At 39.8% G+C, this 72089-nt stretch overlaps 1 protein-coding gene across 1 annotated transcript; it reads left to right on the top strand.

Annotated features, from left to right (window-relative positions):
- The first annotated feature begins 15084 nt into the window (after positions 1-15084).
- On the top strand, positions 15085-62840 carry ACTR3 (actin related protein 3). The gene is made up of 12 exons (XM_040971476.1): positions 15085-15456; positions 28974-29029; positions 37690-37814; positions 41114-41224; positions 44578-44673; positions 45535-45642; positions 47608-47751; positions 50395-50568; positions 56125-56217; positions 56397-56522; positions 60836-60919; positions 61935-62840. Exons 1-12 carry the CDS (start codon positions 15413-15415, stop codon positions 62028-62030), a joined length of 1257 nt encoding a protein of 418 aa, XP_040827410.1. The 5' UTR covers positions 15085-15412; the 3' UTR covers positions 62031-62840.
- The last annotated feature ends 9249 nt before the right edge of the window (positions 62841-72089 follow it).

The raw sequence follows: 72089 nt of genomic DNA, 5'->3' as shown, positions 1-72089 counted from the left end.
ATCTGGGATCAAGGAGACAAATGCAAAGCTGGTGCAAGATGTTGTCATTTTTTGGGTTTTTGGCAACAAAAGGCCAGAGCATGGCTAAGAAAATAAAAATAGTGGCAGAGTCTGGCCAGTAAAGTCTAGTAGACTTTGCATACCAAACAGTCACACAGGAATGGAGCTGATACATAGCACATATACCCCAAAAGCAGAGAAGCTGAAAAGTCTCTTGAGGAACAGAGCAAACAAGATGTTACAGTTTTTTAGGATAATTAGACTCCATTAATGAGATGAGCACGCACACAAACAGACACAGACACACAGACACACAGACACACACACGTGAAAAAAAGAGGCTTATAGAGGTATAGTTCATTATCCATATGCAGGAATTCCTTCCAAATAACTAGTATGAAATGTAGACATAAGATTCTAAAGATTTTGTTTTTAGCTTTTTCCAAAATCTTTGCTGTGTAACACTAAATGTTTTAAAAGTATATACTTTTTTTTAAGAGAGAAAGAGAGATCTCCTCTTTCAGTTCACCCTCAAAAGCCTGAAATGGCTGGAGCTAGGCCAAGCCAAAAGTAGGAACAAGACACTCAATTCAGGTTTCCCACATATGTGACAAGAACCCAGGTCATTGAGCCATTGTCTGCTACTCAGTGTGTATATTACCAGAAGTTTGGAATCAGGAGACAAAGTAGGGGAGCAAATCTAGACACTCCAAAAAGGGATGCAGCATAATGGAGTACAGGTTCAAGTTCTAGCTACCCTGTTTTTGATCTAGCTTCCAGTTAATATACCTGGGAATACAGCAGATGATGGTTCAAGGCTCAAGTGCTTGGCTTGCTACCACCCATTTTGGAGACCCAAATGCAGTTCCTGGCTCCTGGCTTCAGTCTGACCTAGTCTTAACCGTTGAGGGATTTGGGAAGTAAACCAGTGATAGAAGATCTCTCTCTATTTCTCTCAAATAAAAACAAATAAATGTTTAAAAAAGGTAATCGTAACAGTCCCCTTAAAAATAATTTTTATGAATCCATATAAGCTTATTTGGACCACTATACTGATAGTTAGTATAGTTGTCTTTAATTAAATCCATTAAAAAGTTTTAAAATATTTTTTTCCTAATCAAATGCTTTTTGCTGAGATCTAAATTAATATGTATAAGAGAAGAACGTTTTACTAATTATATAGTCATCTTGCAATCACTAATGTTTGGAAGAAAGGAATGCATTTTGCTTACTCTCTTATTCATCAGAAAAATGAGCGTTTTAGAAAGTAATAACAGAAGCACATAGAATTACAGAAATACAAGTTTATATAATTACCACAAAAGTGAGGCCAAAGGACTAGCTGGATATAATGAGGCTACTGTAATTGTGATTATCTAGATAATAGATAAAATCCACTCGCCTAGAAATTGTTAGTGAGCACCACATATGTGCAGGTAGTGTTAAGCTGGGTTCTGATAAACCATACATTCTGGCTTCAGGGAGCTTTGTATATGAAGAAAACATAACAATAAGGCTATAAAAAATTGTAACTGGCAGGTAGCCACAGACCTCACAAAGGCACAGTGTCCCTAGGCAAGGGGTGGCCAGCAATATCTAACTTCAGCGTTCCCAGATCTGGGCCTTTGGATGTTGGCTTGCTCAGTCCCACACTTTGGCTCATTGCCCATGGCAAGCGTAAGCCTGGTCTCCCTGCTTGAGCCAACATTACACTATTGTACACATCAGCACACCTCTGGCTAACGACTCACTCCCAGTTCTCAAGGGCACCCTTCATGACCTGGGATCTACTCCACTTCCCATTCCCACATCAACCAGACCATGCAGGTCTGTGAATCACATTTCTTGGAGATGCCTCTGAGCAGTCACCGCCTCCTCTCCTGTCCCTCTGAGTCTGCCTCAGTGCAGGTGCAGGCCTTCTCTTTTTTTCTCATAATGATTTAGTTTGTTGGAAAGGCAGCATGATACACATGGACACACACTCAAACAGAAAGAGAAAAAGAGACTCTTCCATCCAATGATTCACTCCCCCAGAAGCCCAAGCAGCCCACCTGTCTTTTATTTTTAAAGATTTATTTATTTGTTATAGGAAAGGCAGATATATCAAGGCAAGGAGAGACAGAGGAAGATCTTCCATCCTCTGATTCACTCCCCAAGTGACAGCAATGGCTGGAACTGACCCGACCCTAAGCCAGGATCCAGGAGCTTCTTCCAGGTCTCCTATGTGGGCACAGGGTCCCAAGGCTTTGGTCCATTCTCCACTGCTTTCCCAGGCCTCATGCAGGGAGCTGGATGGGAAGCAGGGTGGCCTGGATTAGAACTGGTACCCATATGGGATGCCGGCATGTTGAAGGCGAGGACTTTAGCCACTAGGCTACTGCGCCAAGCCCATCTTCTTTCTTTTTTTAATTCAAGTTTGTAATTTTAATTCTTTAAGTATAAAAACACAAAAGAAAAACATATGTTTTCCCTAACTGCTTACAAAAATACAATCTAACTGGCCAACTTCTGTATTTCTAAGAATGTAAATTTATTCAAACCAATTTTCTAGATTCCCCTTTCTTTATGTTTTGAATTTTATGGTACAATTCCATAGAGCCTGGGATTTGCCTACCCACTCTCCCAATTCCCTCCCCCTGACTGATTTTCCTCATATTGTTATAGTAAGCAATCATAAGTCTATCATTCAGTTATTTAAGCATGTCCTGACATTGTTGGTACAGACAATGGCAGACAGTCCAGCATCCTAGTGTCAAGACATATCCAACAGTGTCATGGGGAGTCCATCTTTGAAGTTGGAAGCAGAGATGCTGACCGCATTATATCTTTACATCTGGATATGACAGTCTCTATTATGTCATCACTATACATTCCCCTAAGTGAGAAGCCATGAAACAAAGACAACAACAGGAATTAAGCTAAAACAAAAGGTTTACAGCACCATGGAGTTAGGTAACACACTACTGAATAACCAATGTGTTGAGAAAGAAATGTAAAAGAAAACACAAAACCTTCTTAGTAAAATGATGTTATTGTATGAGTATGAGTCAGTGAAGAATTTGATGAAAAAAACTATTTGGGAGAAATGAAAATAAAAACAAAAATATCAAAAACCATGGGTTGAAGCAAAGAGTATGGAAAGGGTTATTGATCTTAAAATGTGCATGAAGGCTGCTTGATATCAGAAAGAACATGTGGTATATGTCCTTTTGGGATTGACTTATTTAACTGAGCATAATAGTCTCTACTTGGGACCATCTAGTTGCAAAGGGTATAATTTCATTCTTTTTCATGGCTGAGGGCCCACCTGACTTTGTCTCCTGTTTTGATTAGCCATATTGAGACTGCCCAGATGCAAAGGAGCTGTCTTTCCAGAACAGGTTTCTCTTCTTCCCAGTACTCAATGATGTGCTCCTCCTTTTTCTATGCACAGTGGTTCTCAAAGTCTCACAGGCTCCACAGACACGAGGGGAAGTTTTTAAAAACAGTTCCTTCCTGAACCCAAATTTCTGTAAGTACAAGCTGGGCAATCTATATTCCTTATAGCTTCTCCTGATGGCTCTTTCTTGATTGGGGTTTTGGAGCTGCAAGGTAAAATCCAAGTACATAATGCCATTCAGAGTCTCCCTGGGTACACACCCTAGGCCATACTCAGCGTCATTACCCATGTCTTAAACACCCAGCATTTTTTTAAAGTCTGGTGTCACTGCACCTGTTATTCTCTCCAGAGGTGCCTTTCATCTCCAATTTTTCCAGCCTAGAAAGCATTCCCTCAGTGCTCTTCTTTAAAGCCCTCCCTGATCTCCTGCCGAGTCCCTCTCTGCCTCTGCAGCCTTCTCGTGAAGTACTTTAGTTTTCACTCCTTTCTTTCCCTTAATGTACTTTGACTCCTTCAAGGGGCATGACTGCAAATGACTCATAGCTTTAATCGCAGCATCCAACTTTGCTGCTGGTTCTTAACCGGTACATAAAAGTAATAAATGAATGAAAAGGGAGCTAGTTGCACATGACAGAGAATTAGTTGTGTATGCGGACGTTTTTTTCTTGATGAGCTGAATAATTATATACCTTCCATTAAAATATTAAGTAGAGCCAAAAATGCTCATCAGCAACTGAGATGAAATACAAACTAAAATAAACACATGCCACTGCAGAAAAAAAAAAAAAAGGAATGATTGCTTTTTCTAGTGCAGGACTGATGGGATCATTAAACATTTAGATTAATGCAGTATTTGGCAGATGTCCAGTGTTTTTATTTTTCCCTTTGTCTTTCTCACCATTTACAGTCTGACATTAAAACACATGTACATAGCACATGATTTTTTTTATTCCTTCCCTTCTGTTAATGTGTCTCTTTTGGAAGATAAGGGTTAGCGATAGGGATGGGACATGTGATCCAAGGATGGCCAATTGGAGACCCAGTGCTATGCCTGGAAGGACACCTGACCCAAGTCAGCCAATGAAATTTAGTTTTTGTATCTTTATAGGGACTTCCCTGGATTTGTTCAACCATTGGAACACAAAACATAATTAGCAGGTCATGAGTAACCTGCCTGAAAATGAAGTGAACACAGTAGCCACCAATGTCAGAGCACAAAGGGAGATGCTGATGACATCTTTGAGTCTTTGCGTCCAGTTATGCCTGAATCCAATTCATCCCTGAGAATTTACAATTACCTGGGCTCCACCCATTAGAAACAAACTCCTTTTTATTTTTATCCTTCAGTTTGCTTTCTACCATCAATATCAAAAGAATGTTGAGCACTGAGACATTACTCCATCTTTGAATTTGCTATTTTCCAGAATTATGTGGGTTTCCAATTTAGATTTTAGTTTTTATGATTATTTTGTTATGAGATCTTAAATCACTCTTTGAATGGCCATTACTCCATTTGCTAAACCAGGGAGTTATGTCCCTTCTGAAAAATGTTATTCTATGAAACAATCTAGAATATCTGATATACTGTTAGGCAACTGGTTGCTATTTAAGGATTATAATTTCTTCAGCAAATGCTGTAACAGCACAGGTTGACAGGTTGTGTCAGCCGCTCGGGTGAAGGAAGGAAGTAGGAGACAGTTGGATAACCTTCATTTTGGATAAATAAGGGAAGTACAATAATTTATAATCTATCATATTACCATTATTAGCTTCTTCTACAATAAAACCCTTATTTCAGATATGAGAAGCGTCACAAGATGTCAAAGCCAGCAAGGAATGAAGACAGAAGTGTTGGGTAAAAACAGATTCTCAGCTCAGTTCAGTTTCTTCTCATCAGGCCTTTGACCAATCGCACAGTTTTAGATTGAAACGAGAAGGCTGAACATTTTTCAAATGTATGTGTGGAAGAGAGTAACAATATCTAAGACAGAGCAGGGGAAAAAGAAGTAATGGATATTTCGAAATCGAGGCTGTTCTACAAAGCAGAGATGGTTTTTAATAAGAGCAATAGGATTTGCTAGTCCAAATGAAATGTATACATAGGATCATATTGTAATCTGAAGGAACCGTGAATGTCCTTTTTTTCACCTTTTTTTGAAAAATAATCAAGATACTAATTCCTGGAATACATTGTTTTTTTCTCCTCAAGTTGGCACGCTCACAGGCTGATGTCTGACTTCCTGTTTGAGCTTCCCTCATGTGTGTATTTTCAAACTTCAGATACTAATACTTACATACATGGGCCAACCTGAATGTTTCTTGCATTTGTTCAGGCTGAAGCACCTTATAAATATTCTATGTTTAAGATGTGACAGCTACATTGGGATTTCAGTCTGTGCAACTTCTCAGTAATTTCCTCTCTACCTCACTGGATTTTCTTCAAGTGACAACAGTAATGTATGTTCATTTTAACAATATATTTATAACAAAAAGTTAATAACACTCCGTCCAATCTCATCTCTTTAGGTTCCCACTGTGCAGTGCACAACCTTCCACAGCAGATCTATGCTTATGCCACATATAAACACATACATACAGGGCCCGCCTTTCCTTCCTTTATCCCTCCCTTATCTCTGTCCCCACCCCTTACAGTGCAGTTTTCCAAATATTAGGTCATATTCCAAAGATCACAGTCTGGTGCCCTACTGCCTACACAGAGCAGGAAAAAGGTTTTTTTTTTTTTCTTAATGGAACATTGGGAGAAATTTAATATGAAAAACTGAAAGATCTCAATCTGGTAATATTATCATCATTGCTGCATGGGTTTGACTGTTCATCTGTCTTCTTCATTCTCTGCTATTTATATCTTCACTAATCCACCTTCCTTTTTTTTAAGGTTTATTTTTATTTTTATTGGAAAGGCAGATATACAGAGAGAAGGAGAGACAGAGAGGAAGATCTTCCATCCGATGATTCACTCCCCAAGTGGCCGCAATGGCTGGAGCTGAGCCAATCCGAAGCCAGGAGCCAGGAGCTCTTCCAGGTCTCCCACGTGGGTACAGGGTCCCAAGGCTTTAGGTCATCCTCCACTGCCTTCCCAGGCCACAAGCAGGCAGCTGGATGGGAAGTGGGGCCGCCAGGATTAGAACGGGTGCCCATATGGAATCCTGGTGCGTGCAAGGCGAGGACTTTAATCACTATGCTATCGTGCCGGGCCCTAATCCACCCTTCTACGTTACTGGACTATCAATAATAAATATTCGAGTTTATAATGGTTGCATACTACTTAGCAATGAATTTTTTTGCACTTGCCATTACATCATGATATTATCAATTAGAATTAGATACAGTAGCATCTAAAATGCCAAATTTCAGCGGTTTCACCATGAAGAGTTTATTTCCTTTTTCTCAAATAAAATAATTCTGGAGCTAAATATCCGAAGATTTTTGGCACTGCAAAGTTATAAGGGTCCCAGGGCCTTTCCATTGACCTTCTGCAAGGCATGATGCCTATTGGTTGAAAACTTCAGTTTGGCTGATTTGTGTTTCAGGGAGGAAGAAAGACAGATGGGGAAAAACTAGGGCATCTCCTAACTGAGTCAATTGACAAGGTACTTTCCACAAGTTCTACCCAAATACTTCTATCCTTACGACCCATTGGCCAGAACTTGATCACACAGCCATACCCAACTGCTATGGCAACTGAGAAATGTGTTCTTGCTGGACACATGGGCGTCTGACTGTGCTGCAAGGAGGAAGTGAAGGAATCAGTCTCTACTCTCTCAAGGTGAATACAGACATATGGGAGAGACTAATCCTTGCAGCCTAAGGGCCAGGGTCGCCTCTGGAGCGAAGAAAGCTCTGTGAGATTTACCTGGCTGAAATAGAACTTGGAATAAAAGAAAAAATTTCTAAATCTTCTGACCTTTCAAAATAACTCTTCAAGATCATAACCTTCTCTTTCACTCCTACATCAGTATTTTTATTTCTTTAGGACTCATCAAAGTGAGGTCTTCAAGTCTAACAGTTTGAGGGCTTCAAAAAGTTGATGGAAAAATAATATTACAAAACAATCCATACATAGATTTAAACATTCTTTGTACTAAAATGCACTTAGCTTTTTATTTGATTTGCCACAAAATTTCTGATGCCTTCTTGTGCATGTGAATTTGTAATCTTAATAGTTATTATCATTTAATTTAATAATGATTGCTCCAGGATGATATGGTGATTCACAGTCTCAGAATTCCCAACTTTCCCATACATTTATCAATTTGAGATATTTTTTCTCTTTTGCAATTTTTTTCTAAATTGTAGTTAAAAATTACCTTTAGACAGGGACAACTGAACAAACGTTTTCTAAATTTTCCTCTAATATATACACATAGTTTTTATTGGCTACTTAATGCAAGGTATTCACTTGCTCAATAATCACTGAGCTCTTATTATATACCACGGTCTGTTCATATTCTGGTGAGACTGTTTTCTGACCAGGAAATTAAGAAACGAGCCAGATAACCAACAAAGACATTTTCCTGAGAGAATTCAAACAAGGCAGGTCAGAAAGTGGGGCAGGTCACTTCATACGGGGTAGGTGGGTAAAAAAACGCTTCCTTGAGGCAATAACCAATTCCAGAAAAACTAAAGAAGGTGCCCTGGCAGTGGCTTGATGTATGTGACCAGCAGTGGTAAGACTGAAGCGGCTAACGCATTGGGTGGCGGAGAGAAGACCTGCTGGAGAGGCAGGTGGACAGCACAACACTCGGGCCACAGATGGCAGTGTGAGTTTCACTGTACAAGGGAGATTTGTACTCCAGCTAGAATTTGTTTTCATACAGATTCAAATGAAGTGTTGCCTTTAAAATAAAACATGTATTCTTTGCAGGCAGTGAGGGGTCCAGAGGGTTACTTCACACAATCTCACACCTTATTTAAAACATCTATGAAATATATTTTCAGTTGACCTTGAAAAGATCATCAGTATTTGTATTTTCATGCTCTGGAAAGGCAGAAAGAGAGAAAGAGAAGAGTTTCTACCTGCTCTTTCAATTCCTGATTACCCACTGTAGCCAGGGCTAAAAGAAGGAGCTCATAACTCAGCCTGGTTCCCCACTATGAAAGGACCAAGCACTTTGGTCACTATCTTTGGCCTGCCAGGATGAGCTAGCAGGAAGCTGCTTTGTTAGTGGTGTAGGCTGGACTTGAACAGGAACGCCAATAGAGAATGTGGGCATCTCAAGTGGTGACTTAACCTGCTGAGTCATGACACGTGCTCCATGATGACTGGATTTCAAAAGTTTTCAACTTATTTTTACTTTTGTAAATGGTATGGAGACAGGGAGAAAGATAGAGGCAGAGATGCATAGAGAGATCTTCCATCTGTAGGCTCACTTCCAAGGACCTGCAATATCCTGGACAAGCGGAGGCTGGGACCCAGATACTCAACCTGGGTCTCCCCACATGGATGACACCCAAGTACCTGAGCCATCACCTCCTGCCTCCCAGAGTGCATATGAGCAGAAAGCTAAAATTAGTCTGAATATGAACTCAGCCAGTCTGACAGAACATATGGATGTCTCAAGTTAAATGTGGTGCCAAGTGTTTGTCCCCATAATGAGTATTTTCACCTTAGTTTTTTTTCAGCTGAAGGTACTGTAACAAAATACCATCAGTTTATAAAAGCAACAGACTGTCATTTTTCATAATTCAGGAGTCTGGAAAGTACGCAATTAAGGTGTGAGGACAGGTTCCACGCCTGGTACAGGCCTGCTTCCTGGTTTGTTAATGGATGTCTTCTTGCTGTGTCCTCATATGGCAGAAAGGGTGAGGAAGGGTTACAGATTCCCTTCCATAATGTTCCTGAGTGCATTCAATGGTGTGCTGCTTTCTCAACCTAATTATCCAGCAAAGGCCCCACCCCCACCATCACAATCCCCACCATCATAATCTTCATGGGACACTTTCAGGTGACAGCAATAAAGAATGTGCCACTTCAATAAAATCTTTCTAGAACTTCATTTTAAAAACCATGATAATAACAGTTGATGCCACATGTGAAAATCAGGTTCACTAATAGTCACGTAGCAGCTGACCAGTTGCCTAGCCATTTTATTCACTGAACTTGGTCTTGAAGAAATTATTGTTGTCTAATTCCAAAAACTCAATCTACCCCACAAAGGTCAAAATAAACTGTCAATGGAGATATTTTAAGGGATGTAATGCGGTCCCAGTTCTGTGGTATGGTGTGTTAAGCTAGTGTCTGTGATGCTAGCATCCTATATGACCACTGCTGCCCTACTTCTATGCCTTCTTCCTGCTTATGTTCCTAAAAAACAGAAGATGGCCCAGGTCATTGGTTCCCTGCCACTCTCCTGGGAGACCAGATGGAGTTCCTGGCTCCAGGGTTCAATCTGGCCCAGCCCTGGCTGGTGTAGTTATATGGGCCATGAACCAGCAGATGAAGACCTGAATCTGTCTCTGCCTCTTTCTTTGTAATTCTTTTTATTTAAAGATGTATTTGTTTGTATTGGAAAGTCAGATTTACAGAGAAGGAAAGACATACAGAAAGATTTTCCATTTGTTGTTTCACTCCCTAAGTGGTAGCAACAGACAGAGCTGAACTCTAAAGCCAGGAGCCAGGAGCTTCTTCCGCATCTCCCATGCAGGTGTGGGGTCCCAAGGCTTTGGGCATCCTCTATTGCTTTGCCCAGGCCACAAGCAGGGAAATGGATGGGAAGTAGAGCAGCTGGGACACGAATCAGCGCCCATAGGGGATCTCAGCATGTGCAAGGCAAGGATTTAGCCACTAGGCTATAGTGCCGGGCCCTCTCTCCGTAATTCTTTCAAATCAATGAATAAATCTTCAAAGAAAATGTTCTGAAGATAAATTTGAAGGCAAGCTTCCATAGAGTTTTGTACTATGGTATCCCATGAACAGCAATATAATGTCTGCAGAGGAGGGAAAGTTTTTGGATGTTGAAGTCTGTATATTTAAGTAATGAAGAAAATCGTTAACTTCATTATAATAAACCATGCTTCTGAATCCAACTGTACTAAAATCATTCCACTATTCAAAATAGTCCTACAATTTTTTTTTCAGAGGTGTCTGGTCTGAACCCTGTTATCACACATTTCCACCCTGCACAAGCTGGTGATCTTGATAAAGCCAGGCAGTCCGGGAGAGGTAGGAAGCCAAGACTTTGTGGCCAAGATGTGTCTGGGGTCTGGTGGTTGCACTAGCCCGGAAGGGCAGACTGCTCTCCTCCCAGCTGGTGCTGGGGTCCTCTGATCCAGAATGAACATTACCTTGAACAGAAAATGCTTGACCTTCATAACAACTGTATAGGTTCAGTATCCCTGCCAGATTTATAGATAAACAGAGTAAACAAAAGAAAGACTTCAAATTCCAAAGCCTCTTGAATCTAAAATCATTACTCTCCTGGCTTACCAAGTTAGCTGTGCAAGAACACACAACTGGAGAAGGCAGAAGTCAGGATTTACAGCCCAACTCTGACCACAAGGGTTCGGCTTCTTGTTTGTATGCTTGTGTTTTGTGATTGTTCTTTGATATTTATCTGTATGTTCCCCTCAAAAAAAATAATTTCTTTATCTTATTTGGAAAGTCAGGGTTGCAGGGAGGGACAGAAAGAAATCTTTCATCCATTGGTTCACTCCCCAATGGTCTCAACAGCCAGAGATGATCTGATCTGAAACTAGGAACAAGAAGCTTCTGCTAGGTCTCCCACACGGGTGCAGGGGACAAAGGTTCTAAGCCATCCTCTGGTACTTTCCCAGGCCACAGCACGGAATGGAATTGGAAGTGAAGCAGTTGGGCACCAGCACTCATATGGGATTTCAGTGCTACAGGTGGAAGATTAGCGTACTAAGCTACCATGCCAGTGTCATATTTATCTGTTCTTAATCAATGCTCTCTGTGGGTTTGACTGGTCTGCCAATATGCAAATAGTCATTGCTGTAGTAACTACTGAAGTGAATTCTTTATACATATACATATTTATCATTTCTTATTGAAAGATTTGAAAGAAAGAGTGACAGAGAGGGAGAAAGGGAGAAAGGGACTGAAAGAGTGAGAGTGAGAGAACGAGTACAATCTTCTGGCTGCTACTCCTCAAATGCCTACGTTAGCCAGGTGGCCCAGATTGAAGCCAGGAGCCCAAAACTTTACTGAAATCTCCCATGCAGATAGTAGGGCCCTCAAAACCTGGGCCAGCATCCAATCTCCTCCCTTCTGCATTAGCAGGAAGCTGGGTGGGAAGCAGAGGTGCTGGGACTTGTAACAATGCTCCCATATGGGATGCAGGCATCTCAAACATCTTAACCCGCCTTAACACCCACCCTGTTCTCATTTTAAAACAATGGAAATCAAATGACATATGAATTTCCTGGACATTTTTTAAGATTCAAAGACATTTGCTAAGTGGGCTGTAATGTACAGGAATAACCTAGACAATCTTATGGTGAATGGTAACTAGTACATCTGTCAAAATGAAGCAATGTTTGTGGCATTACATCAAAAGAGCCCTGAATTGTGGTTGAAGCTGTGTTTTTGTCTGAACTTTGTTCCTTAATTTCTTTATGATACTGCGAGAGTCATCTAAATTCTCTGGTTTCTTATAAAACTTAAAAAGGTCTTAAACTTAACACAAATGATGGGGATCAGCCATGGCTAACTTAGGTCAAAGGATACTTACTGGAAGGATATTGTGAGACTCATAACTATTTGATAAATTGGGAATCAAAACTGGAGATGGATGAAAAGCAGGCATCTGGTTGACCTGAACCAAAACAAAAGAACGCTGATGTTATCCAGGAATGATACAGAGTAGTCCAACTACTTTTCTCTTTTCTCTTTCAACAAGATACTCTCTGAGAGGCCCAGGAACTGTAACATGCTCTGCTTCTGTGTTTGGAGAAGATGAGCAGGAGTGCATATGCAAACAGGGTGAGCAAAAGTGCTTTGGTGGAGGGTGTATCTGCAAGTTCCTGGCAACTCAGGAAGGTTGTAACACAACAGTAGCTGGCCAGTTTTGCATGCAGCAAACAGGAAGTGGAAGGAATCTGAAGCAAATTTTGAGTAGACAGATTATGAGGAACAAGCACAAATGCCATTTCCAACAAACACTAGAAGTTTCCAAATGCTTCCACAATGAGTGCCTTTACCCAGGCCACTGTGCATTATCTGATACTGTGATAGATGTCTATGAGCTGCAAGTTAATAGCTAGTACTGACTTGGCTTCATATTTGAAAGAACACACAACAATACTACCAAGCAAAGTAAACGTTACCAAATGGTGGTCTCCAAGTCAGATAAAGCCTGTAGAAATTTATTACTGCATTAGTTCGTGTTGTTGTAACAGAATACCAGGGACTGGATATGTTATAAAGAATAGTGCTCCATTACTCATAGTTCTAGAAGTTGGGAAGTTCAAGACTGACCAGCCAGCATTTAGTGAGGGTCTTCAGATACATCATCCCCTGGCAGAAGGTAGCACAGCTTGGGGAAGGAGGGACTCATCCTTCTGTAACAAACCCACTTTTATGGTAACAATGATGAATCCACTCCTGTGACAACAACACTAATTAATTGGTATGGGCAGAGCTCTTATGACCTTATCATTGCTTAAAGGTCCCATCTCTCCCTACTATTATATTGGGGATAAATTTCTAACACCTGACCCATGGCTCCCTTTTCTTGTAGCATTACCTGTCTGGACCTGAAAGCATTCACGTTTCTGACCCTTGATGTAATGACTTTGAAAGGCCAGTGTGGGCTCTCCTGAGAGACTTCTTCAAGGTCCTAATCTCTGTCCTTGGGATTCCTTTTGTAGGACCTCTTGCTAACTGAAGTTGCTGTGAAAAAAATAAAAAACACAAACCATTCATGCTACTGCTACCAAGCATGTCTCTTATGACATAGTAATCCTACCATATATGTCCCCCACGTGCTCCTGATTTCTTGAGAGTAGAAGTGGCAGCAACAAATCCCCATCATCAATGTATCTGAAAGAGCCACATCTGTTTTTGATTCTCCAGTATCACTCAGAGAGCTTCTGCACAAATCGGATCCCCTGTGGTTGCTTGTCCATGTGCATTCCCATCCCTGTACTCCAGCTTGCATAACCCGTGATTCCTTCTGCACTCGGCTGGACCAGTCTCTACAAGGTAACCACAGCAGTTGGCTGGCTGCCTCCATGGAACATCACAGCCTCAAGCTGCTCAACTTCAAAACGTTTCTTGGCTCACTTCACTTTGGCCACCATGATTTCTGACTCTGAGGAAGAAGCCACCCTTGTTGTAGCCTCAGGATCTTGACTAGTTGTTCCCACAGTCTGGGGTTGGAGGTTCCCCTTCCTCTCCACCCTTTCTCCCATCTCCTTCCCCCCTGAAGAACCTCAGTTTTAAATGACTCAGTCACAGCAGCCTTTCCTATCCCCTTCCCAATCTCTCATTCCTCACAGTTCCTGGCTCTCTTCCTTCTATTGCCCTGAACACAATCTGCCTGCAAACTCTCCCAGAGCAGAGATCTTGTTTATTTTGCAACACACTGAATATTCAAGGTCAGCACAGGCTCTGCCAGAATAGAGTAGGTGAGCAATACTTTCCTGCCAAGTGAATGAATGAAAAACCCTTATTCTACTCCCCAGGCCAGTTTCACATTACACTGCATGATCTTCTGAATAAGACATTTTTTTTTCTTATGAAAAGTATTTTAATTTTAGCCTCATGTAAAACCAGTACAGCATAGACTGGGGGGGAAAAAGTATAAGAGAGGAAGGCTTTGTATCTTCCTCCTTCTGCAAGCGGAAACCTAGTAATTTGCTAAAAATGCAAATTCTCAGGCCATTTAATCAGAAATCTCTAGGAGCTTGGCTCACCCAAGGGTTTCAGCCGGTCTCCCAAGGTGAGCTTCACACACACTAAAGCTTGGAATCTCTTGCTTCAGGCTCTTTAGTTTTTAATGAAAAGAAAAACATTTTGGCCCTTAATCCTTGTAGTTATTCTGATGACAGAATCTTACAATTCTAGAAGGAAATGCTTGCTAGCAGCCCCAAAGGCTGTGAGTGAAGGATGTTCCCTGTAATAATTCGGAGGTCTGCCCTCCTGGTGGCCAGGGGCCTGGCTTTTGGGGAGGGGGCCTCCACTCTCAAGTCCGACAACCATTGTCCAAAGGTAGCCGAAGAAACCCTTGGAGCAAAAAAGGGTCACGGTGCGCGCCTTCGTTCCTGTGCTTCCAGGCTGCGCACCCACTTTCGCACGGAGCTCTTTCCCACCCACGAAAGCAGCCGCTCAAGTTCCAACTATGGCTGCAGGCCACGAACAACGTTTTCCAATTAGGCCCTTCTCCTCCCCCACCCCGGGCACTGGAGATATTCCTGGCCGGCAGGATGTGCTCCCATTCTTTTCTCAACCTCGCACAGAAATAACTAAAACTAAACCAAAGGGTTGAACCGAAAAAAAGCCTTAAAAAAAGAGAGAGAGAGAATGAAGGCTCGGAGCTGCCTCCTCCGCGTCCACCTTTTCGGAAAACCCGGAACGGATGGCGTGGCTGACTGGACCGGAGCCGCGGCGCGTGGCCGCACCTCACTGCGCATGCTCGCTCGCCCCTCCCGCGCGGAACCGGAAGGGGGAGCGCTCGGGGCCTGGGCCTGGCCGGGCCGGGGCGTCGGCACCGGCGGCCATCTTGGCTTCCTGAGGAAAGGCGGCGTGAAGGGGGGAGAAGTTGTAGGGTGGGGGCAGGAGCGAGGAGGAGGGAAGAGAGAGAGAGAGCAGAGGGGGAGGAGGCCGCGGCGGGGCAGGGCGGGGACTGCCTGGCTGCCTGGGTTGCGGAAGTGGTAGCCGCTGGCCGAGCCTGCTGCTTTCTTGCTACTGCTTCGGCTTGCCAGCTTCCCCCCCGGACGGAGAGGGCGGCCCAGCCCGTGGATGGTCTGCAGCTCCCATCTCTTGCCGCCGATCCCTGGTCCCAATCAGCACGGAGCAGACGGCGGCAGCGGCAGCAGCAGGCGAGGAGGAAGATGGCGGGACGGCTGCCGGCCTGTGTGGTGGACTGTGGCACAGGGTAAGGGTGGGCTGGCGGCCGGGGGTGGGGAAACTGAGGCGGACGGAGGAAAATGGCGGGGGAGGGAGGAGGCCGGGAGATGAATGGTGCGGCGAGCTGCCGCCGCCGGCTTGCAAGGGGTGGGGCCCGCAGCCTGCGCCTCCCTCGTCCCCTCTCTGCACCCTCGTGGGAGCGGGCCGGGGGCCGGGGCCGAGGACCCCCGGGGTGGCGTCCTCCTCGCGACCTCCCCGCGATGGGCAGCGCCACCAGAGGAGATCTAGGTGGGGACGGTCTCCTGGTCACTCCAGCGGTGGTCGCCTTGCCCAGCCCACCCGGCTTTTTTTTTTTCTCCTTTTTTTCTTTCTTTCTTTTTTCTCCTTTCCCTTCCTCACCTCAGTTGCCCATGAGCTTAGGGGAGCCAGGGGCTCGAGCGAGAAAAAGAGAAGCTCTCCCTGTGGGTTTTGCAAGACTGCTGTGACAACACTGCCCCGGGTGTGGGTGGGGAAGAGGGAAGAATGGGAAAAAAAAATGGGAAGCCGTGACGGGGCTTTTCGCTCTACCACCCACCTCGTGTCCACTCCCGGTCCATTTCCATCTCCCACAGCGTTCTGACTGGTGAGTCCAGTCCCATTTTAAATCGAGACAGATAAATGTCATAGGTTACTTCTCGGTGCCTCCGAAAAGTCCCCCCCAGTGAGCAAGCGCGCTGCAACTTCCTTAGTTTTGTCAAAGCCGCTTCCTGCTTTCAGTCTTTTATACCCTTATAAGGTAGTTTTTCGTTTCCAACCTGAACACATCTTATGAGAACTTTTCATATTTAAACAAGGTTTCAGAGACACTGCCTTGGCAGGGCTAGACCGCAGTGTGTGGGACAGGGGCGGGAGAAGGGAAGCCAGCACCTTGGGAAGGCAACCTGGTGGTCCCTTCGCTGACGGGAGCTTAAGGTGGAGGGGATGGAGGAATGTGCTTCATGTGCAGGGAGTTGCAGTGTCCTTTACGGAAACGGAGCATGGCTTCCAAGGAGTCCTTCCTTTTGTATCACAGACGTGTAGGAGAGTTAGGGTACAGCCAATCAACTTCCTGTATTTTAAGGTAGAATACGTGTTTTATGGTGACGCATTGAAAGTGGGATTTTCGGTTTTTTGGCCAGTGCAGAACTTATCTCTTTGATTCCCTAAAACACTTTAGTTGTATTTTATTTTGAGGGGAGGAAGTGCTGCTAACCTTTTCTTCCCCCTCTTTTATTTTTCACCCTCTTGTTACTTAAAACGTGGCTTGCCCCTCATTCTCTAAATCAAATGGAGAAGGTAGACTTTCTATTTAAAGTCATTGAAATTTATTTAAATATTAAATAATCAATTGAAATGTTTGTGGTCCTCGTTCTCATAATTTTATACTAGAGTAACAGTTTCTGAAGGAAAAAAGCTGATTGTTGATATTTTTCCTTGGAAAGACCTCACCTCTTTGAGCTTTGGAATACACACATATGTACACAGGACACATGTAATATGTACATATTTAAGTTTCTTGTTAATGTGGTCTCATTTCCCTGAACTGGTGTTTTTAAAAAACTCCTTCCTAACTCTTAATTGCTGAGTAATTTGTGTTGAGGGTCAGTGTTAAAATTAGATGTGGCCTCAGTGGGTAGGACTTTTCTAGTGACGAATACTGCTGCAGCATGAATGGCTAAATGCTGTAGAAATTACTGGATTGTCAATGAAAATAGTGTTGTGATTGTCAGCCTAATAATGCCTTGGTAATAATCTAAGTAGGATGTCACTTTTTCTTTCCATTTGTAGTACAGTTTTGGATATTTCTGAATTAGTATATGAGGTTATCTTATTGAGGTTAACTGTCCTTAAATGACCTCTTTTCTGAAAGGCCAGCTTTGGATTTTAAGTGCTTGCTTGGGGATCAGTATGAGTGAGGAGAGGGGTTGAATTTATACCTGAGGTATTTCTGTTTCATTCTTTCAGTTATTACATTATGCCAATCTCACCTCCTGAGAAGTTGTTAATTGGATGCCTCACATTGGAATGTGACTGATAAGAGGTTTTTTGGTCCTCAGAAGGCTTTTTGGCCTAGCTGCCAACTGTGCAACTTCTAGAAAGTTAGCTTTTCATCTTTATTGGCATATATAGGTTAAGTCCTTGAAGTTGGGTCAGTTAAAAAATTTCTCTTAAATATGGCCTGAACAGGAAATTTTGGGTCCCAGAATATTCTGCCCCCCCCCCCATGCAAACTACATAAAATTTTTGTACTTTATGCTTATGTATTGATCTTGTCAGTTTCTAACTACAATTACTCAGTGTAAGTAAAAAATTATATCCTGAATCGGTTTCCTCATTCCATTTCATTATGAATGTTAAGCAAAAGGTGACCAAAAGAGTAGCTCTATCTCTGAAGCTTGTGGTCTTCCCGTTATTACCCAGTGCTGTAAGAATTAGGAATCATGGAGCATCATCCCCAAATTTTAAATTAGAAATCTTCTTTAAAAAGGAATGACCAAGACTGGGGTCATAAACGGAAACACTAATTTAAAAAAAAATTAGAAACATTTTCTCCATATTTATATCATATCCGCCTAATTTCTGTTCTGCATTGGAGAAGTATTGTTGAGTACAATTTTAGCATGTTGCTTCCGGTTGACGGAGCTTGTTGTTTAAAAGTGAATTACAGAACAAATTTTCTACTAGTGATGAAAAAACATTGAAAGAAAATTTAACAGTAATATTTGTGAAAGTTAAGATTATTCCAAATAGCTTCTTTTTTTATTGTTTTGTTTTTTGGCATGTTTTTAGTTAAATTTTTGCAACATGCAAGTCTAAGAAGAGAACTCCTTATGTCTTACTGCTGTGTTCTAGCTTGGTTCTACAGCTTCACTTGTGATTTTTCCTTTTCCTTTTCCTTCTTACCCTAAAAACTGCATTAACAAATATTTCTGGTGATTATTAGACTAGAGGGATAATACAGCTTGTTATAAAAGGTGTATCCAGGTCCAGAGTGAATTGAGGAATTTCCCTAATTGACTTTAAGCTTCTTGGCAATCTTTAAAATGTAAGCATAAATATTTTGTTGAAGTCAGTGAATGTTTTTATTTAATTCATCCTGTGGCTACATTCCAGAATCTATGTGGATAAAGGACGATCTTGTTTGGGAGCAATGAGAAAGAGCTGGGTGCATGGGGGATGGTTTGTATGGGAAGTTCATGTTTCTTACATGAATTCTGTTCATAATGTTTATGATAATGTTATTTCCCTAAACAGTGTAGAGACTGAAATATTTGTAGTATCTTGTTAACCAAAATTCATTCATTAAAATCCGTCATCCTTTGCTAGGTTATGTTTTGCTTGCTGTTGGAAGTAGATAGCACAGAAGTGCCCCTGTTGAGAAGTCAATTTCTTAGGCTTAGTGAAAATCTTTTTTTCCTCCCGTCCCTTTATCTTGACTGCACCGCTATTGATCTTGAGTTACTATATATATTGTGTCTGGGGAACTTTTCAGCCTTACTGTAAAACACTGTTGTGAATTTTTATTTTTAAGCATAGAAGGGAAAGATCCACTAGTGGAAGACCTGCTGGCCATGCTTTTCACTACCTTATTTGATCTGCAACAGCTATTTTTGCTTCATTTTACAAGTAAGAAACAGTATTAGAGAACTTAAATTATTCTTGTAGTGTCATCTAATTAGTAGGTGGTTTGAGTTGCTGTTTGGACCTAAGTTTTGTATTTGAGCCCTGTGTTTTATTAATTTCAGGGAACCCTGAGCCCTTTTTTAGAACTATGAGCATTTGCTTTATTTATTTATTTTTTTGCTAAAGTTAACTGCTTATTCCTGCTTAAAGTAATCTTACAAAAAAGAAAATCCACCATACCAATTTGATTTAGAGAAGCCTTCATGTCCTTTTATTTCTGAGTATATAAGTTATTAGGGTATTTTCTGATGTTCTTTTATTTTTGAGTAAGTGAGCTATTTGAATACTTTTTTTGTCAGTTTCCGTAAATTGCTTTTTATAAAAAAATACTCTACATTCTGTTTTTAAGGAAATAATAATAATAATTGGCCTTTATCAAGAATTATGTGTGAGAGCCTATGCTAAATGATTAATGAATGTTGCTTTTTCCATCAATCTGAGAAGTATAATGTCTGTTTTATAGACTTGAAGTTACTCTGTTTGCCCAGGGTTTTGTAGCAAGTAAATGTAGCCAAACTGCTGTACTACCTCTCTCATGTGGAGCGTGGCCCCTTGGGTATTTCAGGCTTTTAGATTATGTTTGATTTTTTTTTTCAGAATTATTTTGTAATGCTATAAACATACAAACATTGTTAGTGATGTAAGAGTGACTTACATAGGTAGAAAAAGTAATTGTCAAATTGAGATCTACTACATACTTAGGAACAGGGTAGGCACTCTTGAAATTATAATGAAAATGTTTACTGCAGTCTGCGTCCAACAACCTTAATCAAACAAGCTAAAATCATTTAAAAAAAAAAACAACCTGGATGATAGGCAACTGGATTTAATCAAATGTTAGGATGTGTACTTCTCTGAAAGATAATTGTGTTTAAGAAGTCAAGCAACCTGTATGTCAGATTTGAGCTGTCCTTTTAGGAATTTGGGTGGGTATCTAGATCATTCGCAAAGGGGAAGGAAAATACAAGAGGCAAGACTGGCTGCTTTTTGTATTTAGCCCATTTAGCATGATACATTGCACTGTTCCCCTCCAGTATGAATTGAGTGCAATCTAATAACATGATGTGTAACTAAAACATACAATGTGAAAGGGAACTAGCATTTGTATCAAGCATTTGTATGTCAGTGCAGCTGTGATTGCAAAAAAACACTTGCTTGATATGGATATACATTTTCAGTAAAGGAATGAAATATTGAAAATTGGACTTTGGGAATATAGGTGGAATTAAATACTCTGTGGTCAGTTCTAAATGAGATATTTGAGGTGAAATTATGGAGTTTATTGCATAATAAGAACTCAGATTTTTCCTGAAGGATTAAATGAGCAGAAATTAGGGATAATCAAAAACATCTCTTGTTCAGAATCTCAAGGGTTGGGCCTAGAAATATCAATTCAAATAGGCTTCCTAGATAATTCTTGTTATGCTCTATTCCAATCTCATAAAAGTTTTGCAATGGTGGTGAAGATAGAGTAGAAAATATATATTAGGAAAATATTACTTTTTGTTTAAGATTGATTTATTTAAGAAAGAAAAACAAATATCTTTCATCCACAGAGAGAAGAAGAGAGGGAAAGAGATGTAGATGCATCTTTTCCAACACTGGATCACTGCCCTTGTGGCTGTGACAGCCACGTCTGGAAAGAAACCAAGAGTCCAGAGCTCATCTGAGTGTCTCAGTGAATGGCGGGGGCCTAGTCTTCCTAGCTGCATTAGCAGGCAGCTGGTTTGGAGACAGCATAAGGGTTTGAACCAGCACACTGATGATATAGGATGCCAGTGTCACAGGTGTTGACTTCACAAAAATAACTAGAAAAGGTTTTTCAGTTAGGTGTTTTTTTTTTTTTTGAGGTAAACCTTCACCACGTACTAGCTGTATGATTTGTATACTTGAAACCGTCTGTTCTTTTTACTTTCATTTCATCTGAAGGCCAAAGTATGGCTGATTTCACTCCTCATGTTGCTGCAATGGCTGAGCAGAAACCATGATCATCAGAGGGTTTCATCTGGTTCTCCCAAGTGAATGCCGAACCCCCACACACTTGTACCATCTTCCTGTGCTTTCCCAGGTGTATTAGCAGGGAGCTAGATTGAAAATGGAGCAGCTGGAAATTGAACCAATATCCTTATGGGATACTGGTGTTGCAGGTGGCAGCTTAATTTTCTATGCTACAGTACCAAGTCTATTTGCCTGCTCCCCTCCTTTTAAAGATAACACATTAAGAAGATGGAGAGTGGAATACTTGTAGCCTTAGTTTCTTGTCTCTTGCATTTCTTGGCCCTGCATATCTCACTTCCCTACAGAATGACTGAACACTTCTTTCCAGTAGGAGTAGTTTATTCATTTGAGAGCTTGTGAAGGAAGGATGGATTATAAGTAGGTTTCAATGAAGATTGCAAAATTGTGAGCTTGAGTGATGGGACAGTAATTGAATTAGTTTTAAGAAAATAGAAAGGACCAACACAATGGCTCAACTGGCTAGTCTTCCACCTGTAAGTTCTGCATCCCATATAGGCACCTGTTTGTGTCTTGCCTGTTCCACTTCCGATCTAATTCCCTGCTTGTGGCCTGGGAAAGCAGAAGAGATGGCTCCTGGCTTCGGAACAGCTCAGCTCCCTCCAGCTGTTTCAGCATTTGGGGAGTGAACCAGTGGATGAAATCTGTAAATCTGCCTTCCAATTTTTAAGAAAATGGGTGAAATCAGAATTTGTAATGATGTTATAATGATTAATGATGATCTGTGATTGGAAATGTCCTAGAGAAAGTTAAAAACTTAGAAGTAAATGTGAAAATTTGGGAGTCACAGCAATTTATTAAATTAAATCTGACAGAATGAGAGAACTGAAGTAGAACATTTAAAGCATTGTGTTTACATGGTCCAGATTCTTGAGCATCAGAAGAATGAGGGCATGTATGTGGCTGTGAAGAGGCATGACTTACATTGGTTAGTCTACTTGCTAAGAACAAAATCCTTCAGCAGGAGAGTGTAACCCAAGGTAGGGCTAAATTTAACGTTCCTTGTCCAGCATTTTGATTGCACCTTGTGTCTCAATATGTGGAAATACCTAAATGATTAGAATAGGGGCATTTTAAAAATGTGATTCTAAACAGTATATTTCTTAGAACAGAATTCCATTATAAGAAAAGCATTTTAGTGCTCCCTTGTAGTTTTTGGAGAACTTGTATCCTCCCCCCGCTTTTTAATGATGTTACTTACCTATAATAACTACAAGCATAAAACAGCAAGAGCAAAGCAGTTAAAAATTACTTTACAAAAATGTGCACAATAGTTTACCAAACACTTGTAATATTCATGAACTGTTATTAAACCATACAAGATATAGTTATGTTATTGAATCACTGTTTTAGATTTGGTTCAAGATAGGATAGTGATTGTGTTTGTTTTGTAACTTTGTCTAGGACTTTATAACATAAACCATAAATGTTACATAATTAATACCATAAAAAAGATAGTGTCTAATTTTTCAGAAGGATTATTTGATGAAATTATATTAGGGTGTTTTTTTTTTCAAAGTTCTTTTCAGACATGCTATATACAACCAAGAAAGAAATTTTCTTGAATTTGATCTGCATATTCTTTTTGTTGTTGTTGTTAGTTTTTTTTTTTTTTAAGATTTATTTATTTTTATTACAAAGTTAGATAGAGGAGGACAGACAGAGAGGAAGATCTTCCGTCCGATGGTTCACTCCCCAAGTGACTACAATGGCCAGTGCTGTGCCGATCCGAAGCCAGGAGCCAGGAACCTCTTCCAGATCTGCCACGCGGGTGCAGGGTCCCAAGACTTTGGGCTGTCCTCGACTGCTTTCCCAGGCCACAAGCAGGGAGCTGGATGGGAAGTGGAGCTGCTGGGATTAGAAGCAGCGCCCATATGGGACACCAACGCATTTAGAGCGAGGACTTTTAGCCGCTAGGGCACCGGGCCTGATCTGCATATTCTTTTATACAATTATTTCTTGTCCCCAACCCTGATACAAGCAAGATTTTACAGGACTTCGTGCATTTTAGGATAATCAAAACAATTGAAGAGTAGAGCAGTCTTAGACGGGTGCACAGAGAAATCTCCAATAATCTAGCTAGTGAAGAATAACTGAACTCTGCATCCTACCTAGTGAGGTCTAGGAAAAGCCAAGTCGGGAGCCTGACCAGTAAGGCAGAGGCTGAGCAGTTACAGGCCAGCACTTTCCTATTTGTTCAAAGCTTTCTATATTAGTCTTTCTGTCTATCTGAGCTAATTTTGGGGCTCCTGAGTGACCCTGATGGTCATTATAAGAGAGGATAGGGAGCCAAAGTTGGAACTAAATAAGGACAGAGAAAGCTTCTCTCCTGAGTCCAGAAGGAAATTTACAATTCTATCTCTGAGGACCACCCGGGGCTCCTGGCTGTTGCTCTTATATCATCAGGCCCTATGAGGAGGGTTTTGGGTTGCTTCAATCCTGTGTGGGAGAGCCAATAGGAACTGCTGACCCTGATACATTCTAAGAAGAGTATTCATCTGTAATGATGCTGAATATTCCTTCTTTAGGCATTCTCTCTTTTTTGCTCTTGTCATTTATTAATGCAGTGATGATGCAGAGAAGCGTGCATTCATGTGTTCTCAATATTTAGTGTAAATGAGAGGTTGCGAAGAGTACGGAAAGAAAAGGCATGTTGGCAGATGTTGGTTCAAATACTTGAGCTCTCCTCTCTGCGTTGGAGATATGCATAGAGTTCCTGGCTGCAGGTTTGGGACTGACTGGCCCTGCTTATTGTGTGCATTTTGGAAGTGAAACTGGATGGGAGGTAGATCTCATTCCATCTGTCTCTATTCCATTGCTCTGCCTTTTAAATAAATAAAAGTGAATGTGTACTTAAGAAAATAAAAAGAATTGAAAAATAACATAATGTCTATTACTTATATTTTAAATAGTACTGAGGCCTAATACACACATCCAAAATTTTTAATATTCTGTTGTAATGCAGAGGCATCCTGTAGAACGTAAATGAAATTGTCATTAAACTAAGTTCTTTGTGTATGTGTTACACTGTGAGATATCTGGAAAAATTACTTTCATGAAATAAATCCTCTCCTGAGAAAATACACGTTTTTAATGTTTCAGAGATTTAAATATTTTTTTAAGATTTGTAAAAAATATTTTTATTGAAAGGCAGATATACAGAGAGGAGAGCCAAAGAGAAAGGTCTCGCATCCACTGGTTTACTCCCCAAGTGGCTGCGTGGGCTAGATCTAAGCTGATCCGAAGCCAGAGCCAGGAGCTTCCTCTAGGTCTCCCACACGGATGCAGGGTCCTAAGACTTTAGACCATCCTCACTGCTTTCCCAGGCCACAAACAGGGAGCTGGATGGGAAGTGGAGCAGCTGGGACATAAACTGGTGCCAATATGATCCCAGCATACAAGTTGAGGACGTTAGCCACTAGGCTAGTACATTAGAACAAAAATTAAAATAATTAAAATTTAGTTATTTAAAGCTGTATTGCATTAAATGTGTATACGGTCAGTGTTGCAACACAGAGGTTTAAATTGACACTTAATACTGTGACTTGACCCATACTGTGTCATGGCCGCTTTGCTTCTGATCTAGCTCCCTGCTCATGCTCCTGGGAAGGCAGCAGAATTTGACCTACTACTTGAACCTCTGTCATCTGCACCTCTGTTGCAGCCAGCTAAGGAGTGATCTAGTTGAAGGAAGATGTCTCTGTTTCTCTCTCTCTCTTTGTCACTCTGCCTTTCAAGTAAGAAACACTTTAAAAAGATGGAATGTATTCATATCAGCCATTTCAACCTCTTGTATGCCTTTTTGGTTGAGATTTTTTTTTAATTCTTTATTTTATTTGAAGAGAGTGATAGAAAAATTAGGAGCCACATGCTTCTTCTGCATCTGCCACGGGCTTGCAGAGGCCCAAGGATGGGCCATCCTCTGCTGCTTTCCCAAACACATTATCAGGGAGCTGGATCAGAAGTGGAGCAGCCTAGACCCATATGGGATGCTGGTGCCTCTGGTAGGAGCTTAGTCACAGTGCAGACACCTCTTTATAAATTTTGTTTTTGAGAGACTAAGTTACTACTTTTTTTAGAAATCCAAATAAATAGATACTATCTATAATTCCTATTTTAAAGGTAATGAAATGAAAATAGTACTAGAATTTGAGCCCCACCCCACTCCCTACAGTCTCATTTCAGAGCTAGTTATTCTCTTGTTCCTGTTTGGGATATATTGTTGTTAACAAGAGCGGTTTTTGAGTGTTCATCTCAAACATCCATACTGAAAACCATTTTTACAACTACTGCTTTTTAGTACAAATGTGAAAAAATACAGGGAGGTCTTAGTGGATCAGTATATTGATATCGTTCATTGCTGCATTAATTGTATATATGTAGTTACATGCTACTTGAAAATGAAGGCGTATATATATTTGAAGCTGCAATTTGAAGTCATTCCTCTCATTAATACATGTAAGTCACAAATGAAAAGTCAAGAGTCACTTTAAAAAAGATGCCCTTGAAAAAGCAAAGTTTTTTTCATTAAATATGACTTAAATATGGCACTTGAATCTGAAAATAATTGCTATTTTAAAAAGGTTTTTTGAAAACCTTGTTTTGGGTGGGGGGGGGGGTGATACAGAAAGAAGAGAACACATAAATCCTTCATCTGCTGCTTCACTCCCCAGATGGGAGCAGTGATGAACTGTGGGCCAAGTTGATACCACAAACTTCCACTTACTTGGGCTAACTCCCACTCCTTTCCTATGCCATTAGCAGAGAGCTGCATCAAAGGTGCAAGTGGCCAGGACTTGAACTGGCACCCAATCTGAGGTGCAGACAGCTTTACGGGCCATACCCACAGTGCCAGCCTCAGCACTCAGAATTGCAGTAAAAAGTTTTATGTTCCCTGTTGAAAATCTTATTTTTTGTTTTGTTTTGTTTTTTGGTTTATATTAAATAAATAAAATTGATAGAGGAAAGGAAAGGAACTTTTGGGGGATTTTTTGGAGGATTAGTTTTTTTTATTCAGATTGAGAATTTTATTGTTTTGGGTCTTCATGGCTCTTTGGTTTTGAAAGTTCTTGTTGAAGGCTGATATCTTCTTACCCATAAATTCTTTTTTTTTCTTTATTTTTGATAATCTTTACATAGTTAATTAGGGCAAAAAGATTCAAGGGCTACAGGAAAGTGGGTAAGGCCATTATTTGCACATTGTTTTTTTAATGTATCTGGGATAAAGGGAGAAGCCCCTCCCAGTCTCCCACCCATCCCAGGTCCCTGATGTGGGGTATTTTCCAAAGGTCTTGCTTAAGTGGTTTTGATAGTTCAACAGTTATGAATTGCTGCCCATCTTCCCATTCTAAGCATGATGAGGTGAGGTTGTTGAAGAATCCACTGATTGACATAATCCATCTTAGAGTCTCCGTTTGCCCAGTTTTTCACTGCCAACATATGGCTGAGGTAATTGACTGACTTGTTCCGTTGTCTGTCTTTTCATCCTTGAATTCTTAATACTGTTGCTACCATCGAGTAAAGGTATTTGTTGATTGCCGTTGTAAAATGTATTAATAACTTGCCTAGTTTGTGCCACTTTGTCTTGCTGTTAGGAAAGCTAAAACAAGAAATAAAACTTCTTTGCTTTAAAAGAATAAACTTTAAAGTTTGTCAGAAGATTCTGAAAAGTGGAAATGAGGGACATAACTTGAGGCCATTTAGACTACACCAACAAAATTATTGCAACTAATAAAGCAAACAAACACACACACACACACACACAGAGGGAATTATTGAAAGGCTATGATATAGATCATAATTAGAAAGCTCAACACCTAAATTTAGAAAAGGAGCCGTGAATAAAGGAGGCAGAGTAGCAGGTCACCCCCTCAGTTGTGCTGTAAGCCTCAATTCTAAGCTATTTTATCATTCAAAATGTAAAGTTCTGACTTAAGCTCATTGGGTCAAGACGTAGACCATATGTTAGGGTAGCACATAAAGCTGTGAAAGGATAGTGTCGGTTTCACCTGGAACAGAACTGTCTGGTTTTGCTCTAGACTACGACTTAATCATTGGTGAGTCCCTCAGAATAGAAACAGGAATTAGTGTTCACCACAAGAGAAAAGATAGGAATGGGTTGCCTAGTTTTCATTTCACCACAGTTTCTTTCAGTGTGATAACTGCTTGATTTACTACTAATTATCAGCTGATGAAACATTCTTCTTTAAAAGACTACTTTTATTTTTATTGGGTGAATTATTTATTTTTAAGAGTGAGTTTTTCTTACCAGGACACCCATTCTAGGATCTGTATATCTCTGTATTAGTTTATCTGAAGTGTTTTAGGATATATGAAGTTTATCCTAGGTACTTCAGTTTGTACATTAATTTGCTAGGATCAGCTTTTATTTTTCTTCTGATGTAAAACTGCAAGAAAGGTTTTAAATTTTTTTCACATAGAATATTTGAATATATTTACAGAATATTTGAAGGGATTTAGTTAGAATAATAAAACATTTCAAAAGGTTGTTTTTTTCTTATGTGTGATTATCTAATCCATTTGACATGCATAATTCTTTAACTTGGTTTTAAAACTTAAATATCTTCCAAAGAGGTATTTTTTTTCCTTTTACATTAGAAAATATTCTGCAAATGGTATTTGAGTCCAGTAATACCACAGCAGTTTACCTACCTAGTATTTAGCAGTGGGTCTCAATATAGAAAATAAATTTTTTGTTTTTAAAACCTGCTCACAATTAAAAGCTTTTTCTATATAGCCAGAAGGTCTCTAGCTGTCTCCTAAGTTGCCTGCAGAACATTTCTTATAAAGCTCAACCTTTATAGTTTGTAATCAGGCTTCTGATTAGAAAACTTAAATAATTTTATTTGAAAGAGGTGGCCAGAGAGACACAGATACACATGCCCCCCTGCCATACACATACCTACCGTTGCTCAGCTGACTGCACCAACCAGAGCTGGGCCAGACAACGCCAGTTAAAAGCCAAGGAGTCAGTCTATGAGGTACCAGCTAGTTGAACTATCACCTGCTGCGTCCCAAAGTGCATGTTAATAGGAAGCTGGAATGGAGAAGAGAGTTGGAACTGGATCCCAGACACGCTGACATGGGTTGGGAGAGACCTAAGCAGCAGCTTAATTCCTGTAGCAAAGACCTTCTCCATAGTTACTGTTTTCATCGTTTTGATAAGAATAGCAATAAAATTTTTAAAAAATTTACATGGTCATATATTAAGATGTTACGGGAATGTGTATAACAGAATGACTCCTTGTTGTTTCTATTACCTAACCATTTCTTTTCCCTGAAGGTAACCAGATTTACTGGTTGTTCAGTATTTCAGCTATGTATTGCAGAAATCATTTGTATCTGTGCAATTAAATTTTTTATATGTGTCTAGCCCTACCTCTACTTTTATACAAATAAAGCTTACTTGACAAATTGTTCTGTACCTTGAATTTTTCATTTAGCAATACATTTTCGAGGGTTTTTTTTTAATATGTATAAGTAAATAACCTCTAATGTGAATTGAACATACTGGCTCATTTTCTGTTTGATTTATATGTATGTAATTTCATAATAATGCCAGCCAGTAGCAAATTTTGGAGCAGAATTTCTCTCCCAAAATTGTTTATTGTGTATAATTTTGAAACTGTTATGCAAGAAACATGAACCTATACTATGAATCATGTTACACGAACCTATACTATGAAACATTTCTTTATTATTTGCCTTTAGTGGGATCCTGATTCATAAAATAGAAATCTAATAATTAAAGTTATAATTGTTGAGCTGTTAGTAAAGTCCTTGTAATTTTCTTTTTTTGTTTTGCAGATATACTAAGCTAGGATATGCTGGAAACACGGAACCACAGTTTATCATCCCTTCCTGTACGTATTGCTTTAAGTCACAATTTAAAGATCTCTCAGAAATAAATGATCTTTTTCATAGTAATTAAAAGTAATCAATTCTGATGTTCTGTAAGATTTATTTCTTTAAAAACTTTTATTGGCACCCCTGACAGGTATTTGCTGGGGAGAGAGAATTCTGGGGGCTCCCTGCTCGTTGCTTTAGTGCCCTCCAGGATTTCTATGTGGGTATCTCAGGTGGCTGTGAGGAATCCTAGTACTTGGGCCATTATTTGCTGCTCTCACAGTAGCATTAAAATTCAGTCCAGGAAACTGGGTTGCAAGTAGAAGGGCTGGGACTTGAATTGACACTCTGAAACAAGGTTCAGGCATCCCTGGTGACAGTTCATCCACCGTGCTACAATGCCTGCCCTAGGAGTCGATGACTTTTATGGATCTGCATCACGGGAGCAGCCTGGACTTGAACCAGCACTCACATGGGATGCTCATGTTGCAGGTGGCAGCTTAATGTGCTTCACCGCAATTATGGCCCCCAGAGTTCTTTATATATTCAACTTCTGGATAATAACCCATTATTAGATGTTTAACTTACAACCATCTTTCCCCCATTCTGTGAGTTATTTTCATTGTTGATTAAATTGTTTTGCTGTGCATAAGTTCTTCGATTTGATGAAATCCCATTTGTCTATTTTACTTTTATTGCCCGTGCTTTTGGTGTTTTGGTGTCTTGGCTAGAAAATCCTTGCACATTCAATGTTCTGAAGTGTTTCTTGTAACAGTTTCGAAGTGTCAGGTCTCACATTTAGGTCTTTAATCCATCTTGAGCTTTTTTTTTTTTGGTAAATGATAATATGGGCCTAATTTTGTTCATGTAAATATTGGTATCCATTTTGTATCTATTCAAGAAACTACCATTTCCCCCTTGCACGTTTTTAGCAAGTATGTCAAAGATCAGTTGGCCATGAATGAGGGCTTAATTTCAGTGTATGTGTTGTATTCTTTTGGCCTGTTGATCTGTTTTTATGGCAATACCATGCTGTTTTGTTTTACTTGAAACACAGAGTTAGAAAGAATCAGACACAGAGCAGACTTCTGTCTACTGCTTCACTCCTGAATGGCTGTAATTGCTGAACCTGAATCAATCTGAAGCTGGAGAATGAGGAGCTTCTTCTAGGTCTCCCACGTGGATGCATGGGCCTGAGCACTGTTCCACTTTTCCAGGCACATTAGCAGGGAGCTGTATTAGAAGTAGAGGAGCTGTAATTCAGACTGGCACCAATATAGAATACCAGTGCCAGGGGCAGAGGCTTTACTCAGTATACAACAGCGTTGACCTCACCATGTTGCTTCAAGTCAGGAAGGTTATGCTCCTTTGTTCTTTATGCCAAAGATTGCTTTGGCTGTTCATGGTATTTTTGGATTCCATATAAATGTTAGTAATGTCTTTTCTAGTTCTTTGATAAATGTCATTGGCATTTTGATCAGGATTACCTTGAGTGTATAAATTCTTTTTTGCAATACTTTTTTTTTAAAGATTTATTTTTTTCTTATTACAAAGTCAGATATACATAGAGGAGGAAAGACAGAGAGGAAGATCTTCCGTCTGAAGGTTCACTCCCCAAGTGAGCGCAAAGGCCGGTTCTGTGCCGATCCGAAGCCAGGAAACCAGGAAACCAGGAACCTCTTCTGGGTCTCCTACACAGGTGCAGGGTCCCAAAGCTTTGGGCCATCCTCGACTGCTTTCCCAGGCCACAAGCAGGGAGCTGGAAGGAAAATGGAGCTGCCAGGATTAGAACTGGCACCCATATGGGATCCCGGCGCGTTCAAGGCGAGGACTTGAGCTGTTAGGCCATACCGCCAGGCCCGCAATACTTTAAAAATATATAATTTATTTTCATCTACTTGAAAGGTTCGCTAACTGAAAGAGAGAGAGACATCCAGTGGTTGGTGGAGGGGAGGAAGTGGCATCTGCTTCACTCCCTATGCTTGCGGTGGCCAGTACTGAGCCAGACGTCAGGAGCCAGGAATTCACCTTGAGGGTGGCTTGAAGCCTAGGCACTGAGCTCTCTCCTGCTGTCTGCTAACATGCATTAACAGAGAGCTTGATTGGAAATGATGCAGCGGGCACTCTGTTGGCATTCTGATACGGCATCTGGGCATCCCAAGCTGTGACTTAATCCTTTTGTGCTCCTATATGAACATGTTAATGATAGTTATTCTTCCAATTTTTGAACATGTGATTTCTTTCTGTTTGTTTGTATCCTCTTTGTTTTACCAGTGATTTGTAATTATTATTGTTGAGATCTTTCACTGCTTTAAATTTATAGTGTATTAATATATTTTTAGCTATTGGAAATGAGACTACATTTTTTTCTCAGAGAATTCTATTGGTTTATAGTTATACTAATTTCAATTTTCTGTCCTGCAAGCTTGCAGAATGTATTAACTCTAATAATTTTTTGTAGAGTTTTTGGAATTTTTAACTTACTTACGAAATCATGTCATCTGCAAACAGTCACAATTTCATGTGTTTCTTCCCAATTTGGCTGCCCTTTATTTCTCTTGCCTTCAGTAACTTACTGAGTAAGAATGGTGAAAATGTCTTGTTCCAGATTGTAGAGAGAAAAAGAAAAGCTTCAGTTTCCCCCATTCTATAGAATATAATAGTGTGTGTGTGTGTTATATTGTTGCTATACCTAATTCTGTTAGTATTTGTTTATTTTATTTTTTAAAGATGTGTTTATTTTTATTGGAAAGGTAGATCAGATTTGCAGAGAGAAGGAGAGACAGAGAGAAAGCTCTTCATCCATTGGTTCACTCCCCAAATGGTAACAATGACTGGAGCTGAACCAATCTGAAGCTAGGAAGCACGAGCTTCTCCCAGGTGTCTCACGTGGGTACAAGGTCCCACACGGGGATGAAGGTCCCTGCTTTCCCAGGCCACAAGAAGGGAGCTGGATGGCAGTGAAACAGCTGGGACATGAACCCATGAACCGGTGCTCATATGGAATCTTGGCATTTGCAAGTGAGGTTTTAGCCATTGAGCCATTATGCTGGGCCCCAGAGTTTTTGTTGTTTAAAACAATATGCTAAATTTTACTAAATGTGTTTTTTCTATTGAGATAACTGGGTTTTTTTGTCCTTCATTCTGTTGATGCAGTATATCACATGTATTGACTTGTATTTGTTGAACCATCCTTGCATCCTTTTGATGAAATCATACTTGCCCATGGTGAATGACTTTAAATGTGCTGTTGGGTTTGCTAATGTATATTTTTTTTAAAAGAAAAATTTGTTTATTAAGAATACTGGCCTGGGGCCCGGCAGTGTGGCCTAGCTGCTAAAGTCCTTTCCTTGAACGCACTGGGATCCCATATGGGCGCCGGTTCTAGTCCCGGCAGCTCCACTTCCCATACAGCTCCCTGCTTGTGGCCTGGGAAAGCAGTCAAGGATGGCCCAAAGCTTTGGGACCCTGCACCTGCATGGGAGACCCGGAAGACGTTCCTGGATCCTGGCTTCAGATCGGCATAGCATCAGCGATTGCGCTCACTTGGGGAGTGAATCATCAGACGGAAGATCTTCCTCTCTGTCTCTCCTCCTCTCTGTATATCTGATTTTCCAATAAATAATAAATAAATCTTTAAAAAAAAAAAAGAATGCTGGCTTGTAGAATTCTTTTCCTGTTGCATTTTTATTTGCTTTTGGTATCAAAGTACTGTTGTCCTTCTATGAGTTTATGAAAATCTCTTCCTCTTTTGCTTTTTGAGCTAATTTAAGAAGAGTTGGTATTAATTCATTGGTAGACATTTAGTAAAATTGAGCAGTGAAGCCTCTGGTCTCAAGCCTGCCTTCACTTGCTGGTACATTTTTTTGTTTTAAATCATTATTGATTGCATCCTGCACTCAGTTGACCATTTTAGGTGTTTTTTGTCCTTATGATTTAGTTTGGGATAGTATGTGTGTTTAAGAATTTGACCATTTCTTCTACATTAGTGCCACATGATTATTCGTAGTAATCTTTTTAACAGCCCCATATTTCCTTGGTGTTAAGTGATTACATCTCCATTTTTATCTCTAATTCTGTGTATTTGAACCTTACCATTTTTTTTCTTTTCAGTTCTTTGTTCCATTGTTTTATCTGTGTATGTGTATTTTTAAGTCTGCCATTTGTGCTCTTGAGTTTTGTTTTTCTTTATTTTCACCAATTCTGGGTTTGGTTTGTTCTTTAGTTCCTTGAGGTGCAGTGGTAAGTTGTTGGAGACATTTCTATTTTATGATGTAGGCGCTGATTGAAGTTGCCTTGCAGTGTTGTTTTTGCTGCATCCATAGGTTGCAGTGTTGTGTTTTCATTGTGGTATGTTTCAGGAAAATTTGAAATATCCTTGTTGATTTCTTCCTGAGCTACTAGTTGCTCAGGATTAGATTGTTCAGCTTCCACAGATTTGTGTGATTTATAATGTTTTCCTTAGTAATTTCTACTTTTATTGTGTTGTGGTTCAAAAAAATAGTCATTATATTTCTGTTCCTTTAAATTTGTTTAGACTTTTTTTAAAGCTTGTGATTGATATATCTTGACATCCATTCCATGTGCTGTTAAAGAATGTGTAGTCTGTAATTGTTGGATGGAAAGATCCCTTTGATGTGGTGTGCAGTTTATCTCTGCAATTTATTTGTTGATTTTTCTATCTAGAAGATTGTCTATTTCAGAAACTGGAGTTTTAAAATTCTTTTGCTGTAATGTATATCGGGTCGGAACTTAAAAAAAAATAATTTAGTTATTTTGAAAGTTAGAATTAATGGAGATGTGGAGTTGAGAGGAGAGGTTGACAGATGCCCCTGGTAAGTGCAGTGGCTAGGCTGAAGGCAAGAGCCAGGAGTTTTTTGGAAGTGTCCCCATTACTGGCAGAGACTGAAAATCTGGGTCAGGGTTTGCTGCTTTCCCGGGCCACTAGCGGGGAGCTGGGTTAAAAATGGGGCTTCTGTGACATGAACTGACATTGCAGGGATTGGCTTTCCTCACTTTGCCACAGCAGTGTCCTCTCCTTTTAAAACTGTTATTACTGCTTTATGTAGTTGGTTACATTATGGTGCATATATGTTTACAAATGTCATTCCGTCAGGGTGGCCACAGTAGATGTAGTTGGTTAATCTTCGCCTGTGATGCACCATTCCATCTGGGCTCCAGTTCGTGTCCCTGCTGCTCCAATTCCAATCCAGCTCTCTGCTTGGAATGCCTTCGAAAAGCAGTGGAGGATGACCCAGAACTTGGGTCCCTGTACTCAAGTGAGAGACCTAGAATAAGAAATTGGCTCCTACCTTCAGAAAGGCCCAGCTCTGGCTGTCGCAGCCATTTGGGGAATGAACCAGCAGATGGAACCCCTCTCTCGTTTTTCCCTCTTTGTCTCTGTAACTTTTTCAAGAAGACAGTCTTTTTTTTTTTTAATGTTATTTTCCCTTGCTAGATTGAACCTTTCATCATTATAGAATAGCCTTCCTGATCTCTTTTTTTTAAAACTGCTTTTGATTCAGAATATTTTATCTGATAAAAGTATTGCTATTTTTTGCTTCCTTTTGAGTTCCAGTTGCATGAAATATCCTGTTTCATCCTTTCACTTTTTATCTCTGTCCTTCAAAATGAGAATGTCCTTACAAGTGAATTTTTTGTTAACAGTATACAGTTATATTTCACTTTCTTTTGTCCGTTTTTATTTATTTATTTGAAAAGGTGTTAGAGACAGAAGGACAGGCAGATCTTCCATCTGCTAGTTCACTCCCCGTTTGACTGCAACAGCCATATCTGAACCAGGGGAAAGCCATTCAGGAACTCCTTCTTTGTCTCCCACAGGCCTAAGTTCTTGAGCTGTCATCTGCTGTTTTTCCCGGACTAATACTAGATCCTGAGTCGGGGCAGAGCAGATAGGACTTGAACTAGCACTCTGAGTAGGGATACTGCTCATGGCACAAGAACAGGTTTATGGCCTAGTGGCTAAAGTCCTCACCTTGAACGCACTGGGATCCCATATGGGCGCCGGTTCTAGTCCCGGCAGCTCTACTTCCCATCCAGCTCCCTGCTTGTGGCCTGGGAAAGCAGTCGAGGATGGCCCAAAGCCTTGGGACCCTGCACTCGTGTGGGAGACCCGGAAGACGTTCCTGGATCCTGGCTTCGGATCGGCATAGAATCGGCCGATGCGCTCACTTGGGCGGACGGAAGATCTTCCTCTCTGTCTTTCCTCCTCTCTGTATATCTGACTTTCCAATAAATAATAAATAAATCTTTAAAAAAAAAAGAACACCCATTTTTTAATTCATGCAGTCTCTGAATTAGAGAAGTTATTCCACTGACATTTGATTTAATAAGTGACAGACAATGTCTTGTTACTTCCCATTTTTTAACTTTTTTCTGCTTTTATTGTAGTTCCTTTGCATCTTTTCTCTTTGTCTTCATTTGTGAGGAAGTGGGGGAGGGGTGGTGTATGCACTGACTTTTACAATTATAAGAAAATGAAGAGCTGTGGTTTCTCACCTGGCTTCCATAGCTCTTGTGAAGGCAGCTTGCTATGTGTTGAGCTTTTGTGTTGCTGTTTGTGTGGGTAGGTATTCTCAGAAACTTCTCAGTTCATCATCATGGCTCCCTATTCATACATATCTATATTGAAGAACTGGTTTGTTTTCTGTTTTTTGCATTTGATTTTTTTGTCTGTTTTAAGAACTTGGTGACATGATGTGAATTCTTCTAATGACTAGTACTTGGTATTAGCGGTTTTTAATGTAATGCTAAACCATTGTGTATTCTCATTAGTTTCCTGAGGCTGCAGTTTCGAAGCAGCAGAAACTTAGCGACACTGTGGTTTTGAAGTAGAAAATGAATGTTAACATCAGGGTAATGCTCTTCTTAATTGTTCTAGGGCAGAAATCTTCCTTACAGTGTCTAGATTATTTTTCCATGATGCACTTTTATAAGTATAGGAGCCCATCCCTCCATCTTGTCTTCCTCCCTTCCTATTTTCCCTGCTCGCCATTTTTTTTTCTCCTAAATTATCACAACGGTGTAGTCGTGTATTAAACTTCTAAATTCTGTTGTGTGGTAATGATTCTAGGTATCTTTTGATTGAAATGGGTCTCCATGCTGTAAATAAATTGTAAGAGAAAGTTGCTAACATTGTTTCCTTCTAAAGGATATTAACTATTTTTTTGTGTGTGGAATTAGTTGAATGCCAAATCAAGTTAGTTGTATTTAGTATTTTAAATGAAGACCAGTCAGCCATAAGTTGAAAGATTCAGAAATGTACAACAATTACAAATACATAATTTTTAGCCCTGTAACCATATGTTGGATTGTTGGAAAATTTAAGGGAAATGAGGGTAAATTTTATCTGTGAATGAAAGTGTCTTTTCTGATGTAATGCTTTAAATAGATATTTACTACATTTAAATTATTAGGCTATAATAGTGAATAGGGTGGAAACCTGAAAAAAAATTCACAATGCATATTTTCTCATCTTTTGTTAGTGTTTTTTAGTTCCTTTCTGGTTGTGCATTAAGTATATGTGGAATTGGTAAAATTATAGTTTTATTCATATATAAGAAATAGATATGGACCCAGCACGCAACTCAATGGCTAAATCCTCACCTTGGAAGTGCCAGTATCCCATATGGGTGCTGGATTGGGTTATGACTGCTCCACTTCCCATCCAGCTCTCTGCTTTTGGCCTGGGAAAGCAGTAGAGGATGACCCAAAGCCTTGGGACCCTGCGCCTACATGGGAGACCTGAAAGAAACTCCTGGCTTCTAGCTTCAGGTCGGCTCAGATTCTGCCACGCAGCGGCTTGGGGAGTAAACGAGTGGACAATTTTTTCTGTCTCTCCTTCACTGAGTCTACCTACCCTTACAGTAAAAATAATAACGTTTTTTAAAAAATAGATCTTAGAAGGGTGTTGTGATATAATACATTAAGTTACCACTTGGGATTCCTGTCTCCCATATTAGAATGCCTGTTTGAGTCCCAGCTGCTTCCCTTCTCATCCAGTCTTCTACTAATGTGCCTGGGATGTAGCAGCTGATGGTTCAACTACTTATGAATCCCATTATAAGGCTGTGACAAAATTCACTTTATACAGTGAAATTTTTAATCTTTTCTCAGAGTTTTCAAATGCAAAAGAAACCCCAAAAAACAGTGCTGTTCTAGCAGCTTTTCAGTTATTTCTAAAATATGTTTGTATGCATGTATGTATTGGAAAGGCAGAGTTAAAGAGGAATAGATAAGGCGCAAGGTATGTGAGTGTGAGAGAGAAAGATCTTCCCTTTGCCGGAGACTAATCTTCCATCTGCTGTTTAACTTATCACAGGTGGGTGGGGCTGAAGCTAGGATCCAGAAACTCTGTAAGTGTGTTCCATTTGGTGGAAGGCACCCAAGCGCTGGGCCATCGTCTTCCATTGCTTTACTAACCCACTATAAGGGAGCTGCATTGGAAGTGGAATAGCTGGAACCTGAGGGAACCAAAAAGGATTCTTGCATCATAGGCAGTGGTGTTAACCATCTACACCACAAAGCCAGCCCCTGATTTGGCAATTTAAGTGTACCTAAGTCATATTATGCTTTATAATGTACAAGTATAGATTCAAAGTTTGCTGTGTATGAATGAAATGAAGTTTTTGACATTTCCAATTAATTTACCTTAAAGGTATTGCTATTAAGGAGTCAGCAAAAGTGGGTGACCAAGCTCAAAGGAGGGTGATGAAAGGTGTTGATGACCTAGACTTCTTCATTGGTGATGAAGCAATAGAAAAACCAACATATGCAACAAAGGTATGTTTTTGTGAATAAATAACTTTTCTTTTTTAAAAAAACTAATTGTTAAGTGATTGTACTTTTTGAAATTTCGCTTTGCAATTTCGCTTTTATACCTGAGCTCTTCACAATAGCAATTTCTTCATCCTTTGTGACTCTTTCCCTTCTTACTTTTACCTTGCCTCTTTTTATTTACTGTTTTTTAATTTACTGCTTCACATCCATTGTCTGAGGCCCTCAGAGATTGGCCTCCTTACCTCCATATTGCCACATGTAGACATTTCTGCTCCATTACTATGCTATTAGTCAAACCTATGCTATTTATTTCCATTTTAAAGCTTACTGTATCTGAAAACATTGTTCTTTCTCTTTCCCACTGTTCTGCCTTACTCTTATTCTCTCCATTGAAATGTAAGTTATTACAATAAAGTATGCAATTTTTAATTTTACAGTTTGAAGACTTTCTTTGTGACTATAATCATTAGAGTTAAAGAGAAAAGAGCAGATCTAGTAACCCAGAAACATTCCTTATGCTTACTGCCACTGACACATTACAACAACTTATCAAAAGAGTAAACACATTTATCTTATTTTTGGACATTGATTTTTGTCTAATTTGAAATTCTTTTGAAAATATTTCTTCCCTTCCTTCATTTATTGGCGCTTTTTAAAAAAATTGTTTATTCCTATCGGAAAATCAGATTTACAGAGTGAAGGAGAGAGGCAGGGAGAAAGAACTTCCCTTCCACTGGTTTATACCCCAAGTGGTTGCAGTGGCCAGAGCTGAGCTGATCCAAAGCAGGAGCTTCTTCCAGTCTCCCACATGGGTCTGGAGGCCCAAGGACTTGGCCATTTGCTACTTTCCTAGGTGATTAACAGGGAGCTGCATTGTAAGTGGAGCAGCTAGGACTTGAATCTGTGTCTGTATGGGATGTTGTTGCTGTAGACAGACACTTGACCTACCACACCGTCAAAGTTGGGTGAAGGAAAATATTTTTAGCACAAGAAAGAATGATAGACCATGTGGAATACAACTGAGACATCAAGCAGGCTGGAACCCACATTTGCTGTCTTTGGTTTCAAAGGGGTCACTTGTAAAGGAAGTTTTGGAATGAAAGTCTACCGTGGTGTATACAGTGCTGGATTCTGACCACCTCTAGATACCATCCCCGAAAGAACTGAAGTTTTAGTGTTATTAACTCAGTTACATCTGTTTTTTCTATTCAATTAGCGCTTTGTATTTAGGCAAGTTTAGGGTAGGGGTTCTGCTAAGTTGCATTCTGGGTAGAAGTGGTGGTAAAGGAAATATAAGTAGTCAGATGTGATGAGGCATAAAACCCAAACTGTGTGGTGATGGTAGGGAAATAATTAGAAATTAGTAAAGTGATCATCTTGATTGTGATCAAAAAAGGAATAATGAAGTAGTAGAGTATGCTATCCAGATAGAGGTTGTGATTATAGAGAAGCATATCTGCTTTTCAGGGTTATAGAGATGATAATGATATAGAAGTGCTTAAAATCGAAAGGAGAAGTTATCCAAAGTGATAAAGTCAGTGAGTTAAGAGCTCAGAGTTCTGATCTCAATTTTCAAGTGCTCCAAATGCTATAAACCTGAGCTATACACTCTTCTCTCTCAATCTTTACTTTCACCTTCTGTTTTCAACAAACTTGTTTTATTTCTTTATTCCTTTTAAAACCAAATTTTTCACTGGGTTTGAGATGATTCAAATGCTTTCTGTCAAGTCTCGTCCTGATGACAGTTTTCATCATTATTGTTTTATCTTCCATGTTATTACTCTGTTGGTTTTCTTCCTAATTTGTATTCTTTGCTCTCTCCCTCTTCCCCTTGCTACTATGTTCTTCCTGCTACTTCATTCACTACTTATGTTAGCACTTCTTAGGTAGTATCCTGGGTTCTTGTATTGAAGATTTTTCTCCAAGTAATATCAGCTACTCCTTTGTCTACAATTTAGCTCTCTTCCAAGTTACTTGTTAACTACCTACTAAGAAGTTCATGGAAAATGAAATTAAAATGTTTATGTTGGTTATATAGGTAGAAAAAAACCATAAATCATGGATTTTAGGCATTTTTTCAGCATCAGAATATGCTTATTTTTTTTTATAAGATCTGTTTATTTGAGAAGCTATGTTAGAGAAAGGGAGAAGAGAGACAGAGAGAGATCTTTTATCCCTGGTTCACGCCCCAAATGGCTGCAACAGCTAGGGGATGGGTCAGACTGAAGCCAGAGGCAGGAGCTTCTTCAGAGTCTCCCACGTGGGTGCAGGAACCAAAGCATATTAACAGGGAGCTGGATTGGAAGTGGAGCTGCACGAACTCAAACTGCAATGTTCGTGTTGCAGGTGGTGGTTTCACTTGCTGTGTCATAGCACTGGCTCCTACACATACCTTTTAAATCTGTTTTTCCATAGTATGGAAAAACACATTGTATTCCTTGAAATACATTCATACTTAATGGTTTTGTTTCTTTAATAGGTAAATCCAAGCAACTTAATAGCTATTTTAAAACAATGACACATGTATTGAAAGGAAAATATTTTTAATTCATTAGTGAATAATTACTAGTAATAAGATTTTACCTGTTATACTGCACAGATGTTGAATGACAGAATCAGCTTCAACATTGCTACCTTTATAATTCTACCTGGATTTTGTTTTATGAGCTATATGTAGCAATAGTACACAACACTGCTTTTCAGAGAAATGCTGTCATTTAAAGCAATACAGTGTGTTCTAATGTTGAAACTGAACTACCTTAATACAGTAAGTCATGTAGCCAACTGATTTTAAGTATCCCTGGAAATTTTTAAATACCTTGTGACATCCTTACTAATTTTCTATAGCACATTAGGGAGCCTTGGCACAGTTTTGGAAGTATATTTCTACAAATATATATCCTTAGCACACAGTTTTTGGAACATGGCTCTGTAAAAATGATGCAATGTTTCTTAGAAATATGTAGTGCAGCACAAATACTTTAATGAGCTTATAAATTAAAATCGTGATATAATTTTCATAGACTTAATTAAATTGTTCCATTGTTGCAAAATTTTACAAAGTTTGAAAAAGCTAAATTTGTATTAAATGGTTTTAACATTTTGACATCTTATTGATCCTTTTGAAAATTTGCTGTGGTTTCATATTTCTGTAAAGACGAAAGTACATTATCATTGTCACACCTAAGGAAGTGAAGTGTATCTTTGTCCAACAGCTATTATAGATCTGTCACATTCCTTGTTTGTTTTTTATAGTTTTACTTTTTATATTAATTATTATTATTACTTTTTAATTTTAATAGTGGCCAATTCGTCATGGTATAGTTGAAGATTGGGACCTGATGGAAAGGTTTATGGAACAAGTGATCTTTAAATACTTAAGGGCAGAACCTGAAGACCATTATTTTTTGTTGGTAAGTATAAATTACAACTTTGCCAGGGAAATTTTTGGCATGTTAGGAAGAAACCTAATGAACATTTTCATCATACCCATAGTTGCTGGAGAATACTTTATTGTTTTAAAATTGTCCTGTAACTAAGACTTTTTAGTAAAGCTGTATTGTCTTTGAGGCCAGTAGAATAGTGGTATGTTGAAGCAGCAAAGTATAAGCACCAAAGAGGAGTTTTTGTTAATCAATATGTAATCTTTTTGATAAGGAAAGTAGTGTTTTGAAAAAAGTTGGAAACTGTGCTGCTTCCCTTTTTCTAAAAGTAACTATTTTGATTATTGTTTCATTGGTAATTTTTAATGACAAATGTTAGTGTTCGAATTTTAAGGTTTTTATTAAAGCTGTACATTTTTATTTGTTTGAAAATCAACCACCTTTATAAATATTGAAAAAAACAGCACTTCCCTTTCTTAGTCTCCCAGTCCTGGATTTATATTCCCCAGAGGAAAAGCCTTTTCCATTTCTAAGATGTTATTGTGATATCTGATAAATTTAAATACCACATTTTTTCTAATTTTGTTTGTTAAAAAATATTATACACTGTCTACTAATTTTCTGGTGGGAAAAATGATAATTTCCTTGTTTTTCCTCTTGTATGTTTTCTTTCTCAACACAAAATGGCTGTCTTTCCATCCTCCTACATTATAGTCATATTGCAACTCTTACATAAACCAGTATTCTGTATTTCATTTATTTGAGTTAAGACTTTAATTCTGTGTGTTATTTATGGCTGTACTGTAAAGGTGAAGGAACTTTAGAGTGAATGATCACATAATCACACATTGAATCAATAATTAATATTTTACTATGTTTGTTTTATAACATCTGTGTTTGTTCCATCTTATCCCATTTATTTTCCATGTCACTACAAATTAAGTAGCAGGTGATAGTCACTCCATCCGTAAACACTTCAGCATACATATCGTCAACCAGTGTTCATCATTTGTTTAAGGTTTTTTAGTTTTTATATGAACTTGCATTCGCTTACCATAAAATCACAAATGAGAACCAATTTCTGGATTTTGACCAAGGTTTGGCAAACTCTTCCAGACCACCAAATAGCAGATACTTTTGACCTTGCAGGTAATTGCTTTCTAGAAAATATGAAAACTTATTCTGGTAGTTCCTCAGCTCTACTGCTGTAGCGAGGATGCGGCTGTTAACACTACCTTTCACAGCCATCAACTGTACTTAAGTGCATGTGTCTCACTGGATCCGTTTTTCTTACCTTTTTTTTTTTTTTAAAGGTGTATTTATTTTTTTTATTGCAAAGTTAGGTATAAGAAAGAAGGAGAGACAGAGAACATCTTCCATCCGTTGATTCACTCCCCAAGTGAGCGCAAAGGCCAGTGTTGCTCCAGTCCAAAGCCGGGAACCAGGAACAACTTCTGGGTCTCCCACATGGGTGCAGAGTCCCAAAGTTTTGGGCCATCCTCAGCTGCTTTCCCAGGCCACAAGCAGGGAGCTGGATGGGAAATGGAGCTGCCAGGATTAGAACTGGCGCCCATATGGGATCCTGGCATGTTCAAGCGAGGACTTTAGCCACTAGGCCACGCCACTGGGCCCTGGATCCATTTTTCTATTGATGATTACCAGGGCTGTATTTTTTCCACTGATATACTTCAGTTGTTCTGAACATTCTCATACAGGCATTTTTGTGAATATATATATTCATTTCTCTTATAAATATATGTGCAGATCTAAGAATAGGGTAGTGCTCTTTTGTTGGAAACTTGGCAGAACTTTTTCTGAAGGGCTGTACCTCTTACCCACCCAACACCAATGCATGATCTGATTGATACTACTTTCTATCCAACATTTGGAGTGTCACTCTTTTTTCATTTTAGCCCTTTTGGTGGCTTTAATTGTTATTTAATTGGCATTTTCCTCATATTTAAGGATGTTAAATACCTTTTCATGAGCTTGTTAGCTATTTGTATATTTTACTTATGATTACCTGATTTTTTTTTTCCATGTAAACTTTGGGAGTTTTTGTGTTTGTAATTTAACTGCCTCAGTTATTTATTTTGCTCAGTTTTTTTTATGTACCTGTCATTGAATTATTTCTAAACTTTTCAAGGTAGTTCCAGAACTCTTCTAAGTAAGTTGAAGCATAATAGGAGTAGGACTACCAAAGATTGTACTTATGTTTGTAATATCTTTTGAAATAAACAGTAGTAAAGACTTGATTTGTAATGAATTCAGATTTTATCACCTATACTCTGGTGAATTTTGCTCTTTGTAAAGTATCATTGCATTCAAGATCAAAAGTCATTTCATTTTCTCTGGCTTTCCACATAATACTTTTGTCTTTTTGTAAGATTTTTTTTTTTATTCAAAAGACAAATATATAGTAAGAGGAGAGACAGAGAGAAAGATCTTTCATCTGTTGATTTACTCCCCAAGTGGTCGCAACAACCAGAGCTGAGCTGATTCGAAGCCAGGAGCTTCTTCCTGATCTCCCACATGGGTGTAGGGTCCCAAGGCTTTGAACCAACCTCTACTGATTTCCCAAGCCTTCATGCAGGGAGCTTAATGGGAAGTGGAGAAGCCAGGATATGAACTGGAACCTGTATGGGATACCAGTGGATGCAAGGCAAAGATTTAGCCACAAGCCTGCCACACCAGTTCCCCACATATTTCACATAAACAGATTTGAGATACTACAAAGGATTGGATTGTCACTTCAGATTCGTAAGGATCAGAAGTCTTACTCAGTGTCAGGGTTTATTTAAACCAGTTTAAGGGATCATGAGGTGTAGGTGAAACATGAAGTCTATTGTTGCCTCAGTAGGATGTATTGTGACTTAACCTATGAGATTTCTAAGTGAAATCGACAGTCACGTAGCTTAAACAGAAGAGATTTAACTCTTTTATTCTACTAACATTGTATAACTTCACATTTTCTGTGAAGCTGTCTAATCTGTCAATTCATGGCTTATTAGAATCATGCACACACCATGAACATGGTGCTAAAAACATTACTTAGGTAGGAATTGTAAAGCAAGTTGCTTCATGTGTTTTTTTTAGTCATTACTACATGTACAAGATGGATTGGTTCTCTTACCCTTTCCCTCTGCCTTATTCCTCCTCCTGCCTGCCTTCTTGATGTTTAATAATTAGGGTAGTGATACAAGGTTTCAGTTTCTTTGTGGTGCAGGTAAATCTGTTTGAATTCTCTGTGATTTCCTTTGGTCTTTATAACATTTTGTTTAATGCTTTTTAAATATAGTGTTTGAAATAAATTATTTCTCTTAAAAAAATTCCCTATAAAGTTCAAAATAGTCTGATGTTTATTTAAAATTGTTACTCAATAGACTGAACCTCCACTGAATACTCCAGAAAACAGGGAATATACTGCTGAAATAATGTTCGAATCTTTCAATGTACCAGGCTTGTACATTGCTGTGCAGGTAAGCAAGTTCAATTTATTTAAGCTTAATTCTTAAAATTCAAAAAACTGTTTAAATTTTTAAAAATTTGTTGTTTTCCAAAATGCAGTTTTGTGTATTTTTCTGATTTTCATCCCTGCTCTCACTTTCTCCCTCCCCGTTACCCCTCCCCCTATTTTCCTCTGCTTTGTCATAATAGTGTAGTCCCTTAGTACAATTTATAGACTTACTTTTAAACTGATTTTATTTGTTTCTAACGCATGAAAATTTTTCTTTTTCCATAAAGGCTTAAAACATAAGTTCAAAGCATATCATAGTTCTCTTCTGAACTGAGAATGTAGAAACAGTATTAGAGAAGTTGAGAGATAGTTTGTCAGAAAATAAAAATGCTAAAGGGCTTTCCTGGGAAAGAGATAAGGGCAGGGGGGAGATATTTATTGAATGTTTATACTAGGACCTTCACAGGTCACATATTCTTTGTAATCATTATGTCTATCCTAATCTTATTTGATTGGCTTACCTTTACCTATATTTGACCTTTTTCTTTTGTGCCTTCTGTAATATTTTATTCCACTTAATTTCTACATTTTGTGTGTGTGTGTGTATGTGGAAGGATCTCTCTCCCTACATGCTGGTATCAGGACTTAACTTTTATTGTTTTTAAGAAACAACACGAAAGTATTTTCATCTAATTTAAAGACAGTGTAGAGGGGAGAAGCATCTATATGCTGGTTCACTCCGTAATGCCTGCAGTGTGCCATACTAGAAACAATATTGCTTGATTTTATTATTTATACAGTTATTTTTTGGATAATTTCTTTCCACGGATATTAACTTTTTGTGCTTGTTTTCATTGTTTGCTTGTCATGTTTATATTTCAAGGCTGTTCTTGCCTTAGCTGCATCCTGGACTTCAAGACAAGTAGGAGAGCGAACATTGACTGGTACGGTAATAGACAGTGGAGATGGGGTCACTCATGTCATTCCAGTGGTAAGGATGTTTTAGTATTACTCAACAAAGCCTGAATATTGCATTTTGAAAAGTCAATTGCATAAATTAATACTGGTTTTAAAATCTAAGTACTAGCTCTTAAAATAATGTAGTTTTAGCTGTTTTGCATTTTTATTTTTCTTAAATTATTAAAATTATTAAACTTTAGATTTTTTTGGGTGTGTTTGCACTGCATTGAAGATTATTAATTGTAGTAACTGGAAAGGGAATATGTTATGACTCTCATTTCTTAACTATATGTTGTTTTCTAGTTGGATGTTTATTTGTGGGCATATTAGCCACTTGGTGTCCTCCTTTCTTTATTTAGCAGAACTTCCAACTGGTGTCTGTATTAACTGTATAACGATTAGTTGTAAGTGTATGAATTTCAGTAGCTTGTGGGTATTAAGTTAATGATTGTGCTTTACAGTTTATATTTAGTGAAGTGCAAAAGGAATAGGTGTGTCAGATTAGACCATTGATCAGAAGCAGCATTCTTTCTAATGTTAATGCTTTCTAATTCTTGATGACAAACTTTTTAATTTTGCCTAATGATTACTGGAATTCATGTTGATTGTTAATGATTGTATTTAAATAAGTTATTTTGAATTTTTAGTTCTTTGTTATTCTCATGTTTCATTTCAGCTGACCTCTGTGTAATTCTGCTGAGATTTTTGTCCTCAGGATGATTGCATTGGATTAGAGTCCTAGTTCCTCTACTTCTCTTCTGATATATCAGGAATAGTTGTGATCATAACCTTTGTTTTTGAAATAGCTTTGTTAAGAAATAATTCATATGCCATACTACTCATCCATTTAGAATGTTCAGTTCACTGGCTTTTAGTATATTCACAAGTGCATCCATTACCATAGTCAATTTTGAATGCTTCATTACCCTAAAAAGACATCCTATATCCATTGTCATTTCCCATTTTCCCCTTCTATCTTCTGTTCCTGGTAACTACTAGCGTACTTTTTGTTGGCTTGTTCTGCCCATTTCATGTTGATGAATCACATGTCATGATCTACTGACTTTTTAATATTTAGCCTAACATTTTTGAAGATTCATATATAGTGCTTCATTTATTTTTATTGCCAAGTGAAATTTTATTGCATGAGCATTTTATTTTACCATTGGGAGATGTTTTAATATAATGGAATTTAGGATGTCTTCAACATTTGATAGCTTCTTTTATATTTTGACAGCTTATTTTCCTTTCTCGGTACATATTGCTAACCTTAAATCCTCATTTAAACCTCAGAATTCATCTGTGATGTAGATTATATTGTTTGAATATCTCAATTGGCTCATTAATAAAATGCAAACAAACTGACAGGTTGAGAAGGATAACTGATTTTTGATACTGCATCATGGCCATATGAAGATATCTTCAGTAACATTTCTAATTTTGCCTCAGGATTTGTTACACTTCTGAATCAGATCAGTAAATTTATGAATCCATTCTGCAGAATTTAGTTATTTGATACTGTGATTGTACATGGAATGTGTCCGTCTTGTAATTAATTATCTACTTTTTGGGGGAAATTAAAGCCTCTCTGTGAGCTAATTGTCAGATTTCTTAGTGTGGAATTGTTTGGAGTTTTAATTTAAACTATAAAAAAACTTAAAATACCTTATTTGCTGTCAAATCCGTATACCATTTTGTAATTAAGCTTTAAGATTATTCCTGTTACTGGATAATTTCAGTGATAGTTGTAAACTGCTAACAGTGGGAGGATAAATTAAGTTTCTATTTCTGTCCACAATTTATCTACAATTTATAAATTCTGTGTTATTTACAATGTGAGTACTACACTTGCAAGAAACACAAAGCATTCTCCTGATGTAAAGCAATATTTGGCAATGCCACTGTACTATCTTGAGATACTGATGATTAATTTTTTTAGATTGTATTAATTTTCAAAACACTGAAAGTATGTTTGACCTTTATTTTCTCCATGTAGGCTGAAGGGTATGTGATTGGCAGCTGTATTAAACACATTCCAATCGCAGGACGAGATATAACATATTTTATTCAGCAACTACTGAGAGACCGAGAAGTAGGAATCCCTCCAGAACAATCGCTCGAAACTGCTAAGGCAGTAAAGGTAAAAGTGGTGATAGAAATGTAATTAGTTAAAATAAAAAAACCACATTTTAAATGTTTTCATGAGAACAGTTTTTAAGAAAATGCATAATCTTTGGTTTCTCAATTGTAAATCAGTTCTCTTGGTTTTTTCCTTTGCATTGCTTGTGAAGAAATTGATATCAACTCTTGTGAAGAGTTCATATTAACCAACTCTTTGTATATTCTGTCTATATTTCTTATTTGAGAGCAGTGACAAAAACATTTTATCAAATGACTTTAACATGTATTTTTGGAATTATTCCTTCTGTTTATTAATAAAAATGAGAATGTGCTTGGGTCTCTATTTCTTCAGTGAATCTATCTTAACAGTTTTCTGTTGTTAAGAATTATTTCGAAGCAATTGATTCATTGTATTGTATGTGTATAGAGGCAGTATTTGACTCAGGTGTTATAGCAGTAGATGAAACATGTGAAGACAGTGTAAGAATACATGTTTGTTTTCATGCCACACAGCTCTTTATTATGTTAGTACTTCATATAAAGTATCAAAATACCTAACATTGTTTCAGATTTATCATATGCCACCATTGCTAAGGGATTTTAGTGAATCTGTATTTTGAAGATATAAAAACTAAGGTAGCTTTATTTATTTTCAAAGGACTTGTTCATTCATTCATTTGAAAGAAAAAGAGAGAATATCTTCCACTTACTAGTTTATTCCCAAATGGCTGCAGGAGTCATGTCTGGGCCAATGCAAAGCTCAGAGCCAGAAGTCCATCTTGATCTCTCAGATGAATGGCATGACCCAAATACTTGGACTATTTTGCTAGCTTCCTAGACATATTAACAGATAGTTGAATTGAAAGCAGAGCAGATAACACTCATGCTAGCACTCTGATGTCGTTTGCACAAGCAGTAGCTTACCCTGTATTAACTACAGTGCCAGTTCCTACTACTGCCTTTTACAGTTTCATTTGCCTCTCTTTGTATATTTATAGCTTCTAAGCCTAAGGATAAAGACAGATGGACTCCTTCCTAGGTAGTAAAGGAATTACTAAAGGTTTGCCCAAATTACTGTAACTTTCTGGCTTAAAAATTAAATATGTTAAAAAACATTAATGTGAATGTTGAAATATTAACATCTTCTTGGAGTAATCTATGGAATTGAAAAACAAAACAGTGCTAGAGATATAAATCTATTTCAAGGGAGACTTTGAAGATTTTGGAGAAGGAAGATTTCAAATTATGTAATTAAAGTGTTGCCTATTTTTTCATATTATTTTCCCTTTATAATTTGCTATTATTACTAGTATTAATTGCGAGTCTTCAATGTGTATTCATTAGGGTTCCCCAGAGAAGCATTAGGATAGGGCATTCATTAGAGAATTGACTCCTGAGAAGTTACCTGACTCCTAGCTGCAGGCTGGAGACCCTGCATTCCTGGTGGTGTGGCTTAGTCCAGGTGGGAAAGTCTCAGAATCAGGGGAACTAATACTGTAACTTGACTCATGGCTCCTGGCTTTGGAGCAGCTTAGCTCAGGCCTTTAAAGCCACTTGGCGAGCAGGAGATCTTTCTGCATTTCCTTCTATCTGTAAATCTGACTTGCCAGTAAAATTAAATCATTTTTTTCCCCTTCTTTAAAGGGAACTGAATTGGAGATGTTGTAGGTGGGGCATAATTAGATGCCCATATGGGATGCTGGCATTGCAGGCAGTGCCTTTTTCCTGCTACACCAAAATGCTGGATCCTGATTTTTCTTAAGAAAGAAAAGGCTGGCAATTAGGAGCCCACAGAATTTTGAATTATGTATATATTTTGTAAATGCTTAAATTTTTCATTATTAAGAAGCAATGAAGGATCAGAAAAGAATCTTCTGATCACTGGCACTCTCCCCACGTACTCACAAGTACTTGAGTTAAGCCAGGTCAAAGCCAGGAGGCTAGAACTCAGTCTGGGTCTAGGCTGGATCCAGTGTGGTAAGCTATCCTCTGTTGCACCCTGGGAGAAACAGCCACAGACGCCAGAACTGGAAGCTCAGCTCAGGCTTGAGCAGGTCCTCTGGCACAGGTCGTGGGCTTCCCCAGCGGCATCTTAACTGGCAAGACAGACTTCCTCCACACAGTATATTTCTGTTGAACATTTTTACTTGGGATATACAACAGAATTTGGAACGATTTAACCATACAGATGATAGTAAAATAGAATAACGTGCATTTTCAGCCTTTTCTCTTTTTTTGTTTTTGCTTTTTAGACCCTGGTTGATTTATCCCAGATAAGTTTAAGAATTAATTTGTGTGGTTGTGTCAACCATTATTTATTTTTAGTTCTGTGTGATTTATGCTTTCTCCCTACTGGGACATGAAGTTCTTTATGTAGAAAAGGTTACAGAACATTAATGTTTTAAGAAAGTTGTGTCAAATAGTAGAAAGCAATTCTTTAGTTTTTCAAAGCTAAATTCTATCCATATGTAGAATAAGAATTTATATATAGAGGAGCAATTGATTTGTATTGAATATGACAATATCCTAATGTGGAATTTTCTCCTGATTTCTTATTTTTGAAGATAATTTTTCGTTCAACTCTAGTTTACTGATAATATACTATCCATCTTTACTTTCCCAAAACAAAAGAAAAACTGCTTTTGCTTCTTCTTTTTTTTAGGAGCGCTATAGTTATGTCTGCCCAGACTTAGTAAAGGAATTTAACAAGTATGACACAGATGGTTCAAAGTGGATTAAGCAGTATACCGGAATCAATGCTATCTCTAAGAAAGAATTTTCCATTGATGTTGGTTATGAGAGATTCTTGGGACCTGAAATCTTTTTTCATCCAGAGGTAAGCGTTTTTTTAAGTGGTGGGATTGTTTTTAAAATATTTGACAGAAACTCTGAACTTGGAGATTTTGTGAGAGACCCTCAAAAACTTTCTTTAGTATAATAAAATAATATATGGTCATATTTCAAGGGATAATTTGCTTTTGTCAAAACAGGCAAAACTGTTAGTGTCTGTCTTGATTTGCAAAAGTGAAATTTGTTTCTTTAATATTTGTTTTATCAGGAGTAAGTCAAAGAAAGGGATCCTTAAAATTAATGATCTTGTGAATAAAACATTTTGAGAATATTCTAGAAAGTCACCACTTTCATCTCCATATAAAATAACATTATATCAAGAACTTTGCTTTAGTTGATCATAGCATATTTAACTAGTACCAAAGTTATTTTCTATGTACATGAAACTTTAGCAACACAAAACTATTAAATTAATAAAACATCTGCTATTAATTATGCAAATTCTTCTTGGTTTCAGAAATTTAGCCTAATGGGTAACATATTAAATGCCAGGACTAGGAAGTTAATTTTTCCATATTGCTTATTCACTCAATAAATATTGAGTGACACTTTAAAAAAATTTGTTTTTCTGTTTATTTACGTATTTGTTTTGAAAAGCAGAGTGTGAGAAGCAAAGTGATCTTCCTTCCTCTGATTATCACTCCCGAAGTGGCCACCTCAGCTGATGCTGGGCTAGGCTGAATCCATGAGCCTGGAAAAAAATAGTTACAACTTGTAACTTGAGCAACTACAAGTGCCATTTATTGCAAAAAGAATTCTGAAGGGGAGAAGAAACAGATGAGCTTATGTCATATGCATTTGTAGAAATTTAGAAACAAACACTTTGGTTCTATGTTTTTAACTATGGTAATTATACTGCAGTGAGGATGGGTGTGAAATCAACATACGTGGCAAAAAAAAAAAAAGATTGGACAGGGAGCAGTGTAGAGTGGACTGAAGATGAAAAATCAGGTCTTGGTAAACATAAACATGATGGGCAAACAGTAAACAGGCTCAGTATGTAAGAATATAAAAAAATCCTAGAGGATTGTAGCAATAAAATTGAGGGGCGAGTGTTTCAAAGAAGGTAGTTAAGCTGTGCTGGTTACTTCATTGGCACTGCAAAAGAAGAAACCTGAGAAGTGCTCAGGTGTTTCAGCATCTGGGCTATTGGTGATGCTAGGGGAGCAGTTTCAGCAGAATGGTGTGATGGGGCAGCTTGATATCTCAGAAGTGAAAGTTTAGAGCTCACTTGTGAAAGTCTATAGTGGCTGCAGGGAGCTGATACGAAGTCCATCGGGAATCAGCACTGTGGTGTAGTGGGTAATGCCATCAGCTGCAGCCCTGACATCCATTTGGGTGCAGGGAGTCCTGGCTGCTCCGCTTCCTTATGTGCTTGGGAGGGCAGGTTACCCCTGCACTCTTGCAGGAGACCCAGGGAACACTGCAGACTCCTGGCTTTGCATCAGACCTGCTCCAGCTGTGCAGCCATTTGGAGAGTGAACCAGCACATAACTCTCTCTCTTTCTCTAATTCTTTCAATTTAAATAAATCTTAAAAACAAAAGAGAAGCTGATGACAAGAATAAGGCTGAGGGTTTTCTTTGAAAGAATGGTTGCTCCAGTGGCAGGAAATTTCAAAGCTAATATGCACTGTAGATATGCAGCTGATAAAGAGGAGAGTAGGGAAATAGCTGAAGAAATTTATCCTCTGTGGTTTGTGTTTTTTTTTTTTTTTTCATTAGGTAGACACAAGCTTATGTATTGAGAGAAGTTATTTATTGGGTTATGTGAGAAGACTTAAAAAAGTTTGTAGATAATGAAATTAAAAGTTAGGGAATAAGTTGTTTCATAAGCACTATCATAAGACACTTATCATCCATTTACCTTTGGGTTCAGCCCTAATGAATTGCAGGCCCTAGAAAATGTAATCATGCCCATGGAAGTTTTTGTTTTTGTTGTTACATTTTTATCTGAAGGAAAATGGTTCCTTTAATTATTTTCTTAAGAGTAGGAGAAAAGGGTCTGGCACGACAGCATAATGGTTCACATCTTCACCTTGCACACGCTGGGATCTCATATCGTCACCAGTTCTAATTCCGGCAGCCCCACTTCCTGTCTCGCTCCCTGTGTGTGACCTGGGAAAGCAGTCGAGGATGGCCCAAAGCCTTGGGACCCCGCACCTGCTTGGAGACGTGGAAGAAACTCCTGGCTCCTGGCTTCAGATCAGAATAGCTCTGGCCATTGTGTCACTTGGGGAGTGAATCATTGAAAGAAAGATCTTCCTCTCTTTCTCTCCTCCTCTCTGTATATCTCACTTTCCAACTTAAAAAAAAAAAAGTAGGAGACAAAACAAGTCAGAACAAACCACATCATAACTTAAGGTGATTTTCCAAGGAAATATATGCCAGATTGCGCTGTTTGATGAGAGGAATGAGGCAGAAAGGGTTCTGGTTAAATTTTCCTGGACATTTTTCTGCTAAATATTTGGCTGACTCTCAGAATGCTGTCATAATAAGCTGATATTATTTGACTCTCCCTACAAAATGCCTGTAGCATTTCCAAAATGTGTTACCATGATCTTGGCCTAGCTGATTCACATTTGCTTTGGACTGCTTTCACTTGATTAGACATGGCGTTGATTAGTGTTTTGAGGAATACTGGGAGATTGTTTTATCTCCTTTTCCAGTTCTTTGAAAAAAATGCTTCAAAGATCTTGATCTCACTTGTTTAAAATCTTCACTTAAAGTTTAACTCCAATCTGTAACTGATCTTTGTGCAGCAGTTTTGGCTCTACTGAGCAGGTTGCTCTCCTTAAAAGTGTTCAGTCAGAGCTGTGTGAACTGATCTGGTTGAGATTCCTGTGGTGCTGGCTATTGTTGCTGCTGTCATTGATCCTTTTTAACTAGAGCATGAGCAAGATTTAGTTTTTCTTTGCAAATTGATCTGCTGATGTGAATTTTATCTTTACCATTTTCTTGTCCCCTTTTAAATGACTTGTCCACTTGTAAATTGCTGATTTCTTTGGCATGTTCTCTTCATAAACTCCTTGTACATCACCAATAATTTCATTATTTTTGCACTTAAGCTTCACCATACATTTGATGTTTTCTCTTGCTTCCAAATTAGCAGAATTTATGTTGCTCTGGTGTGGAGTGTTTTCTAACTGATGTTAATCCTACTCCCAGCCTTAAAGTTTAGTACTAGCTTATTTTTTTATATTGATGAATATTTTCTTTCTATTTTCCTATGAGCTTTTTGAGGAATCTTCCTGAAGAATAATGACTTCTAATTATTGAGAAAGTGACTAGGAGTGTCTGATTAATAGAGGAACACCCATTCTCTATTCATAGCAGAGGTTAGGTACTTAAAACTTGATTGTGACCTTTCCCCTACAGAAGGTTTTGACAAGGCAAAAAGGTTAGATTGTTAACAGCATGGAGGAAGGAGGAAATACAGAAGGCTGAATTATTTACATGTAGTGAGACATGCAGGCAGGGATTGTAGATGATGAATTAGTATGTAGCTATAAATTATGGGCAGAGGAGTTGAATAACAGAAAGATAGGACTATTGGTTGTATTAGTATATTGGAGCTTTAACATTTAGATGGCATTTTAAATTTAAAATTTAAAGTATGCACATACTTTGTTGTTGTTGTTCTTTAAGAGGAAGCTAGAGTAGCAGAGACAGAATGAGATATTCTATTCACTGACTTACCCACTAAACGCCTGTAATAGCTGTGGCTGGGCCAGGCTGGAGCATAGGTCTGGGAACTCCATCCAGGTCCTAAGAATGTGAGCCATCACTACTCTCTCGCAGGGGTTACATTAGTGGGAAGGGGGAACTGGAAGTTGGGCGAAGACTCGAATCCAGGTCCTCTGGATGGGACACTGGTGTTGCAGTCAGAACTGCTGTGCCAGCTGCAGCATAGTGCTGAATATCCAAGAATCCTCTCCTCTCCTTTGTGTTGTCCAAAGCAACTACTAGCTGTTAGTTAGCAACTGCTCTTGGTAATCACCTTAGATTTCTAAATACTGATATGGCCATGTTTAATAGTTGGTTAACCTCCTCTTCATTAATTTTTGTCTAATTTCTTTCTTCATAGCCTTCCACATACTAACTTATTGCTGTTAGGTAAATTAATAGTATTAGAGTATTATACCTGTGATTGTTGTTCACTCTTGAGTCAGTATGATGGAATGCAGGATGGCAGAATAGGGTGAGGACAGTTTAAAATGAATGGAGAGGTGCTGGCGCAATAGTTCAGCTGTCTAATCCTCAGTCTTGCAGTGCCAGCATGCCTGGTTATTTGTTGGTTGGTCTCTCCAGCTCAGTATTCACCACACTTCTATACCGTTTCTCTGTCCCTCTTAGAATTTGATATGTAAATTCCTCAGCTTGCTTTTTGCTGGCAGCTTTTCTCTCACTATCATAGACATCAGTAAAATTTTTTATTAGTGGTGTTTTACTTCATCTGAGTTAACACATTTTGTGTATTTTGCCTCACATACCTGGGCATTCAATAATTTAAAAAGCAGTAACTGTAAAAAATTGGTCTAAGGATAAAGATTACCAATTTAGTTATAGAATCAGTTTAATAAATAAAGGGATCCTGTTCATCTTTTTTGGTCAGTTTGATTTGTAAATGAGAACCCGAGAGAGGTGAAATACAAGTTTAGTTATCAAAACTAGCATTTTTTTGTACTTTCAATCAGCATAGATTAGGAAACTGATGATCAAGAAGGAAGGAGGTCTTCCTTAATATCTGTGCATAAAGCCTCTTTTATATGTATTAGTGTTACCCATTAATTTTGTTTTAAAAAGATCATGTTTAAGCTTATTTTTGTTCTACAGTTGTTTTATCCAAGTATTTTTCCTCCAGCTGAATCTTCCTACCTATTCAATAAATCTGTTCTAAGCCATCTGTATAACATGCATATTTCTGCATGTATCAATTGAGAGTTTTCTGGAGAAATCTAGAATGAGTGTCCTGTAAAGAACTTTTCTCTACTTATTTTTCACCCTCTTTTGTTTTTCCTCCTAAGGAACTAAAGATGCAGCCAGTCCATGCTTTTTTCTTGTATTTGTTTCTAAAATGTACACATTTTGAAAGATGAATAAATACTGAATCATTCATGTTTTTCCTACAGATAACTCCTTTGAGTGTTAGCTACTACAAAATAGTTTGATTATAGTTATATTGTCATATACATACACCATGGTCATATAATATACACATTAAGAGCAGATATTCTTTAAAGTTACTGAAAATGCTGAAGTAGTGAATTCTGAGCCATTGCTTCCAGAACTATAGCATTATGTTCCTGCAAGATTGGTCACCTTTTCATTATCCCATCAGTACATAACCTTGTTTTTTAAATGTCTGCTTCTGTTTAAAGATTCCTTATTTTAATATATTAAAGTACTTCATAAAGTTCATGGGAAATAAGTTTATTTTGAAGCATAAAATTTGAAAATGTTTGGGTAAAATGCATTTTATATATTATAAAAGCTATGATTGGATGTCAGTTGTGATCTGATCTCTATAATTTAATTTTTCAGTTTGCTAATCCAGATTTTACACAACCTATCTCAGAAGTTGTAGATGAAGTAATTCAGAATTGTCCTATTGATGTCAGACGTCCTCTCTACAAGGTATTTATAGCAGAGTTGTTCAGGGTTACATTTTTAAAATACTTGCTTATTTTCTGCTCATAATTGAATATTAAATGTCTTAAAGGTGGTAATAAAATTTCAGTATTAACTATTTATTGGATCTTTAAATCTTTCTTTCTATGGAAATAAACATGATTTGTTTATCTCTACTACTGCAGAATATTGTCCTCTCTGGAGGTTCAACCATGTTCAGGGATTTTGGACGTCGTTTACAAAGAGATTTGAAAAGAACTGTAGATGCCAGGCTGAAATTAAGTGAAGAATTGAGCGGTGGTAGATTGAAGGTTGGTTTTCCTAATTATTGGTGGGGAAGTTAAGGGTACCCTGGTTATTATAATGGGGATGAGAAATGTTTGCCAACTTTTGGAGTACCTATCAATTATTCTTGTGGAATGTGGCTAATGACATGGCTTCATATCCATGGTATTTTGGGTCATTCCAGTCTTATTGTCTGCATTTCTAAAAGTCTGAGTGGTCTTTTTGTTTGTCTTACGTATTTATTGATTTCACAGAGAGCTTACTAGGTTTCTTGGCATATTATAGCAGCGAAATTTATAGTAGGGACACCAAATTTTAAAGGCCATCATAGCAAGACCACAAAGGAGTTTAGGAAGATGTTGCTGTTAAATGGTTTATCTGTTACCACAAGCCAATTCCACTCCTGCAGAATGACTTATGCAAATAGGTAGTGAAATGAAATCATCTTTCTGTTAGATATCCTGAAAATTTGAGCCTCATACCAAAAAATCTAATTTTAAAATCAGATGTCTAATGTGTTTGTATATATGTGTATATATGTATATATCATATATGTGAGACCAATTTTCAGCAACTTTTTAGTTTATTAAATACTGTTAAAGCAAAGCATTGATTTAAAGTATAAGTTGCTAAAAAAGCATATTTCATTTTACTTAGAAAATACTGCTAAGAATGCAGTGGACAACTAAGACTAATGAGATATGTAAAATTACTTTAAAAGGTAAAATGTAACTCACTAGAATTTGCTGCTTGTTGAGCAGCTACATGACAGCTGATGGTTTTCAGAAACTAAGAGTTTTCATTATCTTAATTGGGTGGAGAGCAATTTATCTGACCAAGGGGCATTTGGAAATATACCAAGTTAAAATTCAGTCTGCTCTTGATTTGTCATTTTTTCTTTTTAAGATTTATTTATTTTTATTGGAAAGTGAGATATACATAGAGGAGGAGAGAGAAAGATCATCTTCTCTCTGATGATTCAGTCCCCAAGTAGCCACAATGGCTGGAGCTGAGCCAATTCACAGGCAGGAGCCAGGAGCTTGGAGCTTCTTCCCGGTCTCCCACACAGGTGCAGAGTCCAAGGCTTTGGGCCATCCTCAGCTGCTTTCCCAAACCACAAGCAGGGAGCTCGATGGAATTGGTGTAGCTGGGATATGAACTGGCACCCATTTGGGATCCTGGAACGTGCAGGAGGAGTACTTGAGCCACTAGGCTACTGCACCGGGCCTGGTTTGTAAATGATGCCACTGTATAATCCATGAGCCATCAATGAATTCGACAAGAGAAAGGAGCGTATTTGGAATAAAACTGAAATAAAAAACATCAAAACACATGGGATGCAGCCAAAACAAAAGCAGTATGGATTGGATTATTGAAGTTACACTTTCCATGCTGGTTTCCTTATAAAAGAGAGAACATATGGTATTTGTTCTTTTGTGATTGACTCATTTCCCTGAGCACAATGGTCTCTAGTTGGGACCACCTAGTTGTAAATAGTATAACTTCAGTTGTCTTAATAGCTGAATACTATTCCATGGAGTAGATGTACCACAGTTTCTTTAACCACTCTTCTTCAGACGCACATCTAGATTGTTTCCATGTCTTTGCTATTATGGTTTGTGCTGCTGCAAATATAAGATTTTACTTATTTTAAAACCAGAGTTACACAGAGAAAGAAAGAGAAACTTCGTTTACTAGTTCATTCCCCAAATGGTTGCAAAGGCCAGTTCTGGGCCTAGCCAAAGCCAGGAGCTTCTTTTGAACTTTCACATGAATGACAGGATCCATACACTTGGACCATCTTCCACTGCTTTTCTTAGGCCATTAGCAGGAAGCAGGAGTGTAAGTGGAGCATCTGGAACATGAACCATTGCCCATATGGGATGTCAGCTTTTCATATAAAGACATACTATGTCACAATGCTGGCCCCTGATTCATTGAATTTTGCGTCTCTTCTGTGATCTTGGCAGGGCCAGATAAATAATTTCTCAGGCATCACCCAGCCAGCAGGCCAGATGTTCTTCACCTTTATAAGATCTAAATAAACTACTCCTTGGAATATAATTACCAAAAAAAAAAAAAAAAAACCCGTTTAAGATCTGAAACTGTAATGGCCTGATTTCAGCACTTCATTAAGCTGCTCTTTATAATAGGCTTTTTTTGAAATGTTTGCTTGATTTTAATGCTCTGCTTCCTATAAAACAGTGGGTCTGTCCCCAGGCATTATTTATTCATCCACCTCTCTTCCTGATTACCTACAAAAACAGAAGTTAAAAGGTTGACCAGTTTTACAAGTATAATGTTAAATTCTCTATACTGGGAGTCGTTCTGATAACATTGATTACGAACCTAAATTAGATTTTACCAATTATCACTAATGCTCTACAAGCGAAAGTAAACAAAACACAGGCTTTTTTCTTTGTGGTCCAGGATCCAGCACAGGATCACAGGTCTGTCTGAATTATTGTGCTCTTCCAATCTGAAGCAGTTACCTGAAAGTTTTGTTGCTTCATGACTGTGACAGGTTTATGTTGTAGGGTGTTCTGTTTGGGTTTGTGCACTGCTTTCATGTGACTCATTTTAGATCATGCACTTTGGTGAAGCTGGGAATCTTCTGTTGTATCATTTTTAGTGCAGTATATCAATAAAAATGTGGTTTTTCTGTGTATTTACTTATGTTACATACATACTAAAGTGTATGCCAGGTTTCTTTATTGTAAAGTTATTCTTTTCCCCATTATATTTAAATAAGAATCTTACAGGGAGACAGTTTCAGACTTTGTCCAGCAAACTTGTAATTGTTTTCTGAAGTACATACTAATGTAGCAGTCAGTGGTGTTTTAGAAATTCCATCATTCCTTTTATGCATTTTAGTCTGATTTTCCTGTGAAGTACCACCTTCTTTCCCTCATTCATATGTTAATACTTAGAAAAACTTTAGATATCTCATTGTTTTATGGACTGTATCATTACTATTGTGTGATAATATGTTAATACATTAAGTGATGCTACATTTTTTCACATCTGGCTAGTGGGAGTCATTGAAGTGACTTTTGACCACTTCTGATATAGACCCGCCATTCTTTCTACTCTACCAAGTATAACAAGATGATTTAGGGTGATTTTACTGTTTTGCTTTTCTGACCCAGGGATCAGCAATTTTTTTAAAGCAGTCCTTTTGGTGGAGATTTTTTTTTCTTTTCATGGAGAATATTATAATATAGGGACACTGAGTGTGTTGATTGCCTCAGGAGTACTGGGTAGGTCATCTTGGTCAGAGCCAGAGTGTGTGCATGTGTGCAACCTTCAGTTCCAGAATGCTGGAAGGAGAGCTTTCACTCTAGCTTCACACTTTCCCATATTTGTACTGCTTTTTGACATATCAACTACCTCTCTCTCTCTCTCTCTCTCTCTCTCTCTCTCTATATATATATATATATGTGTGTGTGTGTGTGTGTGTGTATGTACACATATATATTTATTTATTTATATTTATATAATGTTCCTCAGCCTTGGAGTTTGTATATAATGGTTTTAGAATGTGACTAGTAGTCACTGTGACTATTACTCAGTATTGGCTTAGTTTTTCAGCCTGAGGGTATAGCATTAAAACTGTGTGCCCAAGTAGGTACTTGTCCCTTCACTTATTTCAGCAAAGTTATGCTGTTTAAAAATACAATTAACTGGGCCCGGCGCGGTAGCGCAGTGGTTAAGATCCTCACCTTGCACGCCCTGGATCCCATATGGTCGCCGGTTCTAATCCCAGCGGCCCCACTTCCCATCCAGCTCCCTGCCTGTGGCCCGGGAAAGCAGTCGAGGACACCCCAAAGCCTTGGGACCCTGCATCCGCATTGGAGACCCGGAAGAGGCTCCTGGCTTCAGATCGGCATAGTGTTGGCCATTGTGCTCACTTGGGGAGTGAATCATTGGACGGAAGACCTTCCTCTCAGTCTCTCTGTATATCCGCCTTTCCGATAAATAAATAAAATAAATCTTAAAAAAAATACAATTAACTGGTTTTACTTTGTCTTACCACATTCTGTCCCCTATTTTAAAAGTAATTTGTATTTGATTTTGTGAAACATTTACACGGTTCTAAGAATCAGAACTGTATGAAGTGTGTACTCATTGATTCCCGTCTATGTATTCTGTCCTGTCCTGGCCATTTTCTTATACAGTGTTCCAGTCCTCTGTATAGCCACCTTAGTTATTTTTTAGGCTAACTTGGATATAGCATAAGTATCATTTTTGTGTCTGCATATTTAAGGTTAAATAATATATAAATGGTTATTTGAATTTACTATTTTTATATTTATTTATTTATTTTACCTTTTATCAGCCAAAACCTATTGATGTTCAAGTCATTACACACCACATGCAGCGATATGCAGTTTGGTTTGGAGGATCGATGCTGGCTTCCACGGTGAGTGTGATGAAACTTATTTCTCAAATTTTGATTTCTTTTGTTTTTAAGACAAAAGAATATCACTTTCTGTAGAACAAAACAAATGCTTTAAATTTAACGAGAAATTGCAAAATGTGTGCACAGTATTTTGAACACTGAAAATCATTTCAGTTTCATGTTTATGTTTTGAACTTGCTAGTTGTTGAATGGACATTTATACCATATTTTAAGTTTATCTGTAGGAAAAATTTTCATAAGTTTGTGGTAGTATTGTCATCAGAAAGAAAGCCTTGTTTTGTTTTTTTGTAGATATTTAAACATATTAAGATAAAATTGTGTTTCATTACATAGTGTGATTCCCTAAATTGAGTCAATGAAATTCTAAAATTATGTCTCCAAATCGAAATTCTGGAGTCCATTAAAAGATATCTAATACCATTGGCATAATAAACATTGGTATTTTGTCGTAGTAAAAGGAGTTTTTGTCTGAATTATTGAATGGTGGAAGGTATTTTTTCTTTTGTTATTTTCATCACCTTTTGTTGTGCCATACAACCAATTTTTTAACTTGGCTCTTTAAGAATGAGGTAAAATAAAGTATGGTGTTCTGCACTCATAGACCTTGAGTAAGTCAGGATGATCTAGAAATGTGTATGGTGTGATAAAGAATAGTTGACCCACATGATAGGCTTATTCTTGTCTTTAGATTATTGCTTTATTAGATTATTAGTAGGTTAGACATTTGACACCCAACAAACTATTGCTAAAAATTTCAGAGTCTCTTTTCAGAAACAGTTTTTTGGGCTGAGGGGAAGAAATGAGTAGATTGCTTCTTTTTAACAAAGATGTATAGTGGACTTTTAAGTTATGGTTGCTAGAATTCCTTGTTTTATTAAAGTACGATTAATGGATTCTTAAATATTTAAAATTTAGATTTAACATTTAAAGCATGTATTTTTAACTATATTGAAACGTTGATTTTTTTTTTTTTTAATTTTTATGAAACTGTTTTTTTGGTTGTTTTTGTTTTCAGCCTGAGTTCTACCAAGTGTGCCACACCAAAAAGGATTATGAAGAAATTGGACCTAGCATTTGTCGCCACAATCCAGTGTTCGGCGTCATGTCATAAGATTGACTTCATAGTGCTTGGGGTTAGGGAGGTGGAGAAGAGAGAATCCTTCTGATGACCTGTTTTGTCTGGATGGCTGATTTTGAGGTTTTAAACCTGACTTGAAATAGTAAGACCAAACATGATTATACAGGAATATTTTAATAAGTGTATCAACATGCACATGTAGAAGAGAGCCAAACATGATTAAGTGTTTTTCTTTAGATTGAATATTTGAATCTTATGTGTAACAAAAAGAAGTGGGTTTTAGTTATTTGTGTGCCCTGATATTTTGTATATTATTGAATTATCCAAGATTTGATGGGATTTATCGGTATGTAGATAGCTCTATAATGCTTGAATTGTACATTTCTAAATGTACAATGCAAGAGCTTGTTTATATTTCATACTTTTTATACTTTGAGGAAAAAAGTCAAAGAAAAATTGTAGTATTTGAGGAAAAACATGACCAAGTAAAGGATAAATTTTAAAAATAACCTCATGAGACTTGAGAAACAAACTCATGGGATTCCAGTTATTACAAATTGCTGCCCTCTCCTCTCCCTTCCCTCCCCAGCAGTGGTTTTCTTTGCAAGTGCTTTTGGAACTACGAAGCTCTATCTTGGACTAACTGATGCCTGCTAGTGCTTTTTGATTACTGCATTCTGTTTCTCACTATGAAAGAAAAGTAAAGACAAGACTGTTGGACCAGTATTGCAGTTCTGTAGTGTCATTTCTTTATACAAGAAAAATCCCATAATAATTTGATGACCAAAATTGGTATATTTAAAGCCTAACACAGTTCTAATAAAGGCACAAACTTCTTTTTAATACTTGTTTCAAGCTCTTTAATCTCTTTATAAGTTAATTAATAAACCTATTTTCTTCAAACTTCTGCAATAGTTCTTTGAATCACAACAGTTGGTTAGCAAGCTGACTTTTTTATGTGCTCTGTACAAAAAATTGTGAACTTTTGCTATGTTGAGTGCATTCATTTTGATAACTGGATCTCCATTTGATATTTTCATTTGTATAACTCATTTACAGTCTGAATTTTTTTTTTGTTTCGTTTTTAGTGCCTGTTCCTGACATATCATGGAAACTTAATTTTCTTTGCATTTTAAAATATCTGGATCATGAAGAAAAAATGATGAAAATAAATTAAAATTGAATTACTTTATCTAATGTTTTCTTTTTACAAAAAGCAGTATAATTCTACGTTGTGTATGTTTTTTGTGTCATTTCTATTGAAATAGGGAGGTTTCACAAAATCTTCTGTACTGTGTATAGTGGAAGATTTCTGGTGAATTTAAAATTTTACCAGTTATTTATAGAAGGATAAAATGGAGGATGTGTTAGCTTTGTAGAATGTAAACAGTAATATCAGTGAACACTTACAGCTGTTATTTATGATAATTACGTGGGTTAGAATGCTGTTATACCATTATAGAACATTAAGGTTTTATTGTTTTTTTATAAAAATAGAATTGAAAAAAAATAAATTTTAGTTTGTACTTAGAGTTAATTTGGCTATTTAACATTTTATTAGTCATTTCTGTCAATATTATCTGTATAGAAGTAAAGACATTTGTATGATAGTAATAACAGTATCAAAGTTTTTTTTTTCTTCATTGGGAAACATTTCGTGAACATTATTTTACAAAACCAGAGAGTACCAAATGTTAAATAATGAAAGTAAATTTCTCTCCCACCCTCTCCTGCTTCATTTTCACATTAATACATACATGATTAGGATTATCTCATGTGTCCTTGTAATTTTCTTTGCACATAGAAATAAATAATGCATCCTTTTTTTAAAGATTGATTTATTTGAAAGTCAGAGGTAGAGAAAGAGGGAGAGACAGAGAGATCTTTCATCTAATGGTTCACTCTGCAAAAGGCCTCAGTGGCTGAGGCTGGGCCAGGCCAAAACCATGAACCAGGAACTTCTTCTGTGTCTCGTACAGGGGTGCAGGAGCCCAGGGACCTCCACCATCCTCTGCCGCTTTTCCAGGCCAATATTGTTGAATCAGGAATAGAACAGCCAGACTCTAATCAGTGTCCATAGGGGATGCTGGCACTGCAGGTATTCAATTGACTTGCTACACCATGGCACTATCCCCCTAAACTGCTATTTTGAAGATCTTCTGGCCTAGAATTGCACTCTTAGGCCGTAAAGGTTTCATTTCCCTTGCACAGTAGAATATTGTTAATGTTGTTCTAAGCACATCCTGTCCACCTAGGATTATTGAGTTTTAAATGAGGAAGTTATGAGAGCAGGCTTACAAGGCCATTTGATTGCAATCCTCGCCATATTTGTACAGAGTTATGCTTTACTATTTTATGTGAAAGCATGAAGGGCATAAATCTTCAAGATTATACATATATGGAGAAAAAAAAAAACACTGATGTCACAAATTCCTGGTCGTCATTTTGCTTTGCTTTTTTTGAGTGGGCAATATAATGAAAGTAATGCTCTTGTCTCCTAATTTCCCTCTTGTAATTATAGATCATTTCTTTATGCAAATTTCACTTGTAGCTTTGTGACAATTCAGTGTCAAGCAGCCTCAACAGGGTACATTGGAAGAGAACCAAACGTAGCCAAGCCCGTGCCTTAAGTTTTAATTGTAGTAGTACTAAGTGATAGCATGGTTCCTTCAACTTTGGACTACAGCTCAGTTTGTTTTCAAGATAAAAGTGTTGTGTTAGATAGAGTAACATAAATTTTTGTAGTTTGTAAGAATGTAACCTTTTCTATAGGGCATTTTTGGTAATAAATTCTGCATTTCCTTTTTAATAAATAGTAGTTTGATTAGTTGGGAAGTGATAATGGGTAAAAATAAAAGAGCTGATTGTTTTCTAACTTGGTGCCTAGTTTTTAAAAAGTAAAAGCAGGCTTTTATACCTTAAACTTCAAACAATATTCTGCGGCATGTATTGCAAGTAATCATTTTTTTCTGATAATAGATAAGGTGATTTAATTATTGAACTAGGAAATTATTTGTATTGTTAAAAACTTGCTTCTATCATCATAGAGGATCTTATGCCTCTTCATATTGTCACTAACAGAGCCGAGTGTTTTGTTGTTCTTCAAGTCCATGGCTCGAACCCACTCGCTGAGGTTTCTGGGTTCACGTCACTGTGCACGAGGACTTCTCGAGAGTCCTCTGAAGTCTGTTAGTGCTTGGTGTCAGTGACTGCTGGGCTTATTCACTAGAGCACATGCACCCAGAATATTGGCATATGCTCAGAGATGAGGCATTTCCCACTCCAATTCGACTCCTAGAACTTACTTCAGTATGATGACAATTGAACATTGGCCAGAGACAGAATTCTTAACCAAGATGTAATGCGCAACTTTCATGGCAAATCCTGAACATAAATAGTTTTGGGTCAGGTACGTATTTACGTTGACTAAATTTTTTAAATCTGCTGGAAGTCTGGAAAATTCTTATACTTCAGTGAATGTTTTCAGTTATTTTGAGATCTTCGTTGTTTAAATGATTGTGTACTGCACATCAGAGATGGAGCATTGTATGATGATAATTTAAATACCCTGAAGTGGCTGTGAGGGCCCAGCCTGGTGGACACTGGGAATCGGAGCTCTGTTTGGGTCTCCCCTGTAGATGGCACGGCCTATGCACTTGGTCCATCTTCCTCTGCTTTTTTCCAGGTGCAGTACCAGACAGGAGACATGGGTTGGAAACAAAGCATCCTGGCTCACACCAGCACTGATAATGGGGTGCCAGCATGCAAGCAGTGGCTTATCCCACTACATCAGAATGTCCATCTCAACTTTTCATTTTATTATGCTCAATTGAAATTTCTCTCATTTTTAAAACAGCCACTGATGTGTAAGATTGTTTAGCATATTTTTAAATTAAAGCTTTATTTAATTTTATTTGAAAGAGATTTTACAGAGAGAAGAAAGAGAGGAATCTTCATCTGCTGGTTCACTCTCCAAATGGCTGCAGTGGCCAGAGCTGAGCCGGTTTAAAGCCTGGAGTTTCTTCCAGGTCTCCCACATGGGTGCAGGGTTCCAAGGATTTAAGCCTCTGCTTTCTCCCAGGCTATAAGCAGCTGGGACATGAACCAGTGCTCTTGTGGGATGTTGGGGCTGCCAGTTAGGGGGCGGGTTAGAGGGTTAGGGGGCGGGTTAGAGGGTTAAAGAGGGTTATGGGGCGGGTTAGAGGGTTAGGGGGCGGGTTAGAGGGTTAAAGAGGGTTACGGGGCAGGTTAGAGGGTGACTGGGCGAGTTAGAGGGTTAAAGAGGGTTAGGGGGCGGGTTAGAGGGTTAGGGGGCGGGTTAGAGGGTTAAAGAGGGTTAGGGGGTGGGTTAGAGGGTTAGGGGGCGGGTTAGAGGGTTAAAGAGGGTTAGGGGGCGGGTTAGAGGGTTAGGGGGCGGGTTAGAGGGTTAAAGAGGGTTAGGGGGTGGGTTAGAGGGTTAAGAGGGTTAGGGGCGGGTTAGAGGGTTAGGGGGCGGGTTAGAGAGTTAGGGGGCGGGTTAGAGGGTTAGGGGGCGGGTTAGAGGGTTAAGAGGGTTAGGGGGCGGGTTAGAGGGTTAGGGGGCGGGTTAGAGGGTTAGGAGGCGGGTTAGAGGGTTAAAGAGGGTTAGGGGGCGGGTTAGAGGGTTAGGGGACGGGTTAGAGTGTTAAAGAGGGTTAAGGGGCGGGTTAGAGGGTTAGTGGGCGGGTTAGAGGGTTAAAGAGGGTTAGGGGGCGGGTTAGAGGGTTAGGGGGCGGGTTAGAGGGTTGGGGGGGTTAGGGTTAGGGGCGGGTTAGAGGGTTAGGGGGCGGGTTAGAGGGTTAGGGGGCGGGTTAGAGGGTTTTGGGCGGGTTAGAGGGTTAGGGCGCGGGTTAGAGGGTTTTGGGCGGGTTAGAGGGTTAGGGGGCGGGTTAGAGGGTTAGGGGGCGGGTCAGAGGGTTAAAGAGGGTTAGGGGGCGGGTTAGAGGGTTAAAGAGGGTTAGGGGGCGGGTTAGAGGGTTAGGGGGCGGGTTAGAGGGTAAGGGGGCGGGTTAGAGGGTTAAAGAGGGTTAGGGGGCGGGTTAGAGTGTTAGGAGGCGGGTTTGAGGGTTAAAGAGGATCAGGGGGTGGGTTAGAGGGTTAGGGGCGGGTTAGAGTGTTAAAGAGGGTTAAGGGGCGGGTTAGAGGGTTAGTGGGCGGGTTAGAGGGTTAAGAGGGTTTTGGGCGGGTTAGAGGGTTAGGGGGCGGGTTAGAGGGTTAGGGGGCGGGTCAGAGGGTTAGGGGGCGTGTTTGAGTGTTAGGGGGCGGTTTAGAGGGTTAGGGGGCGGGTTAGGCGGAGGGTTAGAGGGTTAGGGGGCGGGTTAGAGGGTTAGGGGGCGGGTTAGAGGGTTAGGGGGCGGGTTAGAGGGTTAAAGAGGGTTAGGGGGCGGGTTAGAGGGTTAGGGGGCGGGTTAGAGGGTTAAAGAGGGTTAAGGGGTGGGTTAGAGGGTTAGGGGGCGGGTTAGAGGGTTAGGGGGCGGGTTAGAGGGTTAAAGACGGTTAGGGGGTGGGTTAGAGGGTTAGGGGACGGGTTACAGGGTTAAAGAGGGTTAGGGGGCGGGTTAGAGGGTTAGGGGTCGGATTAGAGTGTTAAAGAGGGTTAGGGGGCGGGTTAGAGTGTTAGGGGGCGGGTTAGAGGGTTAAAGAGTGTTAGGGGGCGGGTTAGAGGTTTATGGGGCGGGTTAGAGGGTTAAAGAGGGTTAGAGGGTTAGGGGGCGGGTTAGAGGGTTAGGGGGCAGGTTAGAGGGTTAGGGGGTTGGGTTAGAGGGTTAGGTGGCGGGTTAGAGGTTCAGGGGGCGGGTTAGAGGGTTAAAGAGGGTTAGGGGGCGGGTTAGAGGTTTATGGGGCGGGTTAGAGGGTTAAAGAGGGTTAGAGGGTTAGGGGGCGGGTTAGAGGGTTAGGGGGCAGGTTAGAGGGTTAGGGGTTGGGTTAGAGGGTTAGGTGGCGGGTTAGAGGTTCAGGGGGCGGGTTAGAGGGTTAAAGAGGGTTAGGGGGCGGGTTAGAGGGTTAGGGGGCGGGTTAGAGGGTTAAAGAGGGTTAGGGGCCAGGTTAGAAGGTTAGGGGGCGGGTTAGAGGGTTAAAGAGGGTTAGGGGTCGTGTTAGAGGGTTAAAGAGTGTTAGGGGGCGGGTTAGAGGGTTAGGGGGCGGGTTAGAGGGTTAGGGGGCGGGTTAGAGGGTTAGGGGGCGAGTTAGAGGGTTAGGGGCGGGTTAGAGTGTTAGGGGCGTGTTTGAGTGTTAGGGGGCGGGTTAGAGGGTTAGGGGGCGGGTTATAGTGTAAGGGGAGGGTTTGAGCGTTAGGGGGCGGGTTAGAGGGTTAAAGAGTGTTAGGGGGCGGGTTAGAGGGTTAGGGGGCGAGTTAGAGGGTTAGGGGACGGGTTAGAGGGTTAGGGGGCGGGTTTGAGTGTTAGGGGGCGGGTTAGAGGGTTAGGGGGCGGGTTAGAGGGTTAGGGCGCGGGTTAGAGGGTTAAAGAGTGTTAGGGGGCGGGTTAGAGGGTTAGGGGGAGGGTTAGAGGGTTAGGGGGCGGGTTAGAGTGTTAGGGGGAGGGTTTGAGCGTTAGGGGGCGGGTTAGAGGGTTAAAGAGGGTTAGGGGGCGGGTTAGAGGGTTAGGGGGCGGGTTAAAGGGTTAGGGGGCTGGTTACAGGGTTAAAGAGGATTAGGGGGCGGGTTAGAGGGTTAGGGGGTGGGTTAGAGAGTTAAAAGGGTTAGGGGGCGGGTTAGAGGGTTAGGGGGCGGGTTAGAGTGTTAAAGAGGGTTAGGGGGCGTGTTAGAGTGTTAAAGAGTGTTAGTGGGAGGGTTAGAGGGTTAGGGCTCGGGTTAGAGGGTTAAAGAGGGTTAGGGGGCGGGTTAGAGGGTTAGGGGGCGGGTTAGCGGGTTAAAGAGGGTTAGGGGGCGGGTTAGAGATTTAGGGGTCGGGTTAGAGGGTTAGGGGGCGGGTTAGAGCGTTAGGGGGCGGGTTAGAGGGTTTTGGGCGGGTTAGAGGGTTAGGGGGTGGTTTAGAGGGTTAGGGCGCGGGTTAGAGGGTTAGGGGGCGGGTTAAAGGGTTATGGGGCGGTTTAGAGGTTTAGGGGGCGGGTTAGAGGGTTAGGGGGCGGGTTAGAGGGTTTTGGGCGGGTTAGAGGGTTAGGGCGAGGGTTAGAGGTTTTACGGGGCAGGTTAGAGGGTTAGGGGGCGGGTTAGAGTGTTAGGGGGCGGGTTAGAGGGTTAGGGGGCGGATTAGAGGGTTAGGGGGCGGGTTAGAGGGTTAAAGAGTGTTAGGGGGAGGGTTAGAGGGTTAGAGGGCGGGTTAGAGGGTTAGGGGGCGGGTTAGATTGTTAGGGGGCGGGTTAGGGTGTTAGGGGGCGCGTTAGAGGGTTAGGGGGCGGGTTAGAGGGTTAGGGGGTGGGTTAGATGGTTAGGGGGCAGGTTAGGGTGTTAGGGGGCGGGTTAGAGGGTTAGTGGGCGGGTTAGAGGGTTAAAGAGGGTAGGGGGCGGGTTAGAGGGTTAGGGGGCGGGTTAGAGGGTTAGGGGGCGGGTTAGAGTGTTAGGCCGCGGGTTAGATGGTTAGGTGGCGGGTTAGAGGGTTAGGGGGCGGGTTAGAGGGTTAGGGGGCGGGTTAGAAGGTTTTGGGCGGTTTAGAGGGTTACGGGGCGGGTTAGAGGGTTTTTGGCGGGTTAGAGGGTTAGGGGTCTGGTTAGAGGTTAGGGGGCGCGTTAGAGGGTTAGGGGACGGGTTAGAGGGTTAGGGGGCGGGTTAGAGGTTCAGGGGGCGGGTTAGAGGGTTAAAGAGGGTTAGGGGGCGGGTTAGAGGTTTATGGGGCGGGTTAGAGGGTTAAAGAGGGTTAGAGTGTTAGGGGGCGGGTTAGAGGGTTAGGGCGCGGGTTAGAGGGTTAAAGAGTGTTAGGGGGCGGGTTAGAGGGTTAGGGGGACGGTTAGAGGGTTAGGGGGCGGGTTAGAGTGTTAGGGGGATGGTTTGAGTGTTAGGGGGCGGGTTAAAGGGTTCAAGAGGGTTAGGGGGCGGGTTAGAGGGTTAGGGGGCGGGTTAAAGGGTTAGGGGGCTGATTACAGGGTTAAAGAGGATTAGGGGGCGGGTTAGAGTGTTAGGGGGCGGGTTAGAGAGTTAAAAGGGTTAGGGGGCGGGTTAGAGGGTTAGGGGGCGGGTTAGAGTGTTAAAGAGGGTTAGGGGGCGTGTTAGAGGGTTAAAGAGTGTTAGTGGGCGGGTTAGAGGGTTAGGGCTCAAGTTAGAGGGTTAAAGAGGGTTAGGGGGCGGGTTAGAGGGTTAGGGGGCGGGTTAGCGGGTTAAAGAGGGTAAGGGGGTGGGTTAGAGATTTAGGGGTCGGGTTAGAGGGTTAGGGGACGGGTTAGAGCGTTAGGGGGCGGGTTAGAGGGTTTTGGGCGGGTTAGAGGGTTAGGGCGAGGGTTAGAGGTTTTACGGGGCAGGTTAGAGGGTTAGGGGGCGGGTTAGAGTGTTAGGGGGCGGGTTAGAGGGTTAGGGGGCGGGTTAGAGGGTTAGAGGGCGGGTTAGAGGGTTAGGGGGCGGGTTAGAGGGTTATGGGCGGGTTAGAGGGTTAGGGGGCGGGTTAGAGGGTAAGGGGGCGGGTTAGAGTGTTAAAGAGGGTTAGGGGGCGGGTTAGAGGGTTAGGAGGCGGGTTAGAGGGTTAAAGAGGGTTAGGGGGCGGGTTAGAGGGTTAGGGGACGGGTTAGAGTGTTAAAGAGGGTTAAGGGGCGGGTTAGAGGGTTAGTGGGCGGATTAGAGGGTTAAAGAGGGTTAGGTGGCGGGTTAGAGGGTTAGGGGGCGGGTTAGAGGGTTGGGGGGGTTAGAGGGTTAGGGGGCGGGTTAGAGGGTTAGGGGGCGGGTTAGAGGGTTAGGGGGCGGGTTAGAGGGTTTTGGGCGGGTTAGAGGGTTAGGGGGCGGGTTAGAGGGTTAGGGGGCGGGTTAGAGGGTTAGGGGGCGGTTCAGAGGGTTAAAGAGGGTTAGGGGGCGGGTTAGAGGGTTAAAGAGGGTTGGGGTGCGGGTTAGAGGGTTAGGGGGCGGGTTAGAGGGTAAGGGGGCGGGTTAGAGGGTTAAAGAGGTTTAGGGGTCTGGGTTAGAGGGTTAGGAGGCGGGTTAGAGGGTTAAAGAGGATTAGGGGGCGGGTTAGAGGGTTAGGGGGCAGGTTAGAGGATTAGGGTGTTGGATTAGAGGGTTAGGTGGCGGGTTAGAGCCTCAGGGGGCGGGTTAGAGGGTTAAAGAGGGTTAGGGGGCGGGTTAGAGGTTTATGGGGCGTGTTAGAGGGTTAAAGAGGGTTAGAGGGTTAGGGGGCGGGTTTAGAGGGTTAGGGGGCAGGTTAGAGGGTTAGGGGGTTGGGTTAGAGGGTTAGGTGGCGGGTTAGAGGTTCAGGGGGCGGGTTAGAGGGTTAAAGAGGGTTAATGGGCGGGTTAGAGGGTTAGGGGGCGGGTTAGAGGGTTAAAGAGGGTTAGGGGGCAGGTTAGAAGGTTAGGGGGCGGGTTAGAGGGTTAAAGAGGGTTAGGGGTCGTGTTAGAGGGTTAAAGAGTGTTAGGGGGCGGGTTAGAGGGTTAGGGGGAGAGTTAGAGGGTTAGGGGGCGGGTTATAGTGTTAGGGGGAGGGTTTGAGCGTTAGGGGGCGGGTTAGAGGGTTAAAGAGGGTTAGGGGGCGGGTTAGAGGGTTAGGGGGCGGGTTAAAGGGTTAGGGGGCTGGTTACAGGGTTAAAGAGGATTAGGGGGCGGGTTAGAGGGTTAGGGGGGGGTTAGAGGTTAAAGGGTTAGGGGGCGGGTTAGAGGGTTAGGGGCGGGTTAGAGTGTTAAAGAGGGTTAGGGGGCGGGTTAGAGTGTTAAAGAGTGTTAGGGGAGGGTTAGAGGTTTAGGGCGGGTTAGAGGGTTAAAGAGGGTTAGGGGGCGGGTTAGAGGGTTAGGGGGCGGGTTAGCGGGTTAAAAGGGTTAGGGGGCGGGTTAGAGGTTAGGGGCGGGTTAGAGGGTTAGGGGGCGGGTTAGAGGGTTAGGGGGCGGGTTAGAGGGTTTGGGGCGGGTTAGAGGGTTAGGGGGTGGTTTAGAGGGTTAGGGCGCGGGTTAGAGGGTTAGGGGGCGGGTTAAAGGGTTATGGGG

This window comes from Ochotona curzoniae, unplaced genomic scaffold (genome assembly GCF_017591425.1).
Source record: "Ochotona curzoniae isolate NIBS_2020 unplaced genomic scaffold, NIBS_Ocur_1.0 contig_2210, whole genome shotgun sequence".
Lineage (NCBI taxonomy): Eukaryota > Metazoa > Chordata > Mammalia > Lagomorpha > Ochotonidae > Ochotona > Ochotona curzoniae.
Note: the sequence above shows the minus strand (reverse complement) of the source record. Positions and strands in the feature narration are given on the sequence as shown.

Coding starts and splice junctions, on each gene's coding strand:
- ACTR3 (XM_040971476.1), top strand. CDS start 15,413: ATGGCGGGACGGCTGCCGGCCTGTGTGGTGGACTGTGGCACAGG. Junction 37,815..41,113: donor AACCAACATATGCAACAAAG/GTATGTTTTTGT, acceptor TAATTTTAATAG/TGGCCAATTCGTCATGGTAT. Junction 60,920..61,934: donor GATCGATGCTGGCTTCCACG/GTGAGTGTGATG, acceptor TTTTGTTTTCAG/CCTGAGTTCTACCAAGTGTG.